Source organism: Coregonus clupeaformis, chromosome 9 (assembly GCF_020615455.1).
Source record: "Coregonus clupeaformis isolate EN_2021a chromosome 9, ASM2061545v1, whole genome shotgun sequence".
NCBI lineage: Eukaryota > Metazoa > Chordata > Actinopteri > Salmoniformes > Salmonidae > Coregonus > Coregonus clupeaformis.
Genome location: NC_059200.1, coordinates 18,850,294 through 18,922,382, shown reverse-complemented (window position 1 = coordinate 18,922,382; position 72,089 = coordinate 18,850,294). Strand labels below are relative to the sequence as shown.

The 72,089-nt window shown below is 43.2% G+C and overlaps 2 protein-coding genes across 3 annotated transcripts; one reads left to right on the top strand and one right to left on the bottom strand.

Moving 5' to 3' along the window:
• Nucleotides 1–36,118: 36,118 nt before the first annotated feature.
• On the top strand, nucleotides 36,119–38,615 carry LOC121574513 (sphingosine 1-phosphate receptor 3-like). Its single transcript, XM_041887121.1, has 2 exons — nucleotides 36,119–36,948; nucleotides 37,961–38,615. The coding sequence occupies exons 1-2, from the start codon at nucleotides 36,302–36,304 to the stop codon at nucleotides 38,613–38,615; spliced, it is 1,302 nt and encodes a 433-aa protein (XP_041743055.1). The 5' UTR covers nucleotides 36,119–36,301.
• Nucleotides 38,616–42,001: 3,386 nt separating this feature from the next.
• Nucleotides 42,002–71,836, bottom strand: LOC121573424 (SHC-transforming protein 3). Of its 2 annotated transcripts, XM_041885392.2 has the most exons (13): nucleotides 71,245–71,836; nucleotides 68,985–70,443; nucleotides 59,924–59,994; nucleotides 57,134–57,197; nucleotides 55,018–55,137; nucleotides 54,827–54,892; nucleotides 54,583–54,634; nucleotides 54,192–54,321; nucleotides 53,714–53,855; nucleotides 52,528–52,633; nucleotides 49,770–49,967; nucleotides 45,731–46,026; nucleotides 42,002–45,381 (listed from the first exon to the last, which is right to left on the bottom strand). In XM_041885392.2, exons 2-13 carry the CDS (start codon nucleotides 69,732–69,734, stop codon nucleotides 45,250–45,252), a joined length of 2,127 nt encoding a protein of 708 aa, XP_041741326.1. In that variant the 5' UTR covers nucleotides 69,735–70,443; nucleotides 71,245–71,836; the 3' UTR covers nucleotides 42,002–45,249. The 2 variants fall into 2 exon arrangements, with proteins under 2 accessions (XP_041741326.1, XP_041741327.1); XM_041885393.2 differs by having other exon boundaries at nucleotides 52,528–52,630; nucleotides 68,985–71,835.
• Nucleotides 71,837–72,089: the final 253 nt, after the last annotated feature.

Sequence of the window (72,089 nt, the reverse complement as noted above, 5' to 3'; positions counted from 1 at the left end):
TTTCTTTCACTCTTTGCTCTCTCCTCCTCTCCTCTCCTCTCCTCTCCTCTCCTCTCCTCTCCTCTCCTCTCCTCTCCTCTCCTCTCCTCTCCTCTCCTCTCCTCTCCTCTCCTCTCCTCTCCTCTCCTCTCCTCTCCTCTCCTTTCTCTCTCTCTGTATTCTCCAGTCCCCCCCTCTCTCTCTCTCTCTCTCTCCTCTCCTCTCCTCTCCTCTCCTCTCCTCTCCTCTCCTCTCCTCTCCTCTCCTCTCCTCTCCTCTCCTCTCCTCTCCTCTCCTCTCCTCTCCTCTCCTTTCCCTCTCTCTGTATTCTCCAGTCCAGATTTACTGTCAGGGCCCAGGTCTGATATAATATGTGCAGAAGATCTAGGTGCTGCTGTAGGCCCTCCTTGGTTGGTGACAGAAGCACCAGATCATCAGCAAACAGTAGACATTTGACTTCAGATTCTAGTAGGGTGAGGCCGGGTGCTGCAGACTGTTCTAGTGCCCTCGCCAATTTGTTGATATACACAGTGAGGGAAAAAAGTATTTGATCCCCTGCTGATTTTGTACGTTTGCCCACTGACAAAGAAATGATCAGTCTATAATATAATGGTAGGTTTATTTGAACAGTGAGAGAAAAAGAAAAAAGCATGTCAAAAATGTTATAAATTGATTTGCATTTTAATGAGGGAGATAATATATTTGACCCCCTCTCAATCAGAAAGATTTCTGGCTCCCAGGTGTCTTTTATACAGGTAACGAGCTGAGATTAGGAGCACACTCTTAAAGGGAGTGCTCCTAATCTCAGTTTGTTACCTGTATAAAAGACACATGTCCACAGAAGCAATCAATCAATCAGATTCCAAACTCTCCACCATGGCCAAGACCAAAGAGCTCTCCAAGGATGTCAGGGACAAGATTGTAGACCTACACAAGGCTGGAATGGGCTACAAGACCATCGCCAAGCAGCTTGGTGAGAAGGTGACAACAGTTGGTGTGCGATTATTCGCAAATGGAAGAAACACAAAAGGCCTGTCAATCTCCCTCGGCCTGGGGCTCCATGCAAGATCTCACCTCGTGGAGTTGCAATGATCATGAGAACGGTGAGGAATCAGCCCAGAACTACATGGGAGGATCTTGTCAATGATCTCAAGGCAGCTGGGAACATAGTCACCAAGAAAACAATTGGTAACACACTACGCCGTGAAGGACTGAATTCCTGCAGCACCCGCAAGGTCCCCCTGCTCAAGAAAGCACATATACATGCCCGTCTGAAGTTTGCCAATGAACATCTGAATGATTCAGAGGAGAACTGGGTGAAAGTGTTGTTGTCAGATGAGACCAAAATGGAGCTCTTTGGCATCAACTCAACTCGCCGTGTTTGGAGGAGGTGGAATGCTGCCTATGACCACAAGAACACTATCCCCACCGTCAAACATGGAGGTGGAAACATTATGCTTTGGGGGTGTTTTTCTGCTAAGGGGACAGGACAACTTCACTGCATCAAAGGGACGATGGACGGGGCCATGTACCGTCAAATCTTGGGTGAGAACCTCCTTCCCTCAGCCAGGGCATTGAAAATGGGTCGTGGATGGGTATTCCAGCATGACAATGACCCAAAACACACGGCCAAGGCAACAAAGGAGTGGCTCAAGAAGAAGCACATTAAGGTCCTGGAGTGGCCTAGCCAGTCTCCAGACCTTAATCCCATAGAAAATCTGTGGAGGGAGCTGAAGGTTCGAGTTGCCAAACGTCAGCCTCGAAACCTTAATGACTTGGAGAAGATCTGCAAAGAGGAGTGGGACAAAATCCCTCCTGAGATGTGTGCAAACCTGGTGGCCAACTACAAGAAACGTCTGACCTCTGTGATTGCCAACAAGGGTTTTGCCACCAAGTACTAAGTCATGTTTTGCAGAGGGGTCAAATACTTATTTCCCTCATTAAAATGCAAATCAATTTATAACATTTTTGACATGCGTTTTTCTGGATTTTTTTGTTGTTATTCTGTCTCTCACTGTTCAAATAAACCTACCATTAAAATTATAGACTGATAATTTCTTTGTCAGTGGGCAAACGTACAAAATCAGCAGGGGATCAAATACTTTTTTCCCTCACTGTACGTTGAAGAGTGTGGGGCTTAAACTGCATCCCTGTCTCACCCCACGGCCCTGTTGAAAGAAATGTGTGTTTATTTTGCCAATTTTAACCGCACACTTGTTGTTTGTATTAATAGATTTTATAATGTCGTATGTTTTTTTCCCCAACCCCACTTTCCATCAATTTGTATAGCAGACCCTCATGCCAAATTGAGTCAAAAGCTTTTTTGAAATCAACAAAGCATGAGAAGACTTTGCCTTTGTTTTGTTTTGTTTGTTTGTCAATTAGAGTGTGCAGGGTGAATACGTGGTCTGTCATACGGTAATTTGGTAAAAAACCAAATTTGACATTTGCTCAGTACATTGTTTTCACTGAGGAAATGAACTAGTCTGCTGTTAATGATAATGCAGAGGATTTTCCCAAGGTCGCTGTTGACGCATATCCCACCGTAGTTATTGGGGTCAAATTTGTCTCCACTTTTGTGGATTGGGGTGATCAGTTCTTGGTTCCAAATATTGGGGAAGATGCCAGAGCTAAGGATGATGTTAAAGAGTTTAAGTATAGCCAACTGGAATTTGTGGTCTGTGTATTTTATCATTTCACTGAGGATACCATCAACACCACAGGCCTTTTTGGGTTGGAGGGTTTGTATTTTGTCCTGTAGTTCATTCAATGTAATTGGAGAATCCAGTGGGTTCTCGTAGTCTTTAATAGTTGATTCTAAGATTTGCATTTGATCATGTATATTGTTTTGCTGTTTGTTCTTTGTTATAGGGCCAAAAAGATTGGAGAAGTGGTTTACCCATACATCTCCGTTTTGGATAGATAGCTCTTCGTGTTGTTGTTTGTTTAGTGTTTTCCAATTTTCCCAGAATCTCTCTCTCTCTCTCTCTCTCTCGCTCTCTCTCTCTCTCTCTCTCTCTCTCTCTCTCTCTCTCTCTCTCTCTCTCTCTCTCTCTCTTCTCTCTCTCTCTCTCTCTCTCTCTCTCTCTCTCTCTCTCTCTCTCTCTTCTCTCCCTCCTCTCCTTTCTCTCTCTCTGTATTCTCAGTCCCCCCTCTCTCTCTCTCCTCTCCTCCCCTCTCCTCTCCTTTTTCTCTCTCTGTATTCTCCATTCCCCTCTCCTCTCCTCTCTCTCCTCTCCTCTCTTTTCTCTCTCTCTGTATTCTCCACTCCTCTCTCTCTCTCTCTCTCTCTCTCTCTCTCTCTCTCTCTCTCTCTCTCTCTCTCTCTCTCTCTCTCTCTCTCTCTCTCTCTCTCTCTCTCTCTCTCTCTCTCTCTCTCTCTCTCTCTCTCTCTCTCTCTCTCTCTCTCAATTCAATTCAATTCAATTTGCTTCATTGGCATGACATAACAATGTACATATTGACAAAGCTTACTTTGGATATTTACACTATTAACATTATTAAAATAATAATCATCAATATTGTCAACGGGACAACAGTAACAACAATAACCAAGGGTCAAAATAACCATTGAACAATAACAATATAGAGGACGTGTGTAGGTTGGTTGGTCTGTCAGACATTGTCCCTCATCTTATGGCAAGCAGCAATGTAGTGCGCTGCCAACCCACAGCTCTCTGTGTCCTCCCCCAACAGGAAGGGTAGCCTATTTTCATCAGAGAGGTCTTTGAAACCTTTAAAAACGGTTTGGGGAAATGACACTCTCTAATTGTTTAATATTTTTGACATTTTGTCAGGAAATGCAGCTCTCTCTCAGATTCTGCTGTGGTGCAGTGGTTGCAGAGCCTTTCCTCTACAGGGAGACAGGTTTTCTTGTGTCTACCCTTCTCAATGGCAAGGCTGTGCTCACTGAGCCTGTACTTTGTTAAGGTTTTTCTAAGGTTTTGATCAGTAACCATGGTCAAATAGTTAGCCACGGTGTACTGTCGATTTAGGGCCAGATAGCACTACATTTTACTTTGTGCTTGTGCTTGTGTTTCCCAATAAGCAATGCAGTTTTGTTTTGACTGTGTTGTCATTTTGTTTATTCTGATTGATTGGATGTTCTGGTCCTGAGGTTTCAGTGTGTTAGTAGAATAGGTTTGTGAACTCAGCCCCAGGACCAGCTGGATGAGGGGACTCTTTTCTTTGCTCAGCTCTTGGCATTGCAGGGCTTGGTAATGATATGAGAGTGGGTCACTGTATTTTAGATGTTTCCAAAACGTAATTGTTCTTTTTTGAGTTTTTATTATTAGTGGATATTAATCGGTATTTCAATTTGAATTTGTTTTTTAATGGCATAGAATGCCCTGCGTGCTTTCTCTCTCAGTTCATTCACTGCATCATTAAGGTGTCCAGTTGAGCTTATTTTGAAACCTAAGTAATTGTAGTGTGTGCAGTACTCTATATATTTTGTACCAATTGAGAACTTTGGTCTAATTCCCTGAGATCTGGATCTTCTCTGGAAAATCATTATTTTAGTATTTTTGGGGTTTACTGCCAGGGCCCAGGTCTGGCAGTACTGCTCTAGCAGGTCCAGGCTCTGCTGGAGGCCATGTGCTGTGGGTGACAGCAGGCACAGGTCATCTGCGAAGAGCAGCCAATTAACCTCTAACACCAGGGGCTGGGGATTTTTCTAGAATAGTGGTCAAATCGTTAATGTAAATATTGAAGAGTGCAGGGCTCAGATTGCAACCCTGGCGAAGGTTGGGTGAAATAATTATGTTATTTTCTTGCCAATTTTGATGCTGCACGTATTGCCAGTATACATGTCACGCCCTGGCTCTGGGGACTCTCGTATGTTGAGCCAGGGTGTTAGGTTCTAGTTTTGTGTTTCTATGTTGGCCAGGGTGGCTCCCAATCGGAGACGGCTGTAGCTCGTTGTCTCTGATTGGGAGCCATACTTAGGTAGCTGTAAGGCATTCGTTTGGTGTGGTTTCTTGTTCCTTTTGATTTGTATCGTAGGACTTCACGTATCGTTTGTTGTTTTGTTCGCTGTGGTGTACAAGAAAATAAATATGTACGCATCTCACGCTGCGCCTTGGCCCGCTTCTTTTCAAGACGATCGTGACAGAAGAAACCACCACGACTGGGTCAAGCAGCGTGATGAGGCGAGAGGTTGGAATTGGGAGCAGTGGAGTGAGAGTTGGACGAGAACCGTGGAGGCCTGGTCCACGGGGGAGAGACAAGCCCAGAACATTTTTAGGGGGGGGGGCTCACGCCGTGGACGACGGGGCAGCAGGAGTACGGGATAGAGTGGTTCAGAGGGTTGGCAGAGGAGGCCGCCAGGTTACGGGAGTTATTGGACACCAGGGGGAAGGAGAATGTAGAGGCACGGCGAGAGGTACTGGGGTGTGTTGCCAGTCCGGTCCGGCCCGTTCCTGATCCCCGCGTAGGGCCAGTGGCGTGTGTCCCCAGTACGGTCCGGCCTGTTCCTGTCTCTCGCACTGAGCCTGTGGTGCGCGTCGCCAGCCCGGTTCGGCCTGTTCCTGTCCCTCGCGCCAAGCCTGTGGTGCGCGTCGCCAGCCCGGTTCGGCCTGTTCCTGCTCCCCGCACCAAGCCTATGGTGCGCGTCGCCAGCCCGGCCCGGCCTGCTCCTGCTCCCCGCACCAAGCCAGTGGTGCGCTTCGTCAGCCCGGTTCGGCCCGTCCCTGCTCCCCGCACCAAGCCAATGGTGCGCGTCGTCAACCCGGTCCAGCCTGTTCCTGCTCTCCGCACCAAGCCAGTGGTGCGCTTCATCAGCCCGGTTCGGCCCGTCCCTGCTCCCCGCACCAAGCCAATGGTGCGCGTCGTCAACCCGGTCCAGCCTGTTCCTGCTCTCCGCACCAAGCCAGTGGTGCGCTTCATCAGCCCGGTCCGGCCCGTCCCTGCTCCCCGCACCAAGTCTGTGGTGCGCGTCGTCAGTCCGGCACAGCCCGTGCCTGTTCCACCGGTGCCTGGTCCGGCACCGGTCAACTGCCCCACTCCGGAGCTAGAGCATTCCGCTCCACCAGTGTTCAGTCCAGCTCCGGCCAGCAGGGCCAGACCGGACCAGGGGCGCTTTGGGGGGTTAGAGAGGGAGTGGGAGTCATGCCCGGAGCCGGATCCGCCGCCGAGGCGGAGTGCCCACCCGATCCCTCCCCTGTTGTGTTTGGTTGGCGCGGAGGACTCTCGTATGTTGAGCCAGGGTGTTAGGTTCTAGTTTTGTGTTTCTATGTTGGCCAGGGTGGCTCCCAATTGGAGACGGCTGTAGCTCGTTGTCTCTGATTGGGAGCCATACTTAGGTAGCTGTAAGGCATTCGTTTGGTGTGGTTTCTTGTTCCTTTTGATTTGTATCGTAGGACTTCACGTATCGTTTGTTGTTTTGTTCGCTGTGGTGTACAAGAAAATAAATATGTACGCATCTCACGCTGCGCCTTGGCCCGCTTCTTTTCAAGACGATCGTGACAATACATTGATTTAATTATGTCATATGTTTTACCCCCTACACCACTTTCAATAACTTTGTAGAACAGTCCTGTATGCCAAATAGAATCAAAAGCTTTTTGGAAGTCGATAAAGCAAGCGTACATTTTGGTATTATTTTGGTTTATCTATCAGGGTGTGTAGGGTGTAAATATGATCGGTCGTGCAATTTTTTTGGTATAAATCCAATATGGCTTTTACTCAAGACTCTGCTTATTAAGGAAGTTTAGAACTCTTACATGTATAATACTACAGAAAACCTTCCCCAGGTTACTGTTCACACAAATGTCTCTGTAATTGTTAGGGTCAAATTTGTCTCCGTTCTTAAAGATTGGGGTTATGAGTCCTTGATTCCAGATGTCAGGGAAATAACCTACACTCAGGATCAAATTAAACAGTTTTAATATAGCCAATTGACACGTGAATTTGAGCATATCATTTAGGATGCCATCTGGTCTGCTTTTTTTAATTTGAGGGCCTGAAGTTTCTGATATAGCTCCTGGTCAGTAATTGGGTCCAATGGATTTTGATTGTCCATAGCTTTTTCTAATCCATTCAACTTCTCATGAATTTGGCATTGTTCTGCATTTGTGTCAATTTGAACGGTGTTGTAGAGTTTTTTTTTTTTTTTTTATGGGTTGTCCATATGTCACCATTTTGTATCGCTAATTCCTCTTGTTTTGATTTTTTTTTTAGTTTTTTCCAATTTTTCCAGAAGTTGTTTGTGTTTAGGGACCCCTAATTAGTGCCATCTGCTTGCTGTTGTACTGTGCTTTATTGGTTCTGAGTGTACGTTTATAGAGTTTTAAAGTCTCACAATAATGAAGGCGTAATACACCATTATTTGGGTCTCTGTGCTTTTGGTTTGATAGTGTTCTAAGTTTTTTCCTTATAATTTTACAGTCTGCATCAAACCAGTTGTCATCTGGGGTCTTTTTTGTTTAGTTTTTTATCAATTTCAGATTTGCTTCTTTTGCCGTTTGATGTTTTTTACTGCTAGATTGATGCCTTCTTTTTTTTTCTTTTTTTTTTATTATTTGGGGAGTGGATCAGCTTAATATTGCAGATTGATGGAAGTTACAATCTATGTAATTGTCTGCATCACTTCTAATCCCCATGTTTTTATATATATATATATATATATATATATATATATATATATATATATATATATATATATATATATATTCCCCTTTATTACTTTTCAACCCCGCCATCCTTTCCCTACTTGGGGTAAATTAGTGAACAACAACGCTTAGGCCTCTACTTCCAGCTTATACTTACTATATACATTTTATGGACACAGTCAATTTTACAATAATTCTATTTTATTTGTTTTTGCTCCTGAACTTCTTCTACTCTCAATCTCTCCGATCATTTTCATGATGTCCATCTGGTTTGCTTCTATATGCCATATCTTTCTAACTGTGCTCTTTCCCAAAAGCTCCCAACATACAACCTATATACTTATTATGGACACAGTATGCTTACATTATTAGTTATCTTGTTATTTGTTATTAGTCCCATCCTTCAACTCCATTCAACACTTCCCATCTATCTCTTAACACCATCCATATAGGATTTCTATTTGCCATATATATTTCAACTGTGATGTTTTACAAAAGTTCTGAACCTCTATTCTCATTGCTTCTACAGATTGTGAATTAAAAATAAACATTTTTTCTAAAAGTATTTTATATTATTGATCGATTGACTATGACTTTTCAGATCACCCAGTAATGCTATCTGCAAGGTTAGCTCCAGGTAAATATTGCACTCCTTTAGCCATTCCTGGACCTGTGTCCAAAAACAAGCTACAAATGGACAGAACCAAAACAAATGATCTAATGATTCTGTCTCTTCACAGCAAAATCTGCAGAGCTGGGAAGATTGTATCCCCCATATAAATAACATTCGATTGATGCCTTCTTTACTGTGAGTGAATGTGGTATCCAGAAAGTGTTCTAAGAGTGTTTGGATATTTTGGTTACTGGTTGCTTTCTTGTATTCTTCTGTGCTGTTTTGGGCCCATCAGTATGAATTTCTGATGTTGTACAGCTTACTGTACTGTGAATGTGTGGTTGTTTCCATGTCTGTTCTTTTGAGGAACAACGTAATTTGGCTGTGATCAGACAGAGGTGTTAGTGGCTTGACAGTGAATGAGCTGAGAGAGAAAGGGTAAATGTCTGTAATCATATAGTCTACTGTGCTGTGGCCAAGAGGTGAGCAATAGGTGAATCTCCCCAAAGAGTCTCCCGGTAACCTACCATTGACAAAGTACAAACCCAGTCTTCGACAGAGCTGCAACAGATCCCTTCCGTTTTTGTTGATGGTGCTGTCACTGTTGTTTCTATGGGGGAGATTAAGACAGTTAGAAACAGTATGGCCTGTAATAAAGCTGTCCCCTCGTGTGGTCGTTAGATCAGGTAGTGTTCCTATGCGCGCATTTGTGTCCCCACAGATGAGCACATTTCCCTGGGCCTGGAAATGGCACGTGTCTTCCTTAAGGCTGGGGAATATCTCCTCTGAGTTATATGGGGATTCTGAGGGGGGGTTAAATATTGCGCAAAGGAACACATTTTTTTCTGTCAGTACAAGTTATTTTTCAGTTTTAACCAAATGTGATATTTACCAATTTTGAGGGGATCAATTAGATTTTGTAGTTCGGATTGGTACCAAATTATCAATCCTTCAGAGTCTATGGCTCTATTGACAGAGCTGTGTTTCTGTGACGGCACAATTACCTCTCTGTAGCCTGTGGGACAGTGAGTGACAATGTCTGCCTTACACCATGTCTCCTGCAGAATGATGACGTCAACATCTTTAAGATTTTTTTTAAACTCCAGTGCTAAACTCTTCAGTCCAAAGATTGATGAGTTTAGGCCCTGAATGTTCCACATGGTAATTGATAGCGATTTCATGTTGCAAAAAGAAAGAACAGCACAGTCAAAAATACAGGAACTACTAACTACTAAGATGTTAAGAGTGAGATAAACAGGATAACAGCAAACATTTGTTCTGTTATATATATATATATATATATACAGTGGGGAGAACAAGTATTTGATACACTGCCGATTTTGCAGGTTTTCCTACTTACAAAGCATGTAGAGGTCTGTAATTTTTATCATAGGTACACTTCAACTGTGAGAGACGGAATCTAAAACAAAAATCCAGAAAATCACATTGTATGAGTTTTAAATAATTAATTTGCATTTTATTGCATGACATAAGTATTTGATCACCTACCAACCAGTAAGAATTCCAGCTCTCACAGACCTGTTAGTTTTTCTTTAAGAAGCCCTCCTGTTCTCCACTCATTACCTGTATTAACTGCACCTGTTTGAACTCGTTACCTGTATAAAAGACACCTGTCCACACACTCAATCAAACAGACTCCAACCTCTCTGGCCAAGACCAGAGAGCTGTGTAAGGACATCAGGGATAAAATTGTAGACCTGCACAAGGCTGGGATGGGCTACAGGACAATAGGCAAGCAGCTATGTGAGAAGGCAACAACTGTTGGCGCAATTATTAGAAAATGGAAGAAGTTCAAGATGACGGTCAATCACCCTCGGTCTGGGGCTCCATGCAAGATCTCACCTCGTGGGGCATCAATGATCATGAGGAAGGTGAGGGATCAGCCCAGAACTACACGGCAGGACCTGGTCAATGACCTGAAGAGAGCTGGGACCACAGTCTCGAAGAAAACCATTAGTAACACACTATGCCGTCATGGATTAAAATCCTGCAGCGCACGATTGGGCCGGGGGGCTTCCTCTCTGGTCTGGTAGAGGTGGTGGTCTGGTGCGGGGTAGTAGGCTGGTACCGGCCCAGTCTGGAAAAGCCGATGGAAGTGGTGATGCTCTGGTGGTGGGTGGGGCCTGTGGGGTGCGCTGGGTCTGGTGGGTCGTTGAGGGGGCCAGGGGCTCCTTGGTGGTGCAGTGGTCTGGTAGGGCGTTGAGGGGGCCTGGGGCTCCTTAGTGGTGCAGTGGTCTGGTAGGGCGTTGAGGGGGCCTGGGGCTCCTTGGTGGTGCAGTGGTCTGGTAGGGCGTTGAGGGGGCCTGGGGCTCCTTGGTGGTGCAGTGGTCTGGTAGGGCGTTGAGGGGGCCAGGGGCTCCTTGGTGGTGCAGTGGTCTGGTAGGGCGTTGAGGGGGCCAGGGGCTCCTTGGTGGTGCAGTGGTCTGGTAGGGGTCTCTGGGTGGTCCTCTGTCCATGGGGTGTTTGTCTACCAAGTGCCACGTCCTTTAGAGACTTGGCAAACATCCCTACTGTCTGCTTCCTCAGGTGGGAGTGGTCGTGCAGATGATCTGGAGTGATTGTTGGGTGGTGAGCAACGTGCACGTTCGGGAGTAGGCAGGGAGCTTCTCTCTGTAGTAGGTGCCCCCATGTGAGCCTCCTTGTTGACTGGGGGTGTGGGTAAAGGGTGGTCGTATGGGGGGGGGCTGCAGCTTCTCTCTAGGGGTCTCTACAGTCTGTTCTCTGTGCTGCAGCAGCCTCTTGATGACAGACAACTCCTTTACCATCTCCTCCTTTACCTGCACTAGCCCTCTCCTCATGGTGACCTTTACCTCCTCAAGAGCTGTGGTGAGGCCCTCTCCTCATGGTGACCTTTACCTCCTCAAGAGCTGTGGTGAGGCCCTCTCCTCATGGTGACCTTTACCTCCTCAAGCTCTGTGGTGAGGCCCTCTCCTCATGGTGACCTTTACCTCCTCAAGCTCTGTGGTGAGGCTCTCTCCTCATGGTGACCTTTACCTCCTCAAGCTCTGTGGTGAGGCTCTCTCTCAGCTCCTGGACAGAGTTCTTCAGCTGGGTCCTGCATTGGTAGATCTGGTCCTGTAGAAGCTCTGTGTCTGGGCTGGAGGTGGTGTAGCTGGGGGGGCTGCTCCTTTAGCTCAGTAACCCATACCTCTAACAGAGCCAGCCCGTCTCTCAGCAGGCTGATGGTAGTGTGGTCTTGGCTCTGGTGGTCGTAGGCAGGCAGTGGGGAGGACAGACCTGTTGTGTGGGTCTGGGCCTGGGCTCCTGCTGTTGGAGTGCCTGAGGGGAGAGGTCGGGGTGCTGTCCTTGTCCTTTTTGGTTTCTGCTATCTTCCTTAGGGTAGGGTGGGGAAGTCCTGCACAAAAGATCTGTGTGCAGCCTCACTGCCCTGGACCGTGACAGTGCCGTTCTGGTACATGTTTACCGTCAGAATCCTGTTTTCCTGGTCCTTTTTGCTGTCCTCAAATTTGCCTTCCCTTGCAGATGCCTTTCTTTGTCGTATAGCTGAAATGCCTGTTACAGCTGTATGCCAGGCAGTAGTGTGGTCTGTGTGAAATAACAGGTTTGTAACAGTCCTGTTGTGTGAGCAGTCGGCAAACAACGTTTTCGGGTTCTCCCTCAGAATTCTGTGTTTAAAATTGATTCTTCCCTTCTCTGATTTGATTTCTGCTGGAAATTCAAAAAAAGGGGGGGTCTCTCTGTCTCTGCTACTGCTAGCACTGCCTCAGTGGCCATATTGCTATGGTTACCACCCGTAAACAGTTGGAGCTAGACGTGAGCTAGCTGACAAATTCGAATTTGGCTAGTTAGCACGATTAAGATTGGTCTTTTAACTCACACTCTGTCAATCTTTTCCTCCTGTGTTGATCTTCAGTTGTACAGTTTGATTACCTACATATTTTTTGCTAATTTTATTTTGTTAATCTCACTCTTAACAACCAGAAAGTTATAAGAAGTCAGGAGCTGTTCGTCTGCATGACTGCCTCTCTCTCTCTCTCTCTCTCTCTCTCTCTGTCTCTCTCTCTCTCTCTCTCTCTCTCTCTCTCTCTCTCTCTCTCTCTCTCTCTCTCTCTCCTCTCTCTCTGTCTCTCTCTGTCTCTCTCTCTCTCTCTCTCCCTGTCTCTCTCTCTCTCTCTCTCTGTCTCTCTCTCTCTCTCTCTGTCTCTCTCTCTCTCTCTCTCTCTCTCTCTCTCTCTCTCTCTCTCTCTCTCTCTCTCTCTCTCTCTCTCTCTCTCTCTCTCTCTCTCTGTCTCTCTCTCTCTCTCTCTCTCTCTCTCTCTGTCTCTCTCTCTCTGTCTCTCTCTCTCTCTCTCTGTCTTTCTCTCTCTCTATCTCTCTCTCTCTCTCTCTCTCTCTCTCTCTCTCTCTCTCTCTCTGTCTGTCTGTCTGTCTCTCTCTCTCTCTCTCTCTCAATTCAATTTCAATTTCAATTTAGGGCTTTATTGGCATGGGAAACATGTGTTAACATTGCCAAAGCAAGTGAAGTAGATAGTAAACAAAAGTGAAATAAACAATAAATATGAACAGTAAACATTACACTCATAAGTTTCAAAAGAATAAAGACATTTCAAATGTCATATTATGTATATATACAGTGTTGTAACAATGTGCAAATAGTTAAAGTACAAATGGGAAAATAAATAAACATAAATATGGGTTGTATAAATACTGGTTGCCCTTTTCTTGTGGCAACAGGTCAGAAATATTGCAGCTGTGATGGCACACTGTGGTTTTTCACCCAGTAGATAAGGGAGTTTATCAAAATTGGGTTTGTTTTCTAATTCTTTGTGGATCGCTGTAATCTGAGGGAAATATGTGTCTCTAATATGGTCATACATTTGGCAGGAGGTTAGGAAGTGCAACTTAGTTTCCACCTCATTTTGTGGGCAGTGTGCACATAGCCTGTCTTCTCTTGAGAGCCAGGTCTGCCTACGGTGGCCTTTCTCAATAGCAAGGCTATGCTCACTGAGTCTGTACATAGTCAAAGCTTTCCTTAAGTTTGGGTCAGTCACAGTGGTCAGGTATTCTGCCACTGTGTACTCTCTGTTTAGGGCCAAATAGCATTCTAGTTTGCTCTGTTTTTTTGTTTGTTCTTTCCAATGTGTCAAGTAATTTTCTTTTTGTTTTCTCATGATTTGGTTGGGTCTAATTGTGTTGTTGTTGTTGTTGTTGTTGTTGTTGTCCTGGGGCTGTGTGGGGGTCTGTTTGTGTTTGTAGAACAGAGCCCCAGGACAAGCTTACTTAGGGGACTCTTCTCCAAGTTCATCTCTCTGTAGGTGATGGCTTTGTTATGGAAGGTTTGGGAATCGCTTCCTTTTAAGTGGTTATAGAATTTAACGGCTCTTTTCTGGATTTTGATAATTAGCGGGTGTTGGCCTAATTCTGCTCTGCATGCATTATTTGGTGTTTTACGTTGTACACGGAGGCAGTTTTTGCAGAATTCTGCATGCAGAGTCTCAATTTGGTGTTTGTCCCATTTTGTGAATTCTTGGTTGGTGAGCGGACCCCAGACCTCAGAACCATAAAGGGCAATGGGTTCTATAACTGATTCAAGTATTTTTAGCCAGATCCTAATTGGTATGTCAAATTTTATGTTCCTTTTGATGGCATAGAAGGCCCTTCTTGCCTTGTCTCTCAGATCGTTCACAGCTTTGTGGAAGTTACCTGTGGCGCTGATGTTTAGGCCGAGGTATGTATAGTTTTTGTGTGCTCTAGGGCAACGGTGTCTAGATGGAATTTGTATTTGTGGTCCTGGCAACTGGACCTTTTTTGGAACACCATTATTTTTTTCTTACTGAGATTTACTGTCAGGGCCCAGGTCTGACAGAATCTGTGCAGAAGATCTAGGTGCTGCTGTAGGCCCTCCTTGGTTGGTGACAGAAGCACCAGATCATCAGCAAACAGAAGACATTTGACTTCAGATTCTAGTAGGGTGAGGCCGGGTGCTGCAGACTGATCTAGTGCCCTCGCCAATTCGTTGATATATATGTTGAAGAGGGTGGGGCTTAGACTGCATCCCTGTCTCACCCCACGGCCCTGTGGAAAGAAATGTGTGTGTTTTTTGCCAATTTTAACCGCACACTTGTTGTTTGTGTACATGGATTTTATAATGTCGTATGTTTTTCCCCCAACCCCACTTTCCATCAATTTGTATAGCAGACCCTCATGCCAAATTGAGTCAAAAGCTTTTGAAATCAACAAAGCATGAGAAGACTTTGCCTTTGTTTTGGTTTGTTTGTTTGTCAATTAGGGTGTGCAGGGTGAATATGTGGTCTGTCGTGACGGTAATTTGGTAAAAGCCAATTTGACATTTGCTCAGTACATTGTTTTCACTTAGGAAATGAACTAGTCTGCTGTTAATGATAATGCAGAGGATTTTCCCAAGGTTGCTGTTGACGCATATCCCACGGTAGTTATTGGGGTCAAATTTGTCTCCACTTTTGTGGATTGGGGTGATCAGTCCTTGGTTCCAAATATTGGGGAAGATGCCAGAGCTAAGGATGATATTAAAGAGTTTAAGTATAGCTAATTGAAATTTGTGGTCTATATATTTTATCATTTCATTGAGGATACCATCAACACCACAGGACTTTTTGGGTTGGAGGGTTTGTATTTTGTCCTGTAGTTCATTCAATGTAATTGGAGAATCCAGTGGGTTCTGGTAGTCTTTAATAGTTGATTCTAAGATTTGCATTTGATCATGTATATTTTTTTGCTGTTTGTTCTCTGTTATAGGGCCAAAAAGATTGGAGAAGTGGTTTACCCATACATCTCCGTTTTGGATAGATAGCTCTTCGTGTTGCTTGATTGTTTAGTGTTTTCCAATTTTCCCAGAAGTGGTTAGAGTCTATGGATTCTTCAATTACATTGAGCTGATTTCTGACATGCTGTTCCTTCTTTTTCCGTAGTGTATTTCTGTATTGTTTTAGTGATTCACCATAGTGAAGGCATATGCTCAGGTTTTCTGGGTCTCTATGTTTTTGGTTGGATAGGTTTCTCAATTTCTTTCTTAGGTTTTTGCATTCTTCATCAAACCATTTATCACTGTTATTACTTTTCTTTGGTTTTCTGTTAGAGTTTTTTAGATTTGATAGGGAAGCTGAGAGGTCAAATATACTGTTTAGGTTTTCTACTGCCAAGTTTACACCTTCACTATTACAGTGGAACATATTGTCCAGGAAGTTTTCTAGAATGGATTGAATTTGTTGTTTCCTAATTGTTTTTTGGTAGGTTTCTACACTACTTTCCTTCCTTCCATCTCTCTCTCTCTCTCTCTCTCTCTCTCTCTCTCTCTCTCTCTCATTCAATTTCAATTTAAGGGCTTTATTGGCATGGGAAACGTGTGTTAACATTGCCAAAGCAAGTGAAGTAGATAGTAAACAAAAGTGAAATAAACAATAAATATTAACATTAAACATTACACTCAGAAGTTTCAAAATAATTATCTCTCTCTCTCTCTCTCTCTCTCTCTCTCTCTCACACACACTAACTCCCTCTCTCTCTCTCTCACACTAACTCTCTCTCTCTCTCTCTCTCTCTCTCTCTCTCTCTCTCTCTCTCTCTCTCTCTCTCTCTCTCTCTCTCTCTCTCTCTCTCTCTCTCTCTCTCTCCTCTCCTCTCCTCTCCTTTCTCTCTCTCTGTATTCTCCACTGCCCCCTCTCTCTCCGTTCGGTCCATGACTTCCTCTCAGTGATGTTGTGATGCTATGCAGTTGTTGTGTGGAGTCTCATGCGCATGTGTGTGTGTGTGTTGACGTCAGGCTGTGTGTAGTTAGGCTTTGAGATTTAGTTTTATTTAACATACACATACAGTTGAAGTCGGAAGTTTACATACACCTTAGCCAAATACATTTAAACTCAGTTTTTCACAATTCCTAACATTTAATCCTAGTAAAAATTCCCTGTCTTAGGTCAGTTAGGATCACCACTTTATTTTAAGAATGTGAAATGTCAGAATAATAGTAGAGAGAATGAATTATTTCAGCTTTTATTTATTTCATCACATTCCCAGTGGGTCAGAAGTTTACATACACTCAATTAGTATTTGGTAGCACTGCCTTTAAATTGTTTAACTTGGGTCAAACGTTTCGGGTAGCCTTCCACAAGCTTCCCACAATAAGTTGGGTGAATTTTGGCCCATTCCTCCTGACAGAGCTGGTGTAACTGAGTCAGGTTTGTAGGCCTCCTTGCTTGCACACGCTTTTTCAGTTCTGCCCTCACATTTTCTATAGGATTGAGGTCAGGGCTTTGCGATCAGAAGCTTCTAAAGCCATGACATCATTTTCTGGAATTTTCCAAGCTGTTTAAAGGCACAGTCAACTTAGTGTATGTAAACTTCAGACCCACTGGAATTGTGATACAGTGAATTATAAATTCAATAATCTGTCTGTAAACAATTGTTGAAAAAATTACTTGTGTCATGCACAAAATAGATGTCCTAACCGACTTGCCAACACTATAGTTTGTTAACAAGACATTTGTGGAGTGGTTGAAAAAACGAGTTTTAATGACTCCAACCTAATTGTATGTAAACTTCCGACTTCAACTGTAGCCACACTTACATATACAGTATAACCATAGAGGACTGAGCATGACGGATGTCTGTCCTGGATTAGCCTTGTTCGTACTCCACTCACTACACCATGGAAGTGGTCTCAAGTGTTGTTGATTCAGTTCCTGTCTGGGCACAGTAAGTATATTGATTTTCTTCTTTAATAAGTACCTTCAATCAACATGGGGGATGTCTCCCCCTTCCTTCTCCTTCCAGTACCAGACCACTCTTCTCATGGCTATGGGAAGCATAGTAGAGGTTCTGTATGCAGGACAATACCTTGGGGTTTGGCTTTTTTTTTACTGTAAAATTAGTTTGTAGATGGCCTATATGCTCCCCAAGGAGCAAGGGTTTTAGTAATGAAGTACTGTGAAACAGGGCTGCATGGAAATGTAGCTACCTGGTCAAGGAGCCCAGATCCTGGAATGACTCCAGTAGTAAAAATAGAGAAACCATTACGTCTTAAGAGCAGGAGCAGGTTATGTTTTGAAAGCACTCACTTTCTCTCTCTCTCTCTCTCAATTCAATTCAATTTGCTTAATTGGCATGACGTAACAATATACATATTGCCAAAGCTTACTTTGGCTATTTACACTAACTCTCTCTCTCTCTCCCTCCCTCCCTTTCTTTCTTTCTTTCTTTCTTTCTTTCTTTCTTTCTTTCTTTCTTTCTTTCTTTCTTTCTTTCTTTCTTTCTTTCTTTCTTTCTTTCTTTCTTTCTTTCTTTCTTTCTTTCTCTGTCTTTCTCTCTCTCTCGCTCTGGTCTTTCTCTCTCTCTTTCTCTGTCTTTCTCTCCCTCTCTTTCTTTCTCTCTCTCACTTTCAATTTAATTCAATTCAATTTAAGGGCTTTATTGGCATGGGAAATATATATTTACATTGCCAAAGCAAGTGAAATAGATAATAAACAAAAGTGAAATAAACAATAAAAAATGAACAGTAAACATTACACTCAGAAGTTCCAAAAGAATAAAGACATTTCAAATGAAATATTATGTATACAGTGGGGAGAACAAGTATTTGATACACTGCCGATTTTGCAGGTTTTCCTACTTACAAAGCATGTAGAGGTCTGTAATTTTTATCATAGGTACACTTCAACTGTGAGAGACGGAATCTAAAACAAAAATCCAGAAAATCACATTGTATGATTTTAAAGTAATTAATTTGCATTTTATTGCATGACATAAGTATTTGATCACCTACCAACCAGTAAGAATTCCGGCTCTCACAGACCTGTTAGTTTTTCTTTAAGAAGCCCTCCTGTTATCCACTCATTACCTGTATTAACTGCACCTGTTTGAACTCGTTACCTGTATAAAAGACACCTGGCCACACACCCAATCAAACAGACTCCAACCTCTCCACAATGGCCAAGACCAGAGAGCTGTGTAAGGACATCAGGGATAAAATCTATATTTAAAGTAGTTAAAACGCTGTCAGTTCCACTTTAAAGATGTTTAGTCAGTAACACTGTTGAAACTAACAGAAGGAGTCTTTTAAATATGTTATATGTTTAGTCAGTAACTGTTGAAACTAACAGAAGTAGTCTTTAAATATGTTATATGTTTAGTCAGTAACACTGTTGAAACTAACAGAAGTAGTTAACAACTTCTGAAGTAGTCAACAACTTCTGATATCACATCTGGTATGGAAACTGTTGACTTCTTACATTTGGACTATAAAGTATATGAAAATGAATCCCGCTCTTATTAACACAGCACCCTGAACATATTTCAAAGTTGACAGATGAGAGCTTCTGATATCCATAATGATATTTCCTAAATGTCCAGTTCTTGATCAATGATCTTCTATCTCCTAGCGTTTTCATTTGGATTTAATGGACTTTTAAAGTACAAGTTGTAATGGACTCTTAAAGTACAAGGTGTAATGGACTTTTAAAGTACAAGTTGTAATGGACTCTTAAAGTACACGTTGTAATGGACTCTTAAAGTACAAGGTGTAATGGACTCTTAAAGTACAGGTTGTAATGGACTCTTAAAGTAAGAGTTGTAATGGACACTTAAAGTACAAGTTGTAATAGTCCCAGTCGGTATTAGATAGAACGTTGCGGCCCTGCCCGACTGTGGGGAAAACAACCTGTGGTTACCTCACAGCAAAAACATTACCTTTTTCAAATGCAATTTTCTTGTTGTCTGCTTGTTTTAGTCAATTACAAAACTACATTTAAGAAAAGTACAACATGTTTAAAGATTACTTTTCAACATTGCCTGATCCCGAGCGTTCTCACTACTCATGCCCCTTTTCATGACGGTCCTAGCAGCCACGTGAGTGCTAGTTAGCTAGCCAAGACCAACAACACAAACAAACTGACTATACAGCTACCAGTAGTGAGTGGAGTTACAAATACTATACTAAACCAGTTAAATGTCTTTCCTGTGATTAACACACATAGCCCCAAGTAGCCTACTTGGACACCGGGTCCCCACATTTCCCACTCTCCCACGCAAATTGCCCGAAGCCACAGGGCTCTTCTCGCATTGCACGGTTGGGACTTTTGACCTGGTTACATGTACATTGAACAACAAAGCAGCTTTTCTGCATGTTTAGTTATTTCTGTATAACAAAAAAATCATCTGCGAAGTTGGCTCTTTTACAATGGTGGTCAATAGGAAAGAATGTTTGTTTTCCCTAATTTGTAGGTGTGGTCAAGGGGAATTCCTTATAATTACGTGAATATCGACTCGAAGTATGGATTTATACAGTTAGGATACTCATCCTGATCTCAGAGCATTTCGTATTATTCTGTACGTAAATCCGAGACACTCTATTTAGTATGATATGTTATGTTTCGTACAGTGGGGAAAAAAAGTATTTAGTCAGCCACCAATTGTGCAAGTTCTCCCACTTAAAAAGATGAGAGAGGCCTGTAATTTTCATCATAGGTACACGTCAACTATGACAGACAAATTGAGGAAAACAAATCGAGAAAATCACATTGTAGGATTTTTTATGAATTTATTTGCAAATGATGGTGGAAAATAAGTATTTGGTCACCTACAAACAAGCAAGATTTCTGGCTCTCACAGACCTCTAACTTCTTCTTTAAGAGGCTACTCTGTCCTCCACTCGTTACCTGTATTAATGGCACCTGTTTGAACTTGTTATCAGTATAAAAGACACCTGTCCACAACCTCAAACAGTCACACTCCAAACTCCACTATGGCCAAGACCAAAGAGCTGTCAAAGGACACCAGAAACAAAATTGTAGACCTGCACCAGGCTGGGAAGACTGAATCTGCAATAGGTAAGCAGCATGGTTTGAATAAATCAACTATGGGAGCAATTATTAGGAAATGGAAGACATACAAGACCACTGATAATCTCCCTCGATCTGGGGCTCCACCCAAGATCTCACCCCATGGGGTCAAAATGATCACAAGAACGGTGAGCAAAAATCCCAGAACCACACGGGGGGACCTAGTGAATGACCTGCAGAGAGCTGGGACCAAAGTAACAAAGCCTACCATCAGTAACACACTACGCCGCCAGGGATTCAAATCCTGCAGTGCCAGACGTGTCCCCCTGCTTAAGCCAGTACATGTCCAGGCCCGACTGAAGTTTGCTAGAGTGCATTTGGATGATCCAGAAGAGGATTGGGAGAATGTCATATGGTCAGATGAAACCAAAATATAACTTTTTTGTAAAAACTCAACTCGTCGTGTTTGGAGGACAAAGAATGCTGAGTTGCATCCAAAGAACACCATACCTACTGTGAAGCATGGGGGTGGAAACATCATGCTTTGGGGCTGTTTTTCTGCAAAGGGACCAGGACGACTGATCCGTGTAAAGGAAAGAATGAATGGGGCCATGTATCGTGAGATTTTGAGTGAAAACCTCCTTCCATCAGCAAGGGCATTGAAGATGAAACGTGGCTGGGTCTTTCAGCATGACAATGATCCCAAACACACCGCCCGGGCAACGAAGCAGTGGCTTCGTAAGAAGCATTTCAAGGTCCTGGAGTGGCCTAGCCAGTCTCCAGATCTCAACCCCATAGAAGATCTTTGGAGGGAGTTGAAAGTCCGTGTTGCCCAGCGCCAGCCCCAAAACATCACTGCTCTAGAGGAGATCTGCATGGAGGAATGGGCCAAAATACCAGCAACAGTGTGTGAAAACCCTGTGAACACTTACAGAAAACGTTTGACCTGTGTCATTGCCAACAAAGGGTATATAACAAAGTATTGAGAAACTTTTGTTATTGACCAAATACTTATTTTCCACCATAATTTGCAAATAAATTCATTAAAAATCCTACAATGTGATTTTCTGGATATTTTTTTCTCATTTTGTCTGTCATCGTTGACGTGTACCTATGATGAAAATTACAGGCCTCTGTCATCTTTTTAAGTGGGAGAACTTGCACAATTGGTGGCTGACTAAATACTTTTTTTCCCCACTGTATGGTATGTATTAATTTGTGCAGGTCCATCACACATTTTGTATATGTTACGAATTACAATGCGTAATATATTTTAAGAATTTTCAAAACGTACAATATGATACGAATTTGCAAAATGTACAATATGTTATGAATTTGCTAAATGTATGATATGTTACGAATTCTAGCTAGGTGGCTAACGTTAGCTAGCTTGCTAACGTTAGCTAGGCGTTAGGGTTAAAGTTAACTAACATTTACATTATACAGACGCTCATATCCAGAGCAACTAGGGTTACAGTGCATTCAGAAAGTATTCCGACACCTTCACTTTTTCCACATTTTGTTACGTTACAGTCTTATTCTAAAATTGATTAAATTATTTTATTTCTTCATCAATCTACACACAATACCCCATAATGACAAAGCGAAAACAGATTTTTCTCAGTACTTTGTTGAAGCACCTTTGGCAGCGATTACAGCCTCGAGTCTTCTTGGGTATGACGCTTTGCTATGAGAGTAGAAATTGAGCTCTGGTGCATCCTGTTTCCATTGATCATCCTTGAGATGTTTCTACAGCTTGATTGGAGTCCACCTGTGGTAAATTCAATTGATTGGACATGATTTGGAAAGGCACACACCTGTCTAGATAAGGTCCCACAGTTGACAGTGCATGTCAGAGCAAAAACCAAGCCATGAGGTCGAAGGAATTGTCCGTAGAGCTCTGAGACAGGATTGTGTTGAGGCACAGATCTGGGGAAGGGTACCAAAAACATTCTGCAGCATTGAAGGTCCCCAACAACACAGTGGCCTCCATCATTCTTAAATGGAAGAAGTTTGGAACCACCACTCTTCCTAGAGCTGGCCACCCAGCCAACCTGAGCAATCGCGGGAGAAGGGCCTTGGTCAGGGAGGTGACCAAGAACCCGATGGCCACTCTGACAGAGCTCCAGAGTTCCTCTGTGGAGATGGGAGAACCTTCCAGTAGGACAACCATCTCTGTAGCACTCCACCAATCAGGCCTTTATGGTAGAGTGACCAGACGGAAGCCACTCCTCAGAAAAGGCACATGACAGCCCGCTTGGAGTTTGCCAAAAGGCACCTAAAGGACTCTCAGACCATGAGAAACAAGATTCTCTAGTCTGATGAAACCTAGATTGAACTATTTGGCCTGAATGCCAAGCGTCACGTCTGGAGGAAACCAGGCACCACTAATCACCTGGCCAATACCATCCATACGGTGAAGCATGGTGGTGGCAGCATCATGCTGTGGGGATGTTTTTCGGCGGCAGGGACTGGGAGACTAGTCAGGATCGAAGGAAAGATGAACGGAGCAAAGTACAGAGAGATCCTTGATGAAAACCTGCTCCAGAGCACTCAGGACCTCAGACTGGGGAGAAGGTTCACCTTCTAACAGGACAATGACCCTAAGCACACAGCCAAGACAATGCAGAAGTGGCTTCGGGACAAGTCTCTGAATGTCTTTGAATGGCCCAGCCAGACCGCAGACTTGAACCCGATCTAACATCTCTGGAGAGACCTGAAAATAGCTGTGCAGCGATGCTCCCCTTCCAACCTGACAGAGCTTGAGAGGATCTGCAGAGAAGAATGGGAAAAACTACCCAAATACAGGTGTGGCAAGCTTGTAGCGTCATACCCAAGAAGACTCGAGGCTGTAATCACTGCCAAAGATGCTTCAACAAAGTACTGAGTAAACGCTCTGAATACTTATGTAAATGTGATATTTCAGTTTATTGTTTTTAGTACATTTGCAAAAAATTTGAAAAACCTGTTTTTGCTTTGTCATTATGGGGTATTGTGTGTAGATTGATGAGGGGGGGGGGAAACAATTTAATTAATTAATTTAATCCATTTTAAAATAAGGCGGTAACGTAACAAAATGTGGAAAAAGTCAAGGGGTCTGAATACTTTCCGAATGCACTGTAAGTGCCTTGCTCAAGGGCACATCGACAGATTGTTCACATAGTCTTAAGTAAACATCTGTCTTATGTAACCATACCAAACGCAACATATCATACTAAAGGAGTGTCTCGGATTTCTGTACAGAATAATATGAAAAGCTCTTGGACCAGGTTTGGAGACTAAAGTAGTCTGTCACAATCAACAGCAGCTGGACCGTTATTTCTCTCTGTCATCAATCCCAAAGACAAAATCGAATTGAAGAATCTAAAACTGACAGGCAGTTTTTCTCAGGTAAACCATATTAATCTATAGACTTCAACATCATAGGGGTGCCAGAAGTCAGCATCTGTGTGCTGCTGTGTTTGTAAAGTTTTTTTTTTGTGTGTGTGTTAACCACAGCACCGGATGGACGGACGGATAGACAGACTGAAAGACAACAGTAGGCCTACCTTACTTTTAAAACTCACCTCACTGTGATGATCAATTTGAAGAAAGAAGTTCAACAGCAGGTTGAAACAGTGTAAAACGTTGTTGTGGATGTTGTTTCAAAGACCAACACAACCAAATGGGCAGCGCTTTCTAAGGTGATGATTAATTCAAAACTCCACTAAACATACTATAGCTTATGCATACGCATAAGCTCATGAGCCCAGGCCTGAAAAAAAAAAACCTGTATTAAAATGATGATTGTGCCGTTATATAATACATAGCCTACTGCATATTACACATGCTTGAAAAACATAAAACAAAACTGTTATAAGATGTCTTTGGTACATAATTGGTCTAACCTATACTCCAAATGGTCTTTGAGTATGGACTGTATTATTATGCATACTAGATGGACTGGTTACCTTATGCTACAGTCCAAAATGTATATCCATGAGTCTGGGAGAGAACATATAGCCCTAGGTGATGCTGTTGGTTAATTGATTGTGCAGAGCGGTTTACAGTTAACCTACAATTAGTGAATTTGTATTTGGACTGGTTTCAAATGTTCACTTTTTACGCTCAACATAGCCACTTCATATCCGCACTCTCTCCCTAATGGAAAAATATCCTTTCTATTTTATTCAGCAAACTTCAATTATATTCTTCTTACTATAAAATCATATAAAATAAAATTATGCCACAGGACTTATATCTTGTCAGCTAAATAAATGACCAAGCCTACAGCCTACGGCATGGAGCACAGCCAGATAACATAGGCCTACGGTTCTGTTCTTCTGAAATACATTTTCTTCATATCATAATGCTTCTTTAGACCTGACTAAAATAAATAATGGATTTATTGTGATGGTGTACATTAAATTGATTTATTAGACTTTTTTAAATGTAGACGTTCCAAAGGGCGCATCAGCGGCTTGTATGTGTGGAGGCCTGGAGATGCTAATCGTGTTATGTTCATTTATGGTCAATAACTGTGAGAACAGCCGTCTTTTCCGTGACAATAACTGGGTGACAAATTGTCATGACCGCCACAGCCCTACCTGGGTTCAAATATTTTAAATCTTTCCCTGTTCAAGACCTACAGGAAACGTATGATCTCTGTAATTGCAAACAAAGGTTTCTGTACCAAATATTAAGTTCTGCTTTTCTGATGTATCAAATACTTATGTCATGCAATAAAATGCAAATTAATTACTTAAAAATCATACAATGTGATTTTCTGGATTTTTGTTTTAGATTCCGTCTCTCACAGTTGAAGTGTACATATGATAAAAATTACAGACCTCTACATGCTTTGTAAGTAGGAAAACCTGCAAAATTGGCAGTGTATCAAATACTTGTTCTCCCCACTGTATATGTAGCCCAAATTCACAGGGTGTGTTGGAGGGGCAGAAATTAAAGGCAAGAGCCCATGCTCTTTAAACAAATGAGGGGTTACAGTACAAACAGAAACGCAGCTCAATTGAATTGGCTCCAAGTACAAAGCTAGCTAGTCTTTATGGCAAATGGATTTGTAGGGTGATGGTATGGTGTATGTTTTAGTGGATGGAATTTCAAGGCTGCAGTACAATTTGACAATGCTGATATCGCACTGCTGATCATCACGTTGAGTTGACCTACAGCAATTGCTGGTCCGGAGTCAGGAATTGACTTGGCCGAGGTACCACTGCACTGAGTGAGCTCTTACTGTAGGAAGGAATGCAGGGATGCGTCCCAAATGCCACCCTATATTCCCTACATAGTGCACTAAATAGGGAATAGGGTGCTATTTGGTACAAACCCACTAAAGGATGAAGAAAACCTTCCATGAGGGATTGAATTCACAGCTGTGAGAGGAGCTGCTACTGTTGAGAGAAGAGGCAAGGGTCTGCACTAAGTTAAATGAGAGACTGCAGATCTGAGGTTTTGGTTCAAAAATACTATCCAGAAGGAGAAAACCCAACTGTATGAACTAAAGCATTGATGACGATGCAAGGAGACGCCAGCCGCAGACTTAACTCTAGTCCAGTTGGTGCACTGCAGTGGAGTGGAGACTAATTATTATCTTGCTGACGAAGATGACAAGAAAATGTGATCCCAGAAACCACAGCGATGGTTGACAAAAAAATAACATTTTGCGAGGGTGGTCCTTGCAGGAGTGCAACCCTTTGCAACCCACAAAAGTACCAACACACAGCACTTAAGTTATGGTTCCATATTTTGCTGAGGGTTCTAAATCTCACCAGACAGTTTTCCTCCTTGCAACTCTTCTAGCTTCTCCTCCATTGTAAACCGACCAAGGCTCTCTGCACAGCACATCTCAAGGGTTTCCATCTATGCTTGCAACCAGACCTGGGTTCAAATACTAATTTAAATCATTTCAAATACTTTATCTCTGCTTGATTGAGTTCGCATGGCTTAATGAACTAATAGAATAGTTCCAAAACTGCAAACCTTGCACATCTGGCACTCCAGGCAGACTTGAGCAAACGCTCAAGTATTTGAAAGATGTTAAGTAGTACTTGAACCCAGGTCTGCTTGCAACAACATGTGCTAACTAACATCTTGACTCATGTCTTGATTGCTCCCAGATTGGGGCTGACTACAGCTAAACGGTTGGGTATTTTCCTCTGAACAGAGAGATATTTTCCCCATTGCTGCATGGCACAGTGAGCACACGGTGACCTCCAGGTCCAGGAAATAGCTTTGATTGTAATCGTAACAAAGAGAGTGGAGCCTCGCCAGACCACACCATTAACTAGCCTGGATCCAGATGATAGCAGTTTGCAAGACAGCAAAAACAGATCTGGAACCAGGCTACAGTACTAACTCAACCACGGAACACATTACAAAGCATTCCTTACAGTTAATAACCATATCACACACAACCAGATACAAAAGTTATTGGCCAATACGATTGACCCACACTTCCTTAAAGGGGGAAATTGAAAGGAAGAATTTAGTGGCTGTATTTATTACAAATGCTTAGACTACATCATTTTTGACCATTATTTATGTGTTGTTGTTTGGTATAAATCTGCATACTTTGCTTTTCAAGAGCATCTATGCGTAGAGGACGCTACAAAACCTGCATTATATTAAAATTACTACTGTATCATTCCAAGTTGAAACCACCAGTCTCTTCCCAAAGGTGCTGTGGAGTGCCTTGATTCTGGCAAGCGAGATTACCTTTTCACTAAACCAGGCATCCTTCAGCTCAGAGGCTCTCACACAATAATAAACATCCCCATCCCGTGTGTTCTGGTGTTCCCTGTCTACATCACTTGTGCTGTTACATCACCCTGCTTCCTCCCCTTCCTATCCTTCCTGCAGCCTGCAGGTCAGGTCCTCAGAGCCAGGAGGATCACAGGCCTAGGACGCTGCTGCTGCTGGACGCTGTAGTCCAGGGTCTGTATTCACAAAGCGCCTCGGGGTAAGAGTCCTGATCTTTGATTTAAGAATCAAAACTGATTTTGCCATGAGGTGTAGAGCAAATGTTGGAGTTTAAAAGCGTGTTTGCTGCAATTCTACTCATTTTGTCATGGGCTGGAGAGGAAAATTAGCTGTTTTACTGCGAATTTCCTGCAGTTCTACACATTATGCCATAGAGTGGAGAGAAATGTTTGCCGTTTTTTTATATATCTGAGTGAGACTGCACAACCGGACAATGTGTTGCAGTTTTCCCTTGTAGCGGGCAGACGCAGACCCAAACCAGACGCTGATGGAGGAGGTGAGGATGGACTCAACGATTGAGGCGTAAAACCGGATCAGGAATGACAGGGAGATTTTTAGTTTTTAGTAGTACATCCGCTGGTGTGCTTTCTTGGTGACCGCTGTGACGTTGAGGTTGTGGGATATGATGGTCCCCAGGAATTTGATGGTTGGGGGGCATTTTCTGAAGTCAACCACCATTTACACGGTTTTGTCTGTTTTGAGTTCCAGGTTTTATTGCAACTGCACCAGGCCACTAGCTGGTTGGTCTCTGCACGGTACATGGACTCATCACCGTCGGTGACGAGACCAACCAGACTGGTGTTATCTGCAAACTTGAGTAGTTTGACAGATGCGTTGTTGGAGGTGCAGTCATTGGTGTAAAGTGAGTAGTGTAGAGGTGAGAGCACGCATCCTTGTGGTGCTCCGGGAGCTGCGGGAAGGAAGGAGGGCAGCCTGGGACAGGCTGGAGGGAGGGAGGGAGGGAGGGAGTGTGGGGGGTTCCTGGGATGGCAGAAGGGTAGAGGAGAGAGGAGCCTAGAGAGGAATGGGAAAGGGAGGGATGGGAGGTGGGGTAGATTCCTTCTGCAACATCATCGACACCATGGACTGTGTTAACTGATTTGCTGTGCTTAGGGACTGATCACTGAAGGTGACATTTCAGTTCATCAATGAGAGGAAGCAGGAAATGTCACCAAACTTTCGGCAAGACTCTTCCTCTCTCTCTCTCTTTCTCTCTCTCTCTCTCTCCATGCTGGGAGTGTTTGGTGCATGCTGGGAATTGTTTGAGTGAGTGCTAAGTGCGAGTGTTGTGTAGAGTTAGATATCCTGGGTTTTCCTTTTCTTGGTGATATCCTTTTTTCTTCTATGCATGATTAAGGTAATTATTTCTATTTTCTTGTTGTGGTAGAATTAAGTATATTGTTTTTCGTGTCGAAATTACCCTGATTTTGGTGGGGATGGCGGCCCGAATGGGGACGCCGTCCCTGTCACTTCGGCACGGCTTTAGGTGTGTTACTGAAGCTACTGTCACGGTGGAAGAGGTTCTGGTCGCCGTAGGAGAGAAGGTAGGATATGAGAATGTTGCTTATGCGTCACGGATGAATAAAGCGGTGGTGGTATTTCTTAAAGAAGAGCGCCTTGTTGATCGTATGGTTGAGCATGGCGTACTTCTTAAAGGAATGTTTATTCAAGTTACGCCGCTTTTTTCTACCGCCGTTTATTCCAAATGAGCTATTGGAGCGCGAGTTATTGCGCTTTGGGAAGTTTGCAAGTTCAATTAAGGTTGTCCCATTGGGTTGCAAACACCCGGCATTGAAACAGGTTATGTCGTTTCGGCGACAGGTGTTTATGTTTTTGGACTCACCGGAGCAGACTTTGGAGTTATCGTTTAAAGTAAAGTATGACAATAGACTGTATATGGCTTATGCTAGTACGGGTAGTCAACGGTGTTTTGAGTGTGGGGATGTTGGTCATAAGCGACATGCTTGCCCGAAAAGGGAGAAGGCAGAGGGAGGGGCGCAGGTGGTCCTCGTAACGCCTGGGCCCACTGATGTAGGAAGAGGTGGGCTGACAGTGGTAGAGCAGCCACACGCATCTGTTGCTGAGGAACAAGTTGTCCATGTTGAGGGCACAGAGGTGCAACTTGTACCAGAGGGAAATGTTATGCAGCAGAAAAATATTGTTGTAGAAGGTAAGGATGGATCTGAAGGGCCATTTCCTCAGACTGGTGAGGACGTGCCCAGTACGAGTGCTGTGGTACAGGAGGGGGTACATGTGGAGCTAATCTCCCAGGTAGTGGAGGAGATGCCCACTACAAGTAATGGGTTACAGGAGAGGGTTCATGTGGAGCTAATCTCCCAGGTAGTGGAGGAGATGCCCACTATGAGTGCTGGGGTACAGGGGGGGTTCATGTGGAGCTAGGTTCCCAGGTAGTGGAGGAGATGCCCACTACGAGTAATGGGGTTCAGGTGGGGCTAGTCTCCCAGGTAGTGGAGGAGATGCCCACTACGAGTAATGGGGTTCAGGTGGGGCTAGTCTCCCAGGTAGTGGAGGAGATGCCTGGTACGAGTGATGGGGTGCAAGTGGGGAGTGTTGAAAGGGATGTGGTAGAGGGGAGTCAGTGGTCTGTGGCCTCAGTTGAGGAGGATCAGGAGAAGGATATGGATATCTCTCTTGATACAATATCAGCTGGTGAGGACTCAATTTACGATCTAGAGGAGGTAAATGGGTTTCTGGATCAGACTTTTGGGAAATCTGTCAAATTGGCAGATTATTTTGATGTTGATAAGTTTGTGAGGTCAGCTGTGATGATACAGAAGACCGTGGGGTTAGACCAGTTGAGTGAGAAGAAGCGGTTTCGCTTGAGGAAATTTGTTACTGCTGTTGCAGCAGCAAAAGGTGGTGGGAAACGTGGTCAGGTTAAGAGAAAATTTAAATAATGATGATGATTAAGCCTCATAGGGTGTTCTATTCTCTTTGTCTGGTTTCTCTGTGGTATCTTCTGCTTTTCCTTTTTATTTTCTATATGGAGGTACTAAGGGTAGGTTCTCTCAATATTAATGGAGGAAGGGACAGGAATAAGAGGGCTTGGGTATTAGAAGTAATAAAACAGAAAAGGCTTAATGTAGTTTTCCTACAGGAGACACATAGTGATGAGGAAAATGAGGTTGACTGGGGTATGTGGTGGGAGGGGCAGCATATACTCAGTCATGGTACTAATTTCAGTGCTGGGGTGGCAATCTTGTTTTCTTCAGGCTTAGGGGTGACTGTGGTATCTACAACAGAGATTGTCAAGGGTCGGGTTTTATTGGTCAAGGTGGATGTTATGGGTTTCTTTTTTTTTTTTTTTTTTGAATGTTTATGCTCCTAATGAGGGTACAGAGCGTATTGTTGGTTTTGATAAAATAAAGGAAACCTTAAGACAGTGTGACCAAGAGGGGTGTATGGTTTTAGGGGGGGACTGGAACTGTACAGTGGATTTTACTGTTGATCGCACCACTGAAGAACCTCACCTGCGGTCAGCAATTTGTCTGTCTGGTCTATTAACTGAGTTTGAGCTTTCTGATGTGTGGAGAGTAAGGAATGCAAAAGTTAGGCAGTACACATGGCTAAAAGTTAATGAAGGTCATGTCAGTGCAGCAAGGTTAGACAGGTTGTATGTATCTGAGCAGTACTGTAGTAGGGTTGGAAGGTGTGACATTACTCCTGTGGGTTTCTCTGATCACCATATTGTCACTGTTGATATTCACTTGTCCTGTCCACGAAGGTCATCATCTTATTGGTATTTTAATGTTAAATTGTTACATGATGTCATGTTTTGTGAAAGGTTTTTGTTGTTTTGGGAAAAATTGAGGGTTACAAAAGGGAATTTTGAGTCCTTGAGACAATGGTGGGAGGTTGGGAAGGCCCAAATACGATTATTTTGTCAACAGTATACTGCTCTGTCTCGAATTGAAGTTAAAGAGACTATCAGGGCCCTTGAACTTAAATCTATTGAATTGAAGTTGCTCACTCAGAATGACCCCGGACTAGTCATGAACTTACAGGACAAGAAACATGAACTGAGGTCGTTTCTGCATGAAAGAGTGAAGGGTGCCTTGATTAGGTCTCGTTTCGCTTCCCTCAAGGATATGGATGCTCCTAGTGCTTTTTTTAAAAACCTAGGACATTCGACATTGCAACGTAAACAGATGGTCTGCCTTCGTCTCCCTGATGGGAAGGTGACCACGGATGACAGTGAAATGCGTCAACATGCCGTGGATTTCTATTCTGCCCTCTATAAGGCGGAGGATTGTGACTCTCTGTGTACTGAACAGTTGTTACACAGTCTTCCTCAATTGGGACCTGAGCAAAGAGTCGCATTGGACTCTGACATTACACTGCAAGAGCTGTCCACAGCAGTTATGCAGCTCTCAACAGGCCGAGCCCCTGGCATTGATGGTTTACCATCTGAGTTTTATAAGCACTTTTGGGGGTCTATTGGGGAGGATTTTTATGAAGTGGTGTGTGAATCTTTTCATGAGGGCTCTCTTCCTGTATCTTGTCAACGTGCGGTACTTTCACTGTTGCCAAAAAAGGGGGATTTGGCTCTCATAAAAAATTGGAGACCTGTTGCTTTGCTGTGTGCAGAATATAAAATTGTTTCTAAATGTCTCTCAAACAGGTTGAAAGAGTATCTGGGATTGTTGGTCCACAAGGACCAGTCCTACTGTGTACCTGATCGCTCTATTGTTGACAACTTGTTTCTAATAAGAGATGTTTTAGACATTTGTAAACTGTCTGATGTAAATGTGGGTTTACTTTCTTTGGATCAGGAGAAGGCTTTTGATCGTGTGGACCACCAGTACTTGTTTAAAACAATGAAAGCCTTTGGGTTTGGGGATGTTTTTTGTCTTGGATGAATTTACTGTATGCTGGGGCCTCGTGTATGGTGAAGGTGGGGGTGGTTTGAGTTGTCCCATCCCTGTCCAAAGGGGCATCAGGCAGGGATGCCCAATTTCAGGGCAGTTATATAGTCTGGCGATTGAACCAATGCTTTGTTTTTTAAGAGCGAAGCTTACTGGTTTCTCTGTGCCAGGTGTAATGAAGGGTCCCACGATAGCACTGTCTGCGTATGCAGATGACGTGACAGTTTTTATTACAGGGGGTGAGGATGTTAAGGGTTCTCTCAGACGCTTTAAAGGTGTATGAGGGGGCCTCCTCAGCTAGAGTCAATTGGGGAAAGAGTGAAGCGCTGTGGGCAGGCCAGCTTCAGATGGGGTCCGCTCCACGGTTACCAGGGGGCTTCAGTGGGGCAGAGATGGGATGAAGACTTTGGGGGTTTTTCTAGGCTCCGATGTCTTTCAGAAAAAGAACTGGGAGGGTGTAGTGGAGAAAGTGTGTGCCAGACTGTCAAGATGGAAATGGGTGCTGCCCCAGCTGTCTTGTAGGGGAAGGGTACTGGTAGCTAATAATCTTGCTGCCTCTACCCTGTGGCACAGACTAATGATTTTACAGCCACCAAAGGGTCTGATACAAGAGCTTCAGAGGACCCTTGTCAATTTCTTCTGGTCTGGACAACATTGGATTAAAGCTTCAGCCCTGTACCTGCCACTGCACGAGGGTGGGCAAGGCCTGGTGGACATTTCTTCCAGGATCATGGATTTCCGGCTTCAAGCAGCCCAGAGACTGTTGTACAGTGACGGTTCTAGCTGGGTTGACACAGCCTACACATTGATGAGGAGAGCGGGCTGTTTGGGCTTAGACAAGCACCTTTTCCTCTTAAAGCTGGAGGGGGGTGAGTTGCCTAGCCTGACTCCATTTTCTGAGTCTGTTATGCAGGCTTGGATAGTTCTGGTCAAGTCCTGTAAGGCCTGCACGCCACCAGGGATGTGGCTTTTTGAAGAGCCTCTTTTTCACAACACTGCCATCCAGTCCCGTGTTCTGGGTTCAGCTAGCCTACGTTCATGCCTGTTAGGCGTGGGGTGTACTAAGCTGGGTCATCTGATGCGGAATAGGAATAGGTCGTTGGAGGAGCTGGGAGAAAGAGCGGGGATCCGATCGTCTCGCCTACTGAGGAAGGTCGTCGCTGAGGTCTGTGACTCCTTGCCAGTACTTCATCTGCAGTATGTGACTGACACTTCCAATTCTGATCGGTGGAAGGAGGGTCTGGATTATGTGTTCCCTGCACTGATTGTTAGTGCTGCGGCGGGGGGCATTCGAGGAGGACGTGGGGATGCTGCTTTCCTTCGATACCCCGGAGCTGGGGGAGTTCAAGGAGGTGGGAAAGAAGGCCATGTACAGAATATGTGTAAAGGTGTCCCATGCCTCTTCCCTGGAAGGGGTAAAATCGACGAGGTGGGCGGGTGTGCTTGGTCCAGGTGCCTCCCCAAAAGGCTGTTGGCGATCATTATACAAACTGCCTATTGATAAGAGGACAGCTGACCTCCAATGGAGGATAATATATGGAGCCATAGCCACCAACATGTATCTGGTACACCTGGATCCTACTGTTGGGGAGGGGTGTCCATTCTGTGCTGAGTCTGAAACTCTGGCACATCTGTTTTTACAGTGTCCCAGGTTGGTCGGGATGATTGACCTGATCACTAATTGGTTCTCAACGTTGGGAGAGGTTTTCTCCTCCCAACTGTATATATTTGGGCCAAAGTACAGGTTTAGTCAGAAAGGTGTAGTTGTGTTGCTTAATTTTGTGTTAGGGGCAGCAATATTAGCGATATGGAAGACCCGAAAGAACAGTATTCGGGGACAGGGGTCTGTGGATGTGGTGGGAATGCTGGAGGGATTGTTGGCAGCGAGACTAAGGGTTGAGTTTGCCTATTATAAACTTGTCAACAATATTGATCTGTTTATGAGTATATGGGGTATTCAGAGGCTGTTGTGTTCAGTTACTGTGGAGGAGGAATTGGAGTTGTGTTTTTAATTGATGTGTAAATACGGTTTTGTATGAGTATTTATTGTGTGGTGGGCTCCCAAACCCAATAAAGATTATTTAAAACTCAAAAACTCAAAGGGCTTTATTGGTATGGGAAACATGTTTACATTGCCAAAGCTAATGGAATAGACAATAAACAAAAGGGAAATAAGTGAAACATTAGTAAACATTTAAAAGAATATAGACATTTCAAATGTTATATTATTGGCGATGTACAGTGTTGTAACAATGTGCAAGTAGTTGAAGTATGAAAGGGAAAATAAATAAACAGATAAATATAGGTTGCATTTACAATGTTGTTTGTGCTCCACTGGTTGCCCTTTTCTCATGGCAACTGGCCACACATCTTGCTGCTGTGACTGCACACTGCGGTATTTTCTTTCTTTCTTTCTTTCTTTCTTTCTTTCTTTCTTTCTTTCTTTCTTTCTTTCTTTCTTTCTTTCTTTCTTTCTTTCTTTCTTTCTTTCTTTCTTTCTTTCTTTCTTTCTCTCTCTCTCTCTCTCTCTCTCTCTCTCTCTCTCTCTCTCTCTCTCTCTCTCTCTCTCTCTCTCTCTACTCTCTCTCTCTCTCTCTACTCTCTCTCTCTCTCTCTTCTCTCTCTCTCTCTACTCTCTCTCTACTCTCTCTCTCTCTCTCTCTCTCTCTCTCTTCTCTCTCTACTCTCTCTCTCTCTCTCTCTCTCTCTCTCTCTCTCTCTCTTTGTCTGCCTGTCTCCCCCCTCTCTCAGTATGCCATAGCCAGGAAAGACAACTCCCTCCCCTTTGCCAAAGCATACACACGCCTTTACCACAAGGCAGAGCAGAACCTGCTGTTACAGCACAGTCAGAAGGCTATTTTAAAGTCACACCGTATGATGTTTATAACATTGGTTTGGTGTGGAAGTCTTTAGAACAGGCCTTTGTGGGTCTTCTCTAGTTTTCTCTGTTTGGTAAAACAGTTGCAGCTGTTCAGGGATCAGGAACATTAATTATAAAACAGTTATAACATGGTTATAAGTTATCAAATTGTTTAAAGTGAGTAGGTAATCTAAGAGTCATGTAAGACATTGAGAGTTTATAATCAGTTATGATTCTGGGGTGTTTATAATTTACATTTTTTACATTTTAGTCCTTTAGCAGACGCTCTTATCCAGAGCGACTTACAGTTAGCGAGTGCATACATTTTTTCATACTGGCCCCCCGTGGGAATTTAACCCACAACCCTGGTGTTGCAAGCACCATGCTCTACCAACTGAGCTACACGGGACTAATAAGCTGGCTAGGTGGCTAACACTACTGTTAACTAGGTGGCTAACGTTAGCTAGGCTAGGGGTTATGGTTAGAGGTTAAGAGTTAGGAGTTAGGTTAAAGGGTTAAGGTTAGGGTTAGCTAACATGCTAAGTAGTTGCAAAGTTCCTAATTAACATATCATACTTATTTGAGTGTCCCTGATTTACATTTACTCTGTTACGTCTAGTCTATGAGACCAGGCTGTTAAAAGTGGTGCATGGTCACCAATATTGTAGCCTACCACTTACTTCTTTAGAAACAATGTTTTGAGCTGTGTTTTTTTGGGGGGGATCGAAACGTTGTCAATAAAGCGGTGAATTGGGAGCTTTAACAGTGTGCGGGCCTTCTTGTTCTTTTGAGCTGTATCCTACCATGATCAAAATACTGGACTCAATATTGATCCAAATTACTTTGGAACATACCTTGTGAGTAATGCATGTCTTTAATAATGTCTGCAGTCTTCTTGTCAATACAGCCCTCCGACGTTTTCCCGTCCGCCCCTCTCTAGAAGGGAGGGGTGTGCCTTCAGCCGTTAGTCAGAAATGGAATACAGATGGGTAGGCTACTTCAGTACAGATGTAGAGAAATTTGTAAAGAAAAATACTGTAACAAACTTCTGCAAGAAGAATTTGGGGGTGAAGGAATAACGTTGTAGACTCGTATTATTACTATATGAAGAGGAATTATCACCACCACTTTAAGAAATGTAAAAGTATGAAATGATATGAAAGAAGCCTGGATGAAGTGGAGTAACTTTCGCGCGCCGCTGGAAAGGATCTCCGGAATAGGCTCCAGAGCATCTGACTGTGAGTCTTTTCTATTTTAATCTATAGCTGTACGGGATTAAATTCGTTGATTTAAAAAAAATAAGTTATTCTGTTGGCTATAGTCGCCAGTATAAACTATAGACACAAATAAAATAAAATGTGATTTTAAAGATTGTTGAAATGTTACATAATTCTGGTTGTATGTTATTGTGCTATTTGTGGTTAAACACATTAAGAACAAAGGGTGTGCTTGTCGAGAACCTTCCAGAGCCTTCGAATTGTCACTAAAATTTTAATTACAGCATACTTCAATCATAGACTAAATCAAATATTTTTCTAGGGCAATAACTCTGGATAATAAACGTCTCGATTCCGGATAGATGCTACCCAGATGCACTCATTCTTTTTTTGATCAAGAGAAAGAGGGATACAATACTAAAATGTTAATAATCCACTTTTGTTTTTAATTCAAGCTGGTCCATCACTTTCAACTCAGCTGTAAAAAGGTGGGGTATTCATCGATCTCACTCAAAACAGGACTTGAATACACCTCTTTACTCATCTCTGCTGGACATTTGAGGAATAACACCCTGAAAACCAGAGACGATGAACAAGCAGATATATCTCCACTACAACTACACAGGGAAGCTGGATAACCGTCAGAATGGAAAAATCACAGGTGGTGGCGTCACCTTGGATGCTAAAACCATCGTGTTCCTCATCATCTGTAGCTTCATAGTCCTGGAGAACCTGATTGTTCTAGTAGCAATATGGAAAAACCACAAGTTCCACAACCGCATGTACTTCTTCATAGCCAACCTGGCGTTGTGTGACCTTCTGGCTGGGGTAGCTTATATCGTCAACCTCCTCATGTCAGGGGAGAAGACCCTTCACCTGTCCCCAGTGTTGTGGTTTGTGAGGGAAGGGAGTATGTTTGTGGCCCTGGGGGCTTCCACATTCAGTCTCCTGGCTATAGCCATAGAGAGACATCTGACCATGATTAAAATGAGGCCCTACGACACCAATAAGAATTACAGGGTGTTCTTGCTCATAGGGACCTGCTGGCTCATAGCTATATCCCTGGGAGCGTTGCCCATCCTGGGGTGGAACTGCTTGGACAACCTCCCTGACTGCTCCACGGTCCTACCACTCTATACCAAGAAGTACGTGGCCTTCTGCATCATCATCTTCATGGCCTTACTGCTGGCCATGTCCATCCTGTACATACGCATCTACATGTTGGTGAGGACCAGGTATGTATTGATGCTATCTTATGGTGACCGATTGATCGATCAGCCTGTCTGTCTGTCTGTCTGTCTGTCTGTCTGTCTGTCTGTCTGTCTGTCTGTCTGTCTGTCTGTCTGTCTGTCTGTCTGTCTGTCTGTAAATGCATCTACATGTTGGTGAGGACTAGGTATGTATTGATGCTATTTTATGGTGGTCTATAATGATATAATGGAATGTTTATGGCACTTTTTCTGGCCCCTGACTTGGTTTTCTGTCTTCTGTCTTGTACACTAATGGCCGGTTTCCATCCATCCATCCATCCATGCATCCATGCATCCATGCATCCATCCATCCATCCATCCATCCATCCATCCATCCATCCATCCATCCATCCATCCATCCATCCATCCATCCATCCATCCATGCATCCATGCATGCATGCATCCATCCATGCACACATCCATGCATCCATCCATCCATGCACCCATCATGCATGCATGCATCCATCCATCCATCCATCCATCCATCCATCCATCCATCCATCCATCCATCCATCCATCCATCCATCCATCCATCCATGCATCCATCCATCCATCCATCCATCCATCCATGCACCCATCATGCATGCATCCATCCATCCATCCATCCATCCATCCATCCATCCATCCATCCATCCATCCATCCATCCATCCATCCATGCATCCATCCATCCATCCATCCATCCATCCATCCATCCATCCATCCATCCACCCATCCACGCATCCATCCATCCATCCATCCATCCATCCATCCATCCATCCATCCATCCATCCATCCATCCATCCACGCATCCACGCATCCACCCATCCATCCATCCATCCATCCATCCATCCATCCATCCATCCATCCATCCATCCATCCATCCATCCATCCATCCATCCATCCATCCATCCATCCATCCATCCATCCATCCATCCATCCATCCATCCATCCATCCATCCATCCATCCATCCTTCTATATATGGTTATATTTATCACTCTGTCGTTCTATCTATCCAGCAGTCGCAAGGTGACGAAACATTCTAACTCGGAGCACTCTATGACCCTCCTCCGTACCGTCATCATCGTGGTCGGCGTCTTCATCGCCTGCTGGATGCCCATCTTCGTCCTCCTCCTCATCGATGTGGCCTGCGAGCACCGCTGCTGCACCATCCTCTACAAGGCCGACTACTTCATAGCCTTGGCCGTGCTCAATTCTGCCATGAACCCCGTTATCTATACCCTGGCCAGCAGGGAGATGAGGAGAGCCTTCTTTAGCTTGGTCTGTGGCTGTCTGATGAAGGGGAAGGTCTCCAGCAGTGGTGAACCCAATAAGCCCAGTAACCTGGAGCACAGCAGGAGCGCAGCAGGAGCACAGCAGGAGCACAGCAGGAGCGCATCAGGAGCGCAACAGGAGCACAGCAGGAGCGCAGCAGGAGCGCAGCAGGAGCAGAGCAGGAGCGCAGCAGGAGCGCAGCAGGAGCAGAGCAGGAGCGCAGCAGGAGCGCAGCAGGAGCACAGCAGGAGCACAGCCTATAATAATCCTAACAACCACAGCAGGGCAGATGAGCAGCAGAAGGACAGGGACAGAGGTGTGAATATTATAGTGGCACAGACCTCGATAAAGTGTCCGACATCATCGTGTGCCAATGGGGCCATTGGAGAGGAGGGTTGAGGTTTTCTGCTGGGCCCTGAACCTCCATATCCTACTCGTTCTGGGCGAACACAAGAGACTACGAACACTTGAGACATTGTAGCCCTATACTGTGCATAGGATGGAGAGACATTGTAGGCCTATACTGTAACTATACTGAACAAAAATATAAACGCAACATGTAAAGTGTTGGTCCCATTTTCATGAGCTGAAATAAAAGCGCACAGAACTGTTCCATACGCACAAAAATATTATTTCTCTCAAATTTTGCGCACAAATTTGTTTACATCCCTGTTAGTGAGCATTTTTCCTTTGACAAGATAATCCACCCACCTGACTGGTGTGGCATATCAAGAAGCTGATTAAACAGCTTAATCATTACACAGGTGCACCTTGTGGTGGGGACAATTAAAGGCCACTCTAAAATGTGCAGTTTTGTCACACAACACAATGCCACAAAGGTCTCAAACTTTGAGGGTAGCGTGCAATTGGCATGCTGACTGCAGGAATGTCCACCAGAGCTGTTGCCAGACAATTGAATGTTCATTTCTCTACCATAAGAAGCCTCCAACGTCGTTATAGAGAATTTGGCAGTACGTCCAACTGGCCTCACAACTGCAGACCACGTGTAACCACTCCAGCCCAGGACCTCGACATCTGGCTTCTTCACCTGCGGGACCATCTGAGACCAGCCACCCGGACAGCTGATGAAACGGAGGAGTATTTCAGTCCGTAATAAAGCCATTTTGTGGGGAAAAACTCATTCTGATTGGCTGGACCTGGCTCCCCAGTGGGTGGGCCTATGCCCACCCAGACCCACCCATGGCTGCTCCCCTGCTCATGTGAAATCCATAGATTAGGGCCTAATTTATTTATGTAAATTGACTGATTTCCTGATATGAACTGTAACTCAGTCAAATTGTTGAAATTGTTACATGTTGCGTTTATATTTGTGTTTAGTATATTTAGCCAAATAATAATATAATGCCATTTAGCAGACGCTTTTATCCAAAGCGACTTACAGTCATGCGTGCATACATTTTTGTGTATGGGGGGGGGTCCCGGGGATCGAACCCACTACCCTGGCGTTACAAGCGATGTGCTCTACCAGCTGAGCTACAGAGGACCACAATTCATAACTTCATAACCACAAATAAGCACTTGGCTCTCCTTCTCTGTGAGGGTAGAGGGTCCAGAAACTGTGCGGCTGAGAAATAGGGCTAGATTAAATCAGATCGGCCCCTTTTCGGCTATGCACCTTTTAAAGGCAACGTTTCCGCATTCGCAGAGACTGCGTTCATGGTAAACGCTGCATGTGTCTGCTCAATCGGAAATGACCTTTAAATGTCAGTCGCGCTATAACGCAGATATTCTGTGGTCCGAATTGAATTTAGGCCATAATCTGTGCAGTGGAGTTATAGATTGCCACTATAATGCAGGCCCTGTAAAACAGACATGGTGGGCTGGGACGGTAAACATATGGGTATTTTACATGAAATGTAACTGTAACTCTTGAAAAAAGCTATTTATTATTTTTTAGTTCGTCATACTTTGACATATGTGTACAGTTTATCGTAAATACTGTTACTCTACATTATACAATGGTAGCATGTTATTTGTTTTATTGTGTAAACGATTGTATTTAACCAGATGATTTGCTCAACATTATGCTACTACCTGAACTGTAGCATCATTTAACTGTTAATATGTCTATGAGCTCAAGGAAGAGTCCAAAAGCAAACCGCTCAGATTTTTTTTTTTTAAACATGACTTAAAAAACGTAAGCCTATGCAACAGTAACCAATTAAAAACAGTTCTGTAGCAATGAGGTTTGTGCTGTAGGCTATAGGCCCAATACATTGTCACTGCATATTGGCTATGCTTGAATTGCCCTGCCAATGTTGTTCTTCTCAGACCATTTCGAAATTATATTTCAACATTTTAGGTTTATGATCACACTGGTAATAGATCATTTGTTATATTACTTGTGAGGCACAGCTGAGTGAGCATAGTCATTCGTTTTATTTTATTTTACTGGACTGACAGCCTGAATCTGATGGCCAGTCTGAGGGGAGGGAGGGAGCAGAAGTGAGGCTGCCTCTCACCCGACTCTCCATCCCTCTCTCCCTCCCTCCGCAGAGAAAAGGGGACACAGTCTTCCAGCTGATGGCGAAACTCAAGTAGCACTGCATTATTTCGGGCCTCATGCACCAATTCGGGTTCCTTAGAGGCGCAGCGGTCCAAGGCAGTGCATCTCAGTGCTAGAGGCGTCACTACAGACCCTGGTTCGATTCCAGGCTGTCTCACATTCCGGTGTGATTGGAAGTCCCATAGGGTGTTGCACAATTGGTCCGGGGTAGGCAGTCATTGTAAATAAGAATTTGTTCTTAACTGACTTGCCTAGTAAAATAAATACAAATATGTTGTTACTCCTATGGCCAGAGAAAGATAAATATTCCTTGATATTAAAAAAGACACAAGCTGCTAATAATAACAACTCAAGCTTATCGAAACACTTTGCTGTACTCATTCGTTGTAGCGTGAGAGGAAGTAGGGAGAATGTCTATTTTATGGCTTATAAAAGTGTTGACAGTGCTGAATAACAACTTAAACATAAAAACAGCAGCTCTTTGCTGTATTCATTGAGTCTCTCTCTAGTCGTGGTTTTTAAAGTTTTTAAATCTCACAGTATCAACTTTGCTGTGCGCCCGAGGCTTCTTTTTACAGCCTATGGCTCGAGGAAACTGTGCAGACACAGTGAGCTGAGCTATACGATTGGCCAGCAGTAGGCCTATAGGTGCACTTGATTTGCTCTCTGGGCCCTGCCGGGTAGGCGGAGTTCCACCTTCAGACACATTCATTGAATCCACCTTCAGATACAAAATGGGAACACTTTGCCTTCCCGGCACTAGGGCTGCGGAATCATGTGCACTTACCGCCAACAGTACTAAAAGAAAAAGAAAATAGCAACGCAAAGAATTATCATTGTTTTTTACAGAAATGTTTGGTGATTTTGACTAGGAATGCCTTGGAGACCGAATAGCCGATCGCGGTCGACCATTTGGTGACCACTGTACTAAAGAGACTTTCAGTTCATCTATTCAGCTGACAATTGCTCAAGACAAACATAAACCTATCTCAAATAAGACAAATATTTTACAGACATACAATACAGTACTGTAAATTAACACATTAAGTGGTTCAGTTGGAATGTAATTAATCGGAATACCGTATGTAGAAAACAGCATTTGATATTTCCCTGTTGAAAAAATAAAACAATCAATAGATGTTATCACTGATGTTATCACTACATAGGTTTGCTGTGCCTTGGGGCATGTGTATGTACAGCATGCTGCTTTAAGGGAGTCAGTGGAACTGCATGGAAAATAGTATGACTGATCGTCATATCAAAGAAGAACATTCACGGTTTTATTGCAAACAGTCATACAGAATGATGATAACTCATACAACCAAAGATACCATCTGTAAACGTTGTTTGGACTCATTTCTTTGTTTTTATTTATTTTTTTACTTGTTCCAAAAATGTGTTTTTGTGATCCTTCTGACAAAAAAACCCAGCATATTCAGAATTTGGAAACTAGAGCGAGAGAGAAAATTTTAAAAAAAAGGTTGAATCTCAAGCAGCAACACTCAAGCAGTAACACAACTCTTAGGATACGTCCCAATGGCATCCTATTTCCCATAGTGTAATACTTTTAAAAGTAGTGCTTTATATAGGCGTTAGGGTGCCATTGGGACGCACACTAATGAACGGCAGGGCATGCCCATGAAGAAGTTCCAGCTATTGCACTTTGAAGAAGAAAAAACACCATTGGTACAAATAAAAGGCACATTTTCATCAACAGAAATCTGGAAAAGCCATGTTCTAGCTTATCTCCCTACCTACTGTATATATGTGAATGTTGAGTTGACTCACAATTCTTTGTTGAGCTAACGTAACATTATTTATGCTCAAGCTATTACTGTAATGGTGTAAGATTGATTCATGTAAGATTATTTGATTATTTGTTTGAAAGTTTGAGTAAAATGCTTGGTTCTCCAGTCAGGATTTGTCCCTAAGAGTTTTGGGAATCTATTCTTGAATTTGGTCCTTTCCAAAAAGTCACTGTACAGATCTGCCAAACGAAATTAATTACTAGTCTATTTTGTCTGTTCATAAACTGCCACGAAAGAAGTGGGCTGTCTGTAAATGCACGGAATCTAGAGTAAAAGTACATGAAACTGCTTTAGGCTCTACAGTAACTGTCTCATTTTGTGATGGGGAGGTTATCAAATCATGTCATAACATTGCTATGATCCCCTTTACAAATCAGAGTAAGACTTATTTAAAAGACTGTTGTGAGAGTAGATTCATGTACACTTCCTCTTGCTGCAAAATACAGGTAGCCTGCAGTATCATAAATAACTGTCTTCTTGTCAATCAAATTGATTGGAAACACAGGTTCTGTTTTGGTTCAATCCTGTACACATCATTATCAAACACTGAAATGCATCAGTGTTCCGTTTGTGTCACAGGTTTTGTTAATGTTCATAGTATTCAGGTTCTGTACTTGAACGTGATGCTAGAACATCTGTTATTTTCAGCTTCTGTAACCATTTAGATAAATGTGGCTGTTTTACCTATGCAATTACTTTAAAAACTGTTCCAAATATGTATTGTAAGTTATTTAATGTATAGATTACAAGTGGTTGAATTTAAATAAGTTGTACCATACAACTCAAATATTCATTCTTCTTATTTTATTACAATGTAATTACAATAGTTATATAACAAATATTGAACATGCTATATAACATGATAAATATAATGAAATTATTCCTAGTTATGTAAATTCAGTTTAAATGCATAGGTAAAAGGCGAATTTAACTGTTCTATCTATAAGCTTTTCTGTAATTGATGACCATTCTGTGATGTCAATAGACCTATCGAAATCTATACATTGAGAAATGACAATTCATTTATAATCAGTATTGTTACACAAGAGAAAGTGATCTAATATTGTTATTATCTAAGTAAGGGTGCGCTAGGTGAAATAGAGAGGATTTTTCTAAATCTCCCTTCAGTACAGTGATTTATGTTAAAACACGTTGGTGAATTGTTCTCAATACAATTAACACAGATAATCTTTTAAACTTCTGATTGTGCTATACATTTGTGATAATAATGTCAAATAATACACTTTTAAAGTCTACGATAAAGCCATAAATGCTAGAAATGATGTGAAGAATATTCATTTGCATGATCAAAGCCCCAAACTAGTTGACTTACTACACACCCAGTTTAAAGAAGGATCCAGAAACCAATGAAGAAATAATATTTAGAAAAGCAATAAATAGTTTTTTGTTTTTTTTTACAGTGTGAGCATACACAAGTACCTCCCAAAGGGGTTCAAGGTCTATGAACAATGTCCACAGGAACAGTTAGATTTTTCAAGTCATGCGACTGCAGTGACACAAGAAGAGTACTTCATCATATAAAAAAATGTCAGTGGGTCAATCTCAATAGTAATAACTTGATTCCTCATGCCCTCCCTCCTTGTCTCCTTCTCAAAGCACATTGGAGCAGAAGATGTGAGGGTCCTCCCCTCGGATCTATATAGCCTCTTGAAACCAGACTGACCGCTGCGCTTACGTTTCGTGAAGTGAAACAGAATGTGACATTGTCACAAATCTCACATTTTTACATTTTAGTCATTTAGCAGATGGTCTTATCCAGAGAGACTTACAATTAGATCAGTCTGGTTTCATGAGGCTATCGGAAGGTTTTGTGAAGGAGGCAAGGAGAGAGGATGCGAGTAATCAAGGGAGTACAATTGAGATTCACCCAGTATCTTTAAAGCCATGTTGACAGCACTATGAGGGGTTAAAGGTCACGACCCCTGACCCCAACACACTGTGACTACTGTAAAGCAAAACACATTCACGTCTTTATTTCTTATAAAGCAGATTCATTATAGCCTGGTCACAGACCCATTTGTGCTGTCTTACCAACTCCTATGGTCTATGGTCATTGTCCACAGGTTTTGGCAAGACAGCACAAACAGGTCTGGGACCAGGAAAGATTCATTAGTAACCCCAAGTGAAGATGTCGTCGCGCTATAGCTGCGATAAAGGACAAATAATCCTAAAATAGTTTCAATATAAACAACAGCATTTTCAAATAGTTGTTTTCCTCTACCTAACTCGTACTTACCAATGACTGTGTAAATCTGGTTGTGCTTGATAGACAAAACTAAAATGTAGGGTTTTAATCTAAAATACTATTTTCTTTCCCCTCCTTGAGGTCAATTTGCACTTTGTCATCTAAACTACTAACAGTTGTTTTTTTAGTTTTTAAAACACCAAATCAACATATATGTCCCAAATGCACCTATATGTCTTCTCAAAAATATAGCATTTCAATCATCACAACAAAATAATAACAGTTCTATAAATCATTTTTTATCAGCAAACCTCTTCTTTCTCTTCCTCCTTTGCCACAGACCGCTTCCAACACGACTGTCATCATCGTTAAGTAACCTTTTTCAACAATAATATATTCTCGATTTTCATCTTCAAGTTTCAGGTTTTCAGGAGGGATTGGAGGTTTTTTGTTTCAGAACTCCATCTCCCATCAGGCTTAGCGAGTGGATCGTCACTGTTTCCTGTTGCCCACAGGCTGCTTCAGACACAGTTCACTTCCTGCAGAAACTATGGGCAAGCTGTTGTCACGGTGATGGCCTATCAGGTGACTGATGCTGTCAAATATGTGATCTTTTGTCCGCACCTTTTCAAAAGATACAGAGTTGTAAAAAAAAAGTGAGTGAGTGACATGGGGGATAATATGAATATTATTTACAGGTAAACATATTTCTCTCTCCAGCATACTGTTTCTCTCTCGCTCTCTTTGTCTCACAATTACTTACTCACTGAGCACACACTGGTTGAATCGACGTTGTTTCCACGTCATTTCAACAAAATTAGGTTGAACCAATGAGGAATACACGTTGAATTGACGTCTGTGCCCAGTGGGTATTCACTCAATCACTCACTCTTTCTCTTATTGGCTTTCTCATACTCAGTCTCTATCTCTCGCTCACACACAGACCTCCCCCCCTTTTCTCCTCCCTGCTCACCGTGCCCTCAGGATTCACCAGCAGTAGGTGTTTGGCCAGTCCGTTGTGCATGCCCGTCAGTACGTACGACCCAGGGTTGGTGGTGCTCTTCCTAACCAGGAAGTCTCCGTCGTCTAGCAGTAGTTTCTCTGCGTCTCGTCGGCTCATCTCTCCGTGGTACCATGCTTGGCCTTCCAGCTCCTCCTGGGCCTTGAAGGCAGCAGAGCGCACCAACAAGGGGCTGGTGTTATCCACAGATCCAGCCTTGTGCAGGGCAGGGACCCCTGACTGGGTCAGGATGGCATTCTCAAAAGGCTCTGTGGTGGTGGGATAAAGAACACATGTAAGCTTTGAGCACAATATTTACATTTTAGTCATTTAGCAGACGCTCTTATCCAGAGCGACTTACAGTTAGTGAGTGCATAAAAATTTGTCATATTGGCCCCCCGTGGGAATCGAACACACAACCCTGGCGTTGCAAGCGCCATGCTCTACCAACTGAGCTACAGGAGGCCTACTATATGGTGAAAATAGGCCTGTGCAGGTACAAAGGGAAGCATGGACAACGTAAGTTGTGTAATGTATGTTTTTTATTTATTTAACCTTTATTTAACTAGGCAAGTCAGTTAAGAACACATTTTTATTTACAATGACGGCCTACACCGGCCAAACCCAGACGACGCTGGGCCAATTGTGCGCCGCCCTATGGGACTCCAAATCACGGCCGGTTGTGATACAGCCTGGAATCGAACTAGGGGGTCTGTAGTGACACCTCGAGCACTGAAATGCAGTGCCTTAGACCGCTGCTCCACTCAAGAGCCCAATGTATGTTACACCATGGCATTGTTGAATACTAGTTTCTGATTGGCTTGAAGGGCATTCTAGAGTGTGCCTTATTTAAGTGATAATGCCAGAGAAGCCAGTGTTTTGGCTTTGAGGGCATTATCACTTTATACAACGGGTTACCAACATATTCAAATAATGATCAACATATTTTCATTAAAAACTTTATTTTTATGAATTTATTCATACTATTTCATCCTTCCACAAGATATAGTCCCGACACAAATATAGGGTTGCTACCCAAGCCGGCTGGTCGTTCGTTCTATCGGTTCGGTTGCTAGAGACACGACCCAGTTGTTAAGTCTTTTTGTTCTGTATCTATGTCATTTGTTCTAAATGTTCCATTGCCAAACTGGCTGGCATCATTCTTATCCCTTGCTTGCTAGCTAGACAACTACGGCTAACTTACAGTCAGTCAAAAAGTGCAGCCAGAATAACAGCAAAGTAGCTGCATTTGCATTTGTTTAAGTTGTTTTCTAGTGACATTTATTTGGATACATCCATAACAATGAGCTAATGAGGCGCGATTAGCTCACTCGTCAGGACACTGTTGTTCAGAGGAGCTAGCCAACAACACAGCTAACACAAACACTTCAAACTGAAGGTGGAAAGATTCAAACTAGCTGCACTTCGTTTCGTTTGACCTTTTTTCAATTTACATTTCTTTGTATATGTCCATAGAAATTATGCCAGCTGATTCATGATTTCAACTGGCTGAGAAACGCTGCCTGCCTGTCCTGTCCCGACTCCCGACACGTTCATTACTATGGGACAGCTGGAGATCGAATTTGAATATTGAAACAATTTAGCAAATGTCAGCAAGGTTTATACAATTCTCCGCTGTTGAAAACTAAATGTTAGTCTAAAATAAATGTGAGATAATGTCTAGATGCTTTTTATAGTGGAGATCAAGTTTATAAATTGCTTGGCTGGGCTGATGAGACAGTGGATTGCACAGTCAGATGGAACAGAGTAAATAGCCATTTTAACATCATATATTTAGCCGGTGGTAACTTGTGGAATAGACACCAGCTGGAATGCGGTTTTAACCAATCAGCATTCAGAATTAGACCCACCTGTTGTATAATTCCCTATAATGCACAATATAATTCAATGGCTATGAAGTTCATTCTTACATGTTCTATGTTTGAGCTGCTTTTGAAAGCAAAAGTTGAATTCAAAATGTTATTGGCATTGTTGAATTTGATTTTCATAATAGCAAGCTAGGACTGATGGTTTGGTTAGCTAAACTAGCAAGTCTGTTTGTTTGGTTACTACTGTAGCTATCTATAATAATAATAATAATTTATAAAATGTCTATAGCGCTTTTCATAACAATCTCAAAGCGCTTCAAAAGCAAAAAAACAAACAAGCAATACATAATCATGAATAACCTAACTATCAGTGGAGGCTCCACAGAGGAGGAAGGGGAGGGCCAACCTCTTCAGTAAATTTCATTTTTTTTTTAAATTGTGAAACATTAAAAAAGTTATCCTTTTTAGATAAAACTATACTAAATATATCCACGTCACCAAATAATTGATTAAAACACACTGTTTTGCAATGAAGGTCTACAGTAGCCTCAACAGCACCCTGTAGGGTAGCACCATGGTGTAGCCGGAGGACAGCTAGTTTCCGTCCTCCTCTGGGTACATTGACTTCAATACAAAACCTAGGAGGCTCGTGGTTCTCACCCCCTTCCATAGACTTAAACAGTAATTATGACAACTTCCGGAAGACATCCTCCGACCTATCAGAGCTCTTGCAGCATGAACTGACATGTTGTCCACCCAATCAAAGGATCAGAGAATTAATCTAGTATGAAGCATAAGCTACAGCTAGCTAGCACTGCAGTGCATACATTTTGGTGAGTGGTTGACTCAAAGGGGATAAACATACCTGAATGTGTCCAATAGAAAGTCTTGTTTGCAACTGTTGGACTAATGATTACACACTAGATCAGCTAGATGCAGGCAAGAGTGTGCAAGGCGGTATTGAATGTGTCAATGTCTGTCACCTTGATTACTCAAATGTCTCTCTACCTGTGCACCTACGTTGTAGAATTTCATTCATAGGCTAGGTTGTGTCAAACTCATGATGGGTATAGGGAACAGTTGAGTATAATGTAGTAGCATAAACCTATCAATGTTACATTGAGCTGGGTGAATGGAACATGAAGGTCAGTCATCCAATATTCTGTAGAAATAAGGCCATGCTCATAAAAAATGTAATAATAATACTAATGTTTCCTGATCTTTCTTATATCTCCCAGACACTTCAGAACAAACATCTTTTTTTTTGGGGGGGGGGACTATGTGTTGTTCCATGTAGTGAATCTGTTATTAAATGAATTTGAATAAGCTAATAGCAGTAAGGCCAAATAAACATTTTCATCAAATAATTTTGGAATATATTTTTTTGATACTTCAAGGGAGTCTTAAAATTCAAAATCAAATAGCAAAATGATCCTTGGTATGATCTTAAAACAATTCCATACAGCTTAGTGTTACCAATTAGTGGTACGTTTTGTCTTATACAGATTCAATAGGAATAATGCTAGTGTTATACTAACTGTAAGTCGCTCTGGATAAGAGCGTCTGCTAAATGACTAAAATGTAAATGAAAAATTAGCATAAACATTTTAGCAGTGAGTTTCTTATTTTTATAAGTATGTTCAGCCGGTCCTAAATCGCTCCCTATCCATCCCCCTTGTTCTCTTACCCCTCTATGTTAGCATGTCTAAGCAGTGTAGTGGTAAAGCTTCCACCTTCAGATCTGCAAACATTGAAGGGTTAGGGCCAAGGGAAGGGGTAGAAATCGTATTCGGACCGGATCATTGGATAGGATTATGCTAGTGTTAATAGTAATTAGTGGTTAGCAGTTAGTTTCTTCTTCTTGTAGATGTTGAATGGGAATATGCTAGTGCTATTAGCAATTAGCGGTTAGTTTCTTCTTCTCATAGATGTTTAATAGGAATATGCTAGAGTTATTAACATTAGCCATGTTAGTTGTTCTTACTCATGTCAAACAGGTATTTCGCTACTGCTGCTGCTCCCTCTGCCATACGATAATGTGCTTACAGACAGTCTCTCTCTCTCTCTCTCTCTCTCTCTCTCTCTCTCTCTCTCTCTCTCTCTCTCTCTCTCTCTCTCTCTCTCTCTCTCTCTCTCTCTCTCTCTCTCGTTAGCAATAAGCAGTTAGAAGTAGGTCTACTTACTCATGTCAAACAGGTCTTTCCTGGGACTTTCTTTGGCTGCTGTACCCGCTGCCCCTTCTGCTGCCATGCTGTCCTGTTCAGCCTGCAGCGCTGCCAGAACCTGGGCGTCGATCTGCTGTGTGTTGACGTAAGTAGGCACATCCCCCGTTTTTGGTACTGTACTCTTCCCCTCTGGCAGACTGTAGATATCACATGATCCTAGACATCAAAGCAAAAGGAAAAAGGAAAAAGCAAGAAAGACTCATTTATATTTTCTGTAATCTGAAAAGAAAATAGACAATAAAGAGTCTTTCTCTTCTTACCTGGGGGGGTTATGAGAGAAACGAGGGATGCGCATTTTTCTCTTTCAAGACGATTAGATATGTATCTAGATACATGGGCTCTTATACCATACAGGAACAGTACATATCTAGATACAATGGTTCTGATACCATACAGGAATGATACGTATCTAGATACATGGGCTCCGATATGATACAGGAACGATACGTTTTAGTTTCGGTGCGATTCGGTTTGATTAGAGTAACAAAGCGATTTGGTTCGATGCGAAACGATTCAATGCACGCATTTATTGCATAAATACATTAATTTTCCATTTTAAATTCATATCTGCTGCTGATGGAGCTCATGAGCTGGATCTGTCTGAGCGGACTTGTGTGTGTGTGTGTGTGTGTGTGTGTCAAGGTTTCCGTTAGCTGGTAATAGCCAGCTTTTGGACGATAAAAAAAATAGAAAAGCCGATATGTATAAAATTGCCGCTGGCCAATTGTCCAGGAGAAGAAGAAGAAATCCCATTGTGAAATAATGTTTTTAGCCTCTTCATTGATGGAAACACCAGTCGATGGAAATACATTTGATTGGTCATGCTTCAAATCAAATCAAATCAAATTGTATTGGTCACATACACATGTTTAGCAGATGTAGGCCCCGTGTAGCTCAGTTGGTAGAGCATGGCGTTTGCAACGCCAGGGTTGTGGGTTCGATTCCCACGGGGGGCAGTATGAAAAATGTAAGCACTCACTAACTGTAAGTCTCTCTGGATAAGAGCGTCTGCTAAATGACGTAAATGTTATTGCGGGTGTAGTGAAATGCTTGTGTTTCTAGCTCCAACAGTGCAGTAGTATCTAACAACATCAGTCTATAATTTAGTGTAATTAAATTGCCGCGTGTCTACAGTATATTCGTTATAATAATAATAATAATAATAATCGTATCTTATTTATGTTTATATTCGTTATGTATCTTATTTATCACACGCGTACAGCACACAGATACAGAGTCTTTGAGTGGAAAATCTGTCAGATGGCGCGAGAGCTGCTGCTGCAGCATCTCAAACAGGAAATGCATAGTCAACGGAAGGCAGGCCACGTCGCTGCATTTTGAAAACATATACTTAATTGTTTGAAACCTGAAAGTTTTACTACATATTATGAGGCATGTCTTACCTTGCTTCAGAGTAGCCTAGCCAAAATCAGACCATATCTGTGGAGGCAATTATTTTATATAAACTTTCTTTTTTTAATCATATTTGTTCTGTGTACTTGAGCTTGTGTCCTGAAAAGTGACTACACCTCAGCAATTTATAACAATTTTTTACCAGAAAGGTGAGATTTTATTCAGCATTACTAGTTATTGTTTATGGCTCTCTCATAATTAATTAAATTTGGGGGATTACGTAGATTACATTTTAGATTCAAATCAAATCAAACGTTACTTATACAGCACATTTCAGACATGGAAAGCAACAGAAAGTACTTCACGGGAAAAAACGAATAAAAACAATGAAAAAACCCTGAAATATTTGCTACACAACAAACGTAAGAGGATAAAAAACAAAAGAATAACAATAACAACTGAACGACTAAAAAGCCCCCTGAGGAAAAACAAAGCTAAAAAGGTGTGTTTTAAGATCTTTTAAATATGTCCACTGTTTAGGACCCCCCTCAGGTTCTCTGGCAGGCTATTCCAGAGGCTAGGGGCATAATAACTAAAGGCTGCCTCTCCATGCCTCTTGGTCCTAGGTTTTGGGATAGTTAAAAGGCCAGTGCCAGAGGACCTGAGGGACCTACTGGGTACATAGCTTAAAAGCATGTCTGACATGTATTGGGGTGCACAATCATATCATTATTTAAAAACCAATAGAAGAATCTTAAAATGAATTCTAAAACTCACAGGCAGCCAGTGCAGAGACCTTCAAACCGGTGTAATGTGTGCTCTCCGTCTGGTCTTGGTCAGTACCCGTGCTGCAGCACTCTGTATGTTTTGCAGTTGACCAATGGCTTTCTTGGGTAGACCAGACAGGAGAGCATTACGGTAGTCAAGCCTGCTTGTAATAACGGCATGGATGAGTCTCTCTGTATCAGCCTGAGAGAGAAATAGCCACACCTTGGCAATGTTCCTCAGGTGGTAAAAAGCTATTTTGGTCACATTCCTAAGATTACTTTTAGTTACATTTAACTGGTTAAACATTTGAACCGGGACCGATGCGCATTGGTCAATGTTTACATCCCTAGTAGAAACAATATAAGATCTAAACATTGTGAACTAACATACAGTAGCTATGGGTGAGAGAGAGAGACGGCGAGATGAAGAGAGAGAGAGAGAGAGAGAGAGAGAGAGACAGAAAGAGAGACAGAGAGCGCCAGAGAGAGAGAGAGAGAGAGACAGCGATATACAAACAGAGAGAGGGATCGTGAGAGATCCAGAAAGGTATCCAAAGAGAGAAAGAGAGACCAGAGACAGACAGATCCTCTTTTACCCTGTTGGACGAGTATCCCAGTAGGCCTCCTGTCCGCTCCCCAGATCTCCCCACAGTGTCTACCCTGGTAGTAAGTCTGGTCCACCCCAGCCCCTGGGGCCTGCTGCTTGAGAGACAGACACAGGAACAACAACAGAATGAGTCACAGAAAAATAAAGATAAAAAACACCAACTCTTCTGCAAGGTCTGTCATCCGTCCTTCCCCTGCCTGCAGCATCCATCTCATTCATGATTGGGAAGCAAATCAAATCCCAGAGGCTAACAGGATGTATTTCTAGCCCGTGGTGATGCATGTAGGCCCTGGGTGCCTACATACGGAAGAGGTAGGATGAGGTAGGATGGATAAGGTAGGATGGATAAGGTAGGATGGATGAGGTAGTATGGATGACGTAGAATGGATGAGGTAGGTGTGGGTGAGGTAGAATGGATGAGGTAAGTGAGGATGAGGTAGGATGGATGAGGTAGGATGGATGAGGTAGGATGGTTGAGGTAGAATGGATGAGGTAGGATGGATGAGGTAGGATGGATGAGGTAAGTGAGGATGAGGTAGGATGGATGAGGTAGAATGGATGAGGTAGGATGGATGAGGTAAGTGAGGATGAGGTAGGATGGATGATGTAGTATGGATGAGGTAGAATGGATGAGGTAAGTGAGGATGAGGTAGGATGGATGAGGTAAGTGAGGATGAGGTAGGATGGATGAGATAGGTGTGGATGAGGTAGGATGGATGAGGTAAGTGTGGAATGGACATCCTGGGAAGTGTATTTGTAACTGGTGATGACGTACGTACACCTCATGTTGATTTGTGGTACTGTGTGGCTCAGTTGGTAAGAGTGCAACGCCAAGATAGTGGGTTCATGTCCCGCAGTGATCACATACACATAAAATGTATGTACTCAGAACTGTGTTGAACTCTTTGGATTAAAGCATCTTCCAAGTGGCATATATTATTATAGCTAGGTGGATGGTGAGGTAGGTGGTTGAGGTACGTGTGAGGTGTGACCAGGCGTTCTGTACCTCAGTCTGCTTGGTCCGGCCTAGCCTGGTATTTATCAAACCCTATATCTTACTATATTATGATATTATTACAGGGAGGTGGATGACGTTTTTTGTTGAGATAACTGTAGCGCACTGTACTGGCTGTTGTAGGCACTGCATGTGGTGAGATGTGGCGAGGGTGCTGTACCTCAGTCTGGCTGCTCTGGCCTAGCCGGGTGTCTATGAAACCTCCAGGTGGTGGCATCTTGCCGGGGATGTTGTTGTAGTATGGATGTTCAGCAGGCTCCTCCTCCTCCTCCGTCCAGACTGACTCATCCATATTCAGAACCCTGTCATCGCACAGAGGGTCGATCAGCAGTGAAACACGTCTCACTAGAAAGCAGTATTAATATGTGCATCGTGAAGCTCTTCCTGCCGACATTACAGCATATGTCCAGCAGGGCGGATGGTAAGGACATAGTCAAATCATAATAACACAGTAAAAACCTTCTTGACTTGTTTGTTTCTTTGGAATTCATAGAAACAAGTACCACTTGCTAGTACCGAAAAGCAGCAACCTAGTGAATATCCATGGAAACCAGTGCTTTCACAAACTCATTTTGCTCTAAAGAAAACATATGAAATAATGTCATAGTATGGTCGCCTATGATGGCAGACGGACTCACCTGTCGTGTACAGAGGTCATCTTGCTGGAGGGACACTGGAGGTACTGCTGGAAGCGGAGGTCAAAGGCCTGGCCGATGGTGCTGATCACATCCTGGGCCAGACCATCAGAACACTCCAGAATATGACACGCTAGGAGAGGAGGTGCAGAGGTCAACTACCAGCAGGAGAAAGGTGAAGAAGAAGAAGAAGAAGAAGAAGAAGAAGAAGAAGAAGAAGAAGAAGAAGAAGAAGAAGAAGAAGAAGAAGAAGAAGAAGAAGAAGAAGAAGAAGAAGAAGAAGAAGAAGAAGAAGAAGAAGAAGAAGAAGAAGAAGAAGAAGAAGAAGAAGAAGAAGAAGAAGAAGAAGAAGAAGAAGAAGAAGAAGAAGAAGAGAAATACAGGTAGAGCCTACCTCTTCGGTTGACAGGATCTTTCGCTACATAGGCAACATAATCAGTCGTGTCCTGGACCAAGGAAAGGGAAAATAGTCAACGGTGAACAGAGTCATCAAAGGAAAAGCAAACCAAGAAGACATTTATACACTGAAATCTACAGCAGTCCTAAGGAGAGTCCACATATGAATGTATAGATGTGTTAATACATTGGGTTGACATGAGTGATACACAAAATAAACCGATATAAAAAATGGTTCTTACTGGATCACTCACTGGATCTCCGCCCGATGCAAAGGAAATGGACTGCATATGATGATTGGCTATGATCTGGTAGAATAATAAAGACATATTGATCAGGACACCAAATAGTACAGTAGTCTAACTGTTCTTGACATCTCTTACAGAAATATATTTTCTTAACAAAAGGAACTTTACATGGTTTCTAAACGGACCTGTTTGGAGTCTGGGGTCATCAGGTTGAGGCTACTGGTGGAGATATTCAAGTTGATGCTCATCCCAGCAAACTGGAGGTTCCTCTTCCCCAGGATACTGGACAGGGCTTTAGATGGAGGCTTGGGGGAGAGAAGAGAGGCAGGTAGGAGATGAGTTGTACATCATGCACAAATACAGGAATAATAATAATAATAATACATTTTATTTGTAACACCCATTTTATTCGAAAACCCAAAGTGCCAGTACACTGAAGCAGCAGCTATACTATGATAGTCTACAGTTTAACGACATCAGATCGTTATATTATTCTATTCTCCCAGGCAGAGCCAATTGGGCAATGTGTTAGACACAGATATACACTGGAAAGGCTAGCATGGTATGCAATCTGAATATTGCTCTGATTCATTTTATTGTAAGAGGACACGAGCTCCTTCCAGGCCCATAGCTAGCTAACATGGCTCCCCATCTCCAGCTCAAACACATAGCCTGGATCCACACAGTAACGCACCACACACACCCCACACTACGAGGACACAGACACATAGCATGGATCAACACCCCACACTATGAGGAGACAGACATATAGCATGGATCAACACCCCACACTACGAGGACACAGACACATAGCATGGATCAACACCCCACACTACGAGGACACAGACACATAGCATGGATCAACACCCCACACTACGAGGACACAGACACATAGCATGGATCAACACCCCACACTACGAGGACACAGACACATAGCATGGATCAACACCCCACACTATGAGGAGACAGACATATAGCATGGATCAACACCCCACACTACGAGGACACAGACACATAGCATGGATCAACACCCCACACTACGAGGACACAGACATATAGCATGGATCAACACCCCACACTACGAGGACACAGACACATAGCATGGATCAACACCCCACACTACGAGGAGACAGACATATAGCATGGATCAATACCCCACACTACGAGGACACAGACATATAGCATGGATCAATACCCCACACTACGAGGAGACAGACATATAGCATGGATCAATACCCCACACTACGAGGACACGGACACATAGCATGGATCAACACCCCACACTACGAGGACACAGACACATAGCATGGATCAACACCCCACACTACGAGGACACAGACACATAGCATGGATCAACACCCCACACTATGAGGACACAGAAACATAGCATGGATCAACACCCCACACTATGAGGACACAGACACATAGCATGGATCAACACCCCACACTACGAGGACACAGACACATAGCATGGATCAACACCCCACACTACGAGGACACAGACACATAGCATGGATCAACACCCCACACTACGAGGACACAGACACATAGCATGGATCAACACCCCACACTACGAGGAGACAGACACATAGCATGGATCAACACCCCACACTACGAGGACACAGACACATAGCATGGATCAACACCCCACACTACGAGGACACAGACACATAGCATGGATCAACACCCCACACTACGAGGAGACAGACACATAGCATGGATCAACACCCCACACTACGAGGACACAGACACATAGCATGGATCAACACCCCACACTATGAGGACACAGACACATAGCATGGATCAACACCCCACACTATGAGGACACAGACACATAGCATGGATCAACACCCCACACTACGAGGAGACAGACACATAGCATGGCTCCCCATCTCTATCTCAGCCTCCTGATTAGTGATATTCTGTACTACATGAGTCACTGAGCAGAGCTGACCATAGCTGAGCCCTCACTGTGCATTGTGGGCTGGATCTATGCCCACGCAATCAGAGAACACGGTCCCATCTCTCTCTCTCTCTCTCTCTCTCTCTCTCTCTCTCTCTCTCTCTCTCTCTCTCTCTCTCTCTCTCTCTCTCTCTCTCAATTCAATTTAAGGGCTATATTGGCATGGGAAAAGTATGTTAACATTGCCAAAGCAAGTGAAGTAGATAGTAAACAAAAGTGAAATAAACAATAAATATTAACAGTAAACATTACACTCAGAAGTCTCTCTCTCTCTCTCTCCCGCTCTCTCTTTCCCTCCCTCTCTCCCTGCCCAGATATGGGGAGTAGGTTAGGGGTACCTTTCTCTTCCGCAGTGCTCCTTTGGCCCCCGGGACCGCCTCACACACCAAACTGATGGCCTCTCTGGTGGTAGAGAGATAGAAGGACAAGGACAGGATGGTGACTCTTCCATGCCACAGAAAATAGAGCCTGTTAACAATGGGTAAGCTTAGCGATCAGTAGTCTTATAGATGCAGGAGAAATATGTCTATGGATTCTGGAGTAGATAGCGGAACCCAATGACAGGATGGACAGAAAATACAGCCGGTTAACAAAGGGTAGCATTTGACATTTTAGTCCTTTAGCAGACACTCTTATCAAGAGCGACTTACAGGAGCAATGAGGGTTAAGTGCCTTGCTCAAGGGCACGTCGACAGATTTCGGTTACTGGACCAACACTTTTAACCACTAGGCTACCTGCAGGTAGGGGAAAGATAAATATGTGTTTGAATCCTGGCCCTCTGTTATAAGACAGCTTCATCCTAGATTCTAGACTGGTATGATGACAATGCGCCTAATAATGGCTTCCTTCCAGAAGGACAACCATCTCTGCAGCACTCCACCAATCAGGCCTTTATGGTAGTGTCCAGACGGAAGCCACTCCTCAGTAAAAGGCACATGACAGCCCGCTTGGAGTAATCCAAGAAGCAACAGAAGAACAGTGTTATGCTACAGTACATTTATAGCAGTAGCTTTCTCTCTCTCTCTCTCTCTCTCTCTCTCTCTCTCTCTCTCTCTCTCTCTCTCTCTCTCTCTCTCTCTCTCTCTCTCTCTCTCTCTCTCTCTCTCTCTCTCTCTCTCTCTCTCTCTCTCCCTCTCTCCATCTCGCCCTCTCTTCAATGGATAGTGCAATATCATGTGGCCCTTGCCTTGCACTAATGTGAACGCTGCTGCCGACTCCTAGCCTGGTTAAACCAGACTGAATGCTAGGCGCACAATGATGAGTGGCTCTGAGCACAGCTTTCAGTCTGGTTTAAACCAGCTAGCTGACTCCATGAAGTCAAGCAGAAAACTGAACGTGACACAGACATGCCATATTCACAGTACAGGCTCCACGTCTCTCACAGTCACAGCTCTACTGGCAACCATAGCCTTGTTATTCAATAAAGAACCATAGAAAATACAGGCTTCTTCTAATGTATCTATTTTGTTGTGGACAATGGGGATTAATCTAATAAATAAACGGGGGCAGTCAGGTGAGTATAAGAGGTAAGTATACAGTGCATTCGGAAAGTATTCAGACAGCTTTACTTTTTCCACATTTTGTTATGTTACAGCCTTATTCTAAAATTGATTAAATCGTTTTTTTCCCCTCATCAATCTACACACAATACCCAATAATGACAAAGCGAAAAAACAGGTTTTTAGATTTCTTAGCAAATGTATTAACAATAAAAAAAGAAATACCTTATTTACATACGCATTCAAACCCTTTGCTATGAGACTCGAAATTGAGCTCAGGTGCATCCTGTTTCCATTAATCATCTTGAGATGTTTCTACAACTTGATTGGAGTCCACCTGTGGTAAATTCAATTGATTGGACACGATTTGGAAAGGCATACACCTGTCTATATAAGGTCCCACAGTTGACAGTGCATGTTAGAGCAAAAACCAAACCACGAGGTTGAAGGAATTGTCCGTAGAGCGTAGAGACAGGATTGTGTCGAGGCACAGATCTGGGGAAGGGTACCAAAAACATTCTGCAGCATTGAAGGTCCCCAAGAACACAGTGGCCTCCATCATTCTTAAATGGAAGAAGTTTGGAACCAAGACTCTTCCTAGAGCTGGCCAAACTGAGCAATAGGGGGAGAAGGACCTTGGTCAGGGAGGTGACCAAGAACCCGATGGTCACTCTGACAGAGCTCCAGAGTTCCTCTGTGGAGATGGGAGAACCTTCCAGAAGGACAACCATCTCTGCAGCACTCCACCAATCAGGCCTTTATGGTAGTGTCCAAAAGGAAGCCACTCCTCAGTAAAAGGCACATGACAGCCCGCTTGGAGTTTGCCAAAAGGCCCCTAAAGACTCTCAGACCATGAGAAACAAGAATCTCTGGTCTGATGAAACCAAAATGGAACTCTTTGGCCTGAATGCCAAGTGTCATGTCTGGAGGAAACCTGGCACCTTCCCTATGGTGAAGCATGGTGGTGGCAGCATCATGCTGTGGGGATGTTTTTCAGGAGTGGCTTCGGGACAAGTCTCTGAATGTCCTTGAGTGGCCCAGCCAGAGTCCGGACTTGAACCCGATCGAACATCTCTGGAGAGACCTGAACATATCTGTGCAGCAATGTTCCCCATCCAACCTGACAGAGCTTGAGAGGATCTGCAGAGAAGAATGGGAGAAATTCCCCAAATACAAGTGTGCTAAGCTTGTAGCGTCATACCCAAGACTCTAGGCTGTAATGGCTGCCAAAGGTGCTTCGACAGAGTACTGAGTAAAGGGTCTGAATACTTATGTAAATGTAATATTTCCTTCTTTTTTTTTTACATTTGCAAAAATTTATAAAAACCTGTTTTTGCTTTGTAATTATGGGTTATTGTGTGTAGATTGATGAGGAAAAACGAAACAATTTAATCAATTTTAGAATAAGGCTGTAACGTACCAAAATGTGGAAAAAGTAAAGGGGTCTGAATACTTTCCAAATGTACTGTAAGTAAGTAAGTAAGCCTTGTCTTGGTAAAAGAGGGGTAAAACAGGGGCAAATATGGGTAAAACAAGAGTAAAATAGGGGTAAAATAGATAACATAACACATAATAAATCGCTCTCACAGGGTATCCATTTCCTTCAACAAAATAAATGATTATCTTACCTCGTTATTTGCGATCTTGTGTTGAAATCCAGTGATTTCATCGACCGAAGGACTTCAATGCAACCCAAATACTAGAAGAGAGAAGAGATTCTGTTATTTCATGGATGAATTTTGAGAAGTGAAGCATTTAAATATGTCAAAACAATGTGACTTTAACACCCAGGATATTTGCAATGCTACCTCTTATAATATAAGCAGCCATTGTAGTCCGAGAAAGAGGACCAGGGTCCAGGTAACACAGTTATTTATTCCTGTGCCTCTTCAGTGCAGCAGGCCATTCGTGACCTTCAGCATGATTTTGACTCAATCCAAAAATCACTTACTGATCTTAAATGAGTGTTAAATGCAAATAAAACCAAGTTTATGCTGTTCTCTAGGTCTCGTAATGTTGACCCTGATGACTTGCATATTTGCACTCCAAATGGAGCCCAAATTGAGCAAGTTTCTCACTATTAGTACTTGGATATCTGGATTGATGACAAGTTGTCTTTTGAAACACACATTGAAAACTTGACAAAGAAGCTGAGATCTATGATTAGAAATAAATCCTGCCTCAGTTCCGAAAATAGAAGGAAGATTGTTCAAACAAGACTTCTCCCTGTAATAGACTATGGTGACATTATTTATATGTACATGGCAGCCTCTGTTTTGAAACCATTGGACTCAGTATTCCATTCAGCAATACGTTTTAGGACATCATTGTATTCTTTACAAACATGTGGGATGGACCTTTCTGTCTGTAAGAAGAGAGCTGCACTCTCTTATTTATTTACAAAGTATAAACTTCCTATGTACAGTACTTAGTTGATTAATTTTAGATGTACAAATTACCAAACCCGTTCTCAGGGATGGATAACTCTGGAGATCCATTTGGTCTCCACAGAATTAGGAAAATCTGCTTGCAATTAGATATTCTGGTGCCTTTCAGGCATTTTAAATTATTGATTGGAGACTTTTATGTTACAGAATGTGATTGCTTTTCTTAAATATGTTGAATGTTGTGTATTATGTGTTTTATTATAGTGTGTTTTCTTTGTAATGTATATGTAGGGCTGTTGTGTTTTATTTATGTACTGGGTTTTATTTGTAAACGTATACAGGGCTCTCTTGTAAAATAGTTTTAGCTCAATGTGATAAACATATACAGGACTCTCTGTTTAAATAAAGGTTAATAAATAAATATTCGCAAAGCATCTCAGAGTAGGAGTGCTAATCTAGGATCAGTTTTGCCTTTTTAGATCATAATGAATAATATTATGTGGACAGGGCAGACCTGATCCTGGATCAGCACTCTTACTCTGAGACACTTCATCATACATATCGCATTCATTATGATCTAAAAGGAAAAACTGATCCCAGATCAGCACTCCAGTCTCAGACTCTTTGTGAATCCGGCACCAGAGCTACAGTATAGGAGCAGGCCAGGACAGGTTAGTGTCTGTCTGAGTTATAGGAGCAGGCCAGGGCAGGTTAGTGTCTGTCTGAGTTATAGGAGCAGGCCAGGACAGGTTAGTGTCTGTCTGAGTTATAGGAGCAGGCCAGGGCAGGTTAGTGTCTGTCTGAGTTATAGGAGCAGGCCAGGACAGGTTAGTGTCTGTCTGAGTTATAGGAGCAGGCCAGGCGGGTTAGTGTCTGTCTGAGTTATAGGAGCAGGCCAGGGCAGGTTAGTGTCTGTCTGAGTTATAGGAGCAGGCCAGGGCAGGTTAGTGTCTGTCTGAGTTATAGGAGCAGGCCAGGACAGGTTAGTGTCTGTCTGAGTTATAGGAGCAGGCCAGGGCGGGTTAGTGTCTGTCTGAGTTATAGGAGCAGGCCAGGGCAGGTTAGTGTCTGTCTGAGTTATAGGAGCAGGCCAGGACAGGTTAGTGTCTGTCTGAGTTATAGGAGCAGGCCAGGACAGGTTAGTGTCTGTCTGAGTTATAGGAGCAGGCCAGGACAGGTTAGTGTCTGTCTGAGTTATAGGAGCAGGCCAGGGCGGGTTAGTGTCTGTCTGAGTTATAGGAGCAGGCCAGGGCAGGTTAGTGTCTGTCTGAGTTATAGGAGCAGGCCAGGACAGGTTAGTGTCTGTCTGAGTTATAGGAGCAGGCCAGGGCAGGTTAGTGTCTGTCTGAGTTATAGGAGCAGGCCAGGGCGGGTTAGTGTCTGTCTGAGTTATAGGAGCAGGCCAGGGCAGGTTAGTGTCTGTCTGAGTTATAGGAGCAGGCCAGGGCAGGTTAGTGTCTGTCTGAGTTATAGGAGCAGGCCAGGGCAGGTTAGTGTCTGTCTGAGTTATAGGAGCAGGCCAGGACAGGTTAGTGTCTGTCTTGAGTTATAGGAGCAGGCCAGGGCGGGTTAGTGTCTGTCTGAGTTATAGGAGCAGGCCAGGGCAGGTTAGTGTCTGTCTGAGTTATAGGAGCAGGCCAGGGCAGGTTAGTGTCTGTCTGAGTTATAGGAGCAGGCCAGGACAGGTTAGTGTCTGTCTGAGTTATAGGAGCAGGCCAGGACAGGTTAGTGTCTGTCTGAGTTATAGGAGCAGGCCAGGGCAGGTTAGTGTCTGTCTGAGTTATAGGAGCAGGCCAGGGCAGGTTAGTGTCTGTCTGAGTTATAGGAGCAGGCCAGGGCAGGTTAGTGTCTGTCTGAGTTATAGGAGCAGGCCAGGGCAGGTTAGTGTCTGTCTGAGTTATAGGAGCAGGCCAGGGCAGGTTAGTGTCTGTCTGAGTTATAGGAGCAGGCCAGGGCAGGTTAGTGTCGGTCTGAGTTATAGGAGCAGGCCAGGGCAGGTTAGTGTCTGTCTGAGTTATAGGAGCAGGCCAGGGCAGGTTAGTGTCTGTCTGAGTTATAGGAGCAGGCCAGGACAGGTTAGTGTCTGTCTGAGTTATAGGAGCAGGCCAGGACAGGTTAGTGTCTGTCTGAGTTATAGGAGCAGGCCAGGGCAGGTTAGTGTCTGTCTGAGTTATAGGAGCAGGCCAGGGCAGGTTAGTGTCTGTCTGAGTTATAGGAGCAGGCCAGGGCAGGTTAGTGTCTGTCTGAGTTATAGGAGCAGGCCAGGACAGGTTAGTGTCTGTCTGAGTTATAGGAGCAGGCCAGGGCGGGTTAGTGTCTGTCTGAGTTATAGGAGCAGGCCAGGGCAGGTTAGTGTCTGTCTGAGTTATAGGAGCAGGCCAGGGCAGGTTAGTGTCTGTCTGAGTTATAGGAGCAGGCCAGGACAGGTTAGTGTCTGTCTGAGTTATAGGAGCAGGCCAGGGCAGGTTAGTGTCTGTCTGAGTTATAGGAGCAGGCCAGGGCAGGTTAGTGTCTGTCTGAGTTATAGGAGCAGGCCAGGGCAGGTTAGTGTCTGTCTGAGTTATAGGAGCAGGCCAGGACGGGTTAGTGTCTGTCTGAGTTATAGGAGCAGGCCAGGGCGGGTTAGTGTCTGTCTGAGTTATAGGAGCAGGCCAGGGCAGGTTAGTGTCTGTCTGAGTTATAGGAGCAGGCCAGGGCAGGTTAGTGTCTGTCTGAGTTATAGGAGCAGGCCAGGACAGGTTAGTGTCTGTCTGAGTTATAGGAGCAGGCCAGGACAGGTTAGTGTCTGTCTGAGTTATAGGAGCAGGCCAGGGCAGGTTAGTGTCTGTCTGAGTTATAGGAGCAGGCCAGGACAGGTTAGTGTCTGTCTGAGTTATAGGAGCAGGCCAGGGCAGGTTAGTGTCTGTCTGAGTTATAGGAGCAGGCCAGGGCAGGTTAGTGTCTGTCTGAGTTATAGGAGCAGGCCAGGGCAGGTTAGTGTCTGTCTGAGTTATAGGAGCAGGCCAGGACAGGTTAGTGTCTGTCTGAGTTATAGGAGCAGGCCAGGACAGGTTAGTGTCTGTCTGAGTTATAGGAGCAGGCCAGGACAGGTTAGTGTCTGTCTGAGTTATAGGAGCAGGCCAGGGCAGGTTAGTGTCTGTCTGAGTTATAGGAGCAGGCCAGGACAGGTTAGTGTCTGTCTGAGTTATAGGAGCAGGCCAGGGCAGGTTAGTGTCTGTCTGAGTTATAGGAGCAGGCCAGGACAGGTTAGTGTCTGTCTGAGTTATAGGAGCAGGCCAGGACAGGTTAGTGTCTGTCTGAGTTATAGGAGCAGGCCAGGGCAGGTTAGTGTCTGTCTGAGTTATAGGAGCAGACCAGGACAGGTTAGTGTCTGTCTGAGTTATAGGAGCAGGCCAGGGCAGGTTAGTGTCTGTCTGAGTTATAGGAGCAGGCCAGGGCAGGTTAGTGTCTGTCTGAGTTATAGGAGCAGGCCAGGGCAGGTTAGGGTCTGTCTGAGTTATAGGAGCAGGCCAGGGCAGGTTAGTGTCTGTCTGAGTTATAGGAGCAGGCCAGGGCAAGTTAGTGTATGTCTGAGTTATAGGAGCAGGCCAGGGCAGGTTAGTGTCTGTCTGAGTTATAGGAGCAGGCCAGGACAGGTTAGTGTCTGTCTGAGTTATAGGAGCAGGCCAGGGCAGGTTAGTGTCTGTCTGAGTTATAGGAGCAGGCCAGGGCAGGTTAGTGTCTGTCTGAGTTATAGGAGCAGGCCAGGGCAGGTTAGTGTCTGTCTGAGTTATAGGAGCAGGCCAGGGCGGTTAGTGTCTGTCTGAGTTATAGGAGCAGGCCAGGACAGGTTAGTGTCTGTCTGAGTTATAGGAGCAGGCCAGGACAGGTTAGTGTCTGTCTGAGTTATAGGAGCAGGCCAGGGCAGGTTAGTGTCTGTCTGAGTTATAGGAGCAGGCCAGGACAGGTTAGTGTCTGTCTGAGTTATAGGAGCAGGCCAGGGCGGGTTAGTGTCTGTCTGAGTTATAGGAGCAGGCCAGGGCAGGTTAGTGTCTGTCTGAGTTATAGGAGCAGGCCAGGACAGGTTAGTGTCTGTCTGAGTTATAGGAGCAGGCCAGGACAGGTTAGTGTCTGTCTGAGTTATAGGAGCAGGCCAGGACAGGTTAGTGTCTGTCTGAGTTATAGGAGCAGGCCAGGACAGGTTAGTGTCTGTCTGAGTTATAGGAGCAGGCCAGGACAGGTTAGTGTCTGTCTGAGTTATAGGAGCAGGCCAGGACAGGTTAGTGTCTGTCTGAGTTATAGGAGCAGGCCAGGACAGGTTAGTGTCTGTCTGAGTTATAGGAGCAGGCCAGGACAGGTCTGTAAGCACAGTGACCTACACTATCCAGGGGGCTAATTTCCTCTAACAGAGAGACACCTGTTAGTGCAGTATGATCCAATTAATGTAATTGTCTTCCTATCCCATGCAGTATAACATCCACCCACATACCCTCCTCTCTTCTATCTGACTAATGCCACTGGCAGGGAACATTTTGTCCCTGGAATAAAAAAAGAGTGAAATGAGCTTCTCTCCTCATCTTCACTCAGACAGACTCATAAAGAAGTGGCTCTAAACACAACAAGGCAAAAGGAGGAAATGAATGAAAAACACGTTATAACAATACACAGTGCAGTGTGTTGCCTGGTTTGTTAACCTCTGTAGCCTTTTGGTCAAAGGTAATACAGAATGCTATGGATATTACCTGCACAGAAACTATGATATGTAGAGCTGGAATAGAATAGAATAGAACAGATCTTTATTTATCGATTTACACTGAAATTCTACGTGTTTTTGCTTTCACAGGATCCAAAGTGAGTACCCACAGTTGATCAAGTGAGATGTCTGCCAATGTGTGAGGTTTAGTCCCGTGTAGCTCAGTTGGTAGAGCATGGCGTTTGCAACGCTAGGGTTGTGGGTTCGATTCCCAGGGGGGGGGCCAGTATGAAAAAATAAATAAAACATGTATGCACTCACTAACTGTAAGTCGCTCTGGATAAGCGCGTCTGCTAAATGACTAAAATGTAAATGTAAAATGTTTTCAAACCATAATACATTACCATATAAAGGTGGTGGAAGGTAAATCAACAGTAGAGGGTAGTGAAGTGGTGTCTACAGGCTATGGGACCTGCAGTGTTGCTATACTGTTTAGACGCCATGGTAAATAACAAACTATGTTATTTGAATCATGGAGAGAATGAAAGGGCACAGAGTCCAACCTACTTCAGGCAGTGAGGAGAGAGGAGAAAGAAACTCTAAAATATAGTCTAAATAATATATAGCTAGCCAGGACATATAAATAGCTATAAATATAGCCCAAAATGCAATGGGCCTACAATATTTAAACTACAGGCCCCATTTTTTTAAACTGTGCATTTCCAAAGTACGCATCACTGTTTACCGCATTACTGCACGTATTATACATAACAGAAACAAAGGCAGGTGCAGAGAAATAATCCTATTTTTAATCTTGACACCGAACCATCATTGCATGTTGCAAGCAAAGCAACAACAGAAAGAGAAAGACTGTAATACCAAGAAACGATGAAACTCACCAGAGATACAGTAGCAAATGTAATCAGAACATTTATGCAAGAATAACAAAAATGCAATATCCCACACTATTTACCAATCAAGGCATATCTGGTATATTATAGCCCTACCCACATGGACCCACTGGCTATCCTCACTAGACCACACCTGGACCCACTGGCTATCCTCACTAGACCACACCTGAAGCCTTACATTCACTGTGTTGTAAGCTACAGAAATTGCATTTAATATGTAGCTACACCTTTAGTCAAGAATCAAACACTAACTTGGCCAAAGTGAGAGAAATTAGGAGGATTGCTATGGTTACTGAGAAGTATGAAGAACAGCGCGTTAAAGGATCACTGGGTTCAGTTGCTCGCAAACTGAACTCAAAGTGCAATATCTAATAAATATATATTTTTCATTCTTATTACACATTAATCAACCAAACTGGTCACACACAGTGTACCAGTGTATCACAAGAAATATTTCCGTGTTGCGTCCAGAACACGGTTAGCATAGCTTATGTGTCAGTGACAATACACATGAAAGTCACAATATTGCATCATAATACAGCACACTAGCAACAGAAATGACGACATGATCTACTAGAGTAGTATCAAAACAGACTTCTGTGTCTAGAATGTTCACCACGGCAACATGACTATGTTTAGAATAAGTGTCAGTGAAAACCCCGGCTGTGTGTCAATGCCAATCACTGCTCTGTTAACCTAATGGAGCATGGTGTGTAACCACGACCACATGACATTCATTAAAAGGCCCAAGAGCAGAATAGCACCAATAACTCAATAAACAGGCACAGCAGACAGGGGTCTACGTCCCAAATTGCACCCTATCCCATACATAGTGCTAGGGCTCTGGTCAAAAGTAGTGCACTATATAGGGAATAGGGTGCCATTTGGAACGCAAGAAGACCGGGGGAAAAGTGCATGGGGGAGATGGGGGAGAGACCTATTTCCCTTTCCCCTCTGTGGACACTTTCAATGTATTGATTCAACTGGCTGTGTGTGTCGGTCAAACTAACTCACTCTAACCCCCCTGCTGCCTATTAATGGGCTAACACCCAGACAGGAAATGTGTCATTGGACATGAACATGCCAGATTCAGATATGTCAGACTCTATGGAATTCTGATCATACATCATGTGGTTGCTTCGTGTTCTTTCATCTGACAAACTGTTATGCTGCATCTCTCAAAATCAATTCAAACATAGAAATGAGCAGATATGTATTAATTTAATGTACAGGACAAGGTGTCATATAGGTTCCCAGTGATCATCATTGCTAATTATTGTATTGGAAAGAATCTGCAGATTCTGTTGTGGGTTCAGCATTTTGCTGCCTGTCTGATTCTCTTCCTTGTATCACTAGCTAGAGCTACAGCAGCCTTCAGTCTCCACATATACAGTAAAATACATATACAGTACATATACAGTACATATACAGTACAATATATATACAGTACATATACAGTACAATACATATACAGTACATATACAGTACATATACAGTACAATATATATATACAGTACATATACAGTACAATACATATACAGTACAATACAATACATATACAGTACAGTACAGTACATATAAATTACAGTACATATACAGTACATATACAGTACATATACAATACAGTACATATACAGTACAGTACATATGCACTACATATACAGTACAATACATATACAGTACAAATATACAGTACAGTACATATACAATACATATACATTACAGTACATATACAGTACAATACATATACAGTACAATACAATACATATACATTACAGTACATATGCAGTACATATACAGTACAGTGTATATATACAATACATATACAATACAGTACATATACATTACAATACATATACAATACATATACAATACAGTACAATACATATACATTACAGTACATATACAGTACATAACATATACAGTACAATACATATACAGTACATATACAGTACAGTACATATACAGTACAGTACATATACAGTACATATACAGTACAATACATATACAATACATATACAGCACAGTACATATACATTACAGTACATATACAACACAGTACATATACATTACAGTACATATACAGTACAGTACATATGCAGTACAATACATATACAGTACATATACAGTACAGTACAGTACATATACAGTACATATATAGTACAGTACATATACATTACAGTACATATACAGTACAGTACATATACAGGAAAACATGTTATAACCTAACCAGCGCCAAAACATTTAAAGGCATAAAAGGCTCACACAAGGCAAGGAAGAGAAAATGTAAAAATGAAAGGATGAAGATGAAGCATAAACATAAAACCATAAACACATCGATAAACCTAAAAGCATCCTGACGGTGGAGGTATGTTAGACAGCCTTTTGTTGTGACATCAAAGGGTTTTCTCTGGTTTTATCAATGATGACCTTCTCTTTTTGTCTGAATTATTTAATGATTATTTGCTGGTCTTTCTCTTCACTTGAATCCCTGCTGTTTCTATCTACGCCTACACTAGGGCACGATGATGATCACGATCTGGCGGTTCGTACATTTTCTCCTTTTCAGTCATTGAGGGAAAAGAGAGAATGGGGGAGAGGAGAGAGAACAAGGGAAAAGACGGACGGATGGAGGGAAAGAGAGAGAGAGAGAGAGAGAGAGAGAGAGAGAGAGAGAGAGAGAGAGAGAGAGAGAGAGAAACCAAGAATCAACACCAACCTTTACAATGTACGTCACTCCGGGTCCAGAGATCTTCTCACTGGAATGCAGCCATCCTCTGGAACAGGGTTTATTCACCAGTCCACTGTTACTGTTACCTCCACCACCTCCTCCTCCTCCTCCACTAGGTCCCCAGTCCTCCCCTCCATGTCCATGTCTCTGCCCAGCCTCCCTCTCTTCCAGCCCCAGCCTGCTGCCCTTCTTTCCCCCTGCGCTGCTCATGGTGCCTGGTTCTTGCTGGGAGGAGTGGGAGTGGGAGCAGGGGGGGTGGTGGTGGTGGGGGACACTGGAGGCTGAGCCACAGGAGGAGCCGTTACCGCCACCACTGCTACCACTACCGGAGGCTGCCAACGGCACACTGGAGGCAAGGCCGCTACCACTGGATCCACCGCCGGAGCCCCCACCGGAGCATCCACCGCCTTGCAGCTTGGAGAGGGTCAGGTCCTTGACGTGGGAGGGGAGGCTCTTCATACCCAGCAGGCTGGAGCCTGAGTTGGTGAATTTCAGGTTGGACACCTTGTTGATGAGGGTGCACAGGGTGGTGGCTCCATCGTCTGAGGGGTCGGCGGCGGGGTTGTGGTGGTGGTGGTTCACGCCGCCCTCGGATGGCGCTGCAGGAGGGGTGTACGGGGGCTCGGCGGAGGACGCAGAGGCTGCCGAGACCTTGGGGTTCATGGAGAGGCCGTGTAGATCATCGACAGACGTCACTGACTCATTCCTGAATCTGTTGTATTTGGTACGGTGAAGCATTCCCCTCTTCTCTGCCTCTGCCCCCTCCTCTGCCTTACAAACGCACCGGCAGATGTAACGCCGCCAAGTAAATTATCCTCCTCTCCTTGAACATAGCCAATGCCTTATAGTAACCACAGCAGGCCCTGTACGATGGTTGACTCAATTTTTCTCTGCTGCTGAGGAGGATAGAGAGCTGGGTTACTGCTGCTGAGGAGGATAGAGAGCTGGTTTACTGCTGCTGCTACTGCTGTTGTTGATGCTGAGGCTGAGGTGGCTGTTAGGAAAATCCAACGATGCAATGATCCAATCCGTTGGTAGAATAGAAACGGAAAAGAAGAACACAATCCATGGAAATAGAACATGGAGGAAAGGGGAAAAAAGGTTCCAGAGGCTTCCAGAATGCAGAGAGAGAGATGGATGTGGTAGAGGAGGATATAGTTAAATAGAGCTTCTGCTCTCCTCTCACTGTTGCCTACCGGCTCAAAGCAGAAGCATGACTCACAGATCTGAGGAGACCTTCTCAACAAAAGGCTCACTGAACACTGAAAATCACTTCCTGTTGCAAAAAAAAAAAATCCTCCCACTTACAGCACACTAGAACCAATCAATTCTCAAATTTCCCAGACGGATATTTCCTCTTCACCGCAGGAATGCTTTTCTATTTTATTCTGTGGTACGGTCGGTTGTGGGGAAAAGGGAAAGAGAATTACGAAGACAAAAATATATCCTGATGATAAAAGATAATAAAATCATTATCAACTTGTCTCCTTTCATACTCCCTTCTCTCATTATCTGGTTAAAACATACTCCCTTCTCTCATTATCTGGTTAAAACATACTCCCTTCTCTCATTATCTGGTTAAAACATACTCCCTTCTCTCATTATCTGGTTAAAACATACTCCCTTCTCTCATTATCTGGTTAAAACATACTCCCTTCTCTCATTATCTGGTTAAAACATACTCCTCTACAGACTGGGATTAAAAGAGGTTATGTTCCTGTGAAGGGGGAAATCTAAGCAATTGATGCTGAATATAGCCTACTGATGACAAATAAATAGGAAACAATGAAAAATAACATTCATGTGAGTGATAGGCATGCTGCTGGCAATGAGTCTAGTCCCTGTCTACAGTACTTCAGAAGAAGAGGACAATCTTACTGGTATCTGTATTTGCAACAAAATGTACAAATTGAATGTCACAACATACTGTTCTCATTGGAGCGTACAAAACATGCAATGACACAGACACATCAATACATATCTTCTATAACATCATAAAAGGTAAAGATTATATTCTACCGTGATGATGACACATGCATGAGATGGAGAAAGATAGCCCCTAATCGTGTATAAAAAAATATCTAAATAACACATCTATATGTTTAAATGCATCAGTACACGTCATGATAATCTATCGTTCAAAAATATTGAACAATGTAGAATAGATGTTTTCCTTCCTCTGTTGAATGTGCATTATCACTATTCAATTAACATACTGAGACAAAGGATCAGTAAAATAATACTTCACCTCTCTGGATAACAACCTGCCTGTCCTGAATTATCTCAGTGAATAATGAATAAACAGAATAAAAACACGTTTTCACATTAAACCGATAACACTGACTCAGCGCAGAACAGAAACACAAGAAGACAGGCTCGTCCGAACAGCAAGGCATCAATAGAGCAGCAGTCTAGATAAGCAGTCTTTCTACATGAAGCCAAAAACCATTCATGTAAAATGTCCACAGGAGCGACACAACCAAGAAGACTGACAGTCATTCATAAGCTTCCTCGCTCTCTCTCATCCTGCTGCTGCAGATTTCGCACTGCACTGCAGTCCCTCCCAACATCTCTCTCTCTCTCTCTCTCTCTCTCTTTCTCTCTCTCTCTCTCTCGCCTTCCTGCCTGGCAAATACAGAAAAAAAAAGGAAGCACGTTTCTCGTCAGAAACAAAAGCAAATAAAAACGAAGGAGGGATGAAAGAAGAGAGGAAAAGAAGAGAAAGAGGAAACGATGAAGGAAGGCAAATATTGTTTAGTCTTTATGTGAATGAAATAGCTAGGCTCGCATACCAATGTTTCTGTGAATGGAGCAAGGCCTTTCTATCTCTCTTTCTCTCTCTGCAAGGAAGGCGGTCCCTTGGGATGGAATGGTCTTATCCAATAAGAGACGAGCTGGATGACTCATTCAGGGTAGGCTTGCAGAATAGTGGAAGAATCCATTCTGAACGCAGGTGCCGATTCTTCCGGTTTTAATAATGCTTTAAAAATGTAATTTGAACAGTGAGGTATGTTATAATTTAGTTGTAAATATTGATATACATTGTGCAATACTAATTTTGAATAACATGAAAGGACATTTGAAATATTAATT

What these genes read in the sequence shown, in the direction of transcription:
- LOC121574513 (XM_041887121.1), top strand. Translation starts at nt 36,302, where the DNA reads ATGAACAAGCAGATATATCTCCACTACAACTACACAGGGAAGCTGGAT. An exon ending in TACATGTTGGTGAGGACCAG is followed by an intron (nt 36,949 to 37,960) that starts GTATGTATTGAT and finishes CTATCTATCCAG; the next exon opens with CAGTCGCAAGGTGACGAAAC.
- LOC121573424 (XM_041885392.2), bottom strand. Translation starts at nt 69,734, where the DNA reads ATGCTTCACCGTACCAAATACAACAGATTCAGGAATGAGTCAGTGACG. An exon ending in TGGGATACTCGTCCAACAGG is followed by an intron (nt 49,968 to 52,527) that starts GTAAAAGAGGAT and finishes TTTGATGTCTAG; the next exon opens with GATCATGTGATATCTACAGT. An exon ending in GAAAGACCTGTTTGACATGA is followed by an intron (nt 46,027 to 49,769) that starts GTAAGTAGACCT and finishes CCACCACCACAG; the next exon opens with AGCCTTTTGAGAATGCCATC.